At 38.7% G+C, this 72,089-nt stretch overlaps 2 protein-coding genes across 2 annotated transcripts; one reads left to right on the top strand and one right to left on the bottom strand.

Annotated features, from left to right (window-relative positions):
• Positions 1-43,583: 43,583 nt before the first annotated feature.
• LOC145616929 (uncharacterized) lies at positions 43,584-45,359 on the bottom strand. Its single transcript, XM_081671645.1, has one exon. The coding sequence runs from the start codon at positions 45,357-45,359 to the stop codon at positions 43,584-43,586; it is 1,776 nt and encodes a 591-aa protein (XP_081527771.1).
• Positions 45,360-70,052: 24,693 nt separating this feature from the next.
• On the top strand, positions 70,053-70,520 carry LOC145616928 (uncharacterized). Its single transcript, XM_081671643.1, has one exon. The coding sequence runs from the start codon at positions 70,053-70,055 to the stop codon at positions 70,518-70,520; it is 468 nt and encodes a 155-aa protein (XP_081527769.1).
• The last annotated feature ends 1,569 nt before the right edge of the window (positions 70,521-72,089 follow it).

Here is a 72,089-nt window from a genome sequence, read left to right as displayed (position 1 = left end):
CCGATATGGAGTCCCACATGAGATGATAAGTGATAATGGAACTCACTTTCAAGCAGAATGTGAAGAATTACTACAAAAATATGGCATTCAACATCACCATTCGTCTCCATACAGACCTCAAGCAAATGGGGCAGTTGAGGCTGCTAATAAGAATTTGAAAACGATCATCGAGAAAATGACTGAAAATTATAAAGATTGGCCACCGCACTGTGGGGATACCGCACGTCAATCCGCACATCAATAGGAAATACACCATTCAATTTAGTATACGGGATGGATGCTGTACAACCTGTAGAATTAGAAATACCTTCTTTACGCATCGCGTTAGAAAGTAAACTCGATGAGGTTGAGTGGACCAGAGCACGATATGAAGAGCTAATCCTACTCGATGAAAAACGACTAGAAGCTCTACATCATACGCAATGTTATCAAACCCGTATGGCTAGACATTTCAACAAAAGAGTCAAGACGAGAAATATCAAGGTTGGAGACTTGGTATTAAAAGCATTAAGGAAAAATATTCTAGACCCAAGGGGCAAATTCCGCCCTAATTGGTCCGGACCATACATTGTCAAAACAATCTTGTCAGGAGGCGCGGCTAAATTAACTGACATGGATGGCAATGAATTTTCAAATATGACAAATCTTGACCAACTTAAGAAATACTACCCATAAATATTTGAGTAAACACTCAAAAGAGCTACGTTTGGCCTGATTCCTTAAATTTATTCAAATCCGGTATCCCCGAAGCAAAAGAATAACGTCTGCAAAGTTTAGAGACTAGCGCCGCCAGGCGACAGAGTCCAATCGCCGGCGACAGTACCCCAGACAACGGCGCCACTCTCCCGCAAATATCTGGACGAGTTCCATGTATTCTGGAAATTTTCTCGACTCTCGTATTCGAATTAATTTTCCGGAAAAAATATATGTTATAATTGTTTTCATTGCTTTACTTAAAAATTAATTAAAATAAAAGCTGGAATTTTATTAATTAATAAAGAAAATTACATTATTGATAAAATAAAAGCTGAAAACAAATTAATTAAAGCATAATTTAAATTTGTCTAATAAATCAAAAGACAAGCAATGTTCTAATCTTCCTTCTCTTTCTTCATTCTTTTCCAGTTTGTGTCTTCTTTCTCTTCCTCTTGATCCATTACTTTCGCTAGGAGACAACCATTAGAAGATCTACATTCTATTTTGGTATCAATAGTCTCTCCCTTCGCTAGGACCCCGTGTTTCTTTTCTACCCAAACTTCCTTTTCGGTAGAATCCACCTTTCTTTTTCCTTTATTTTTCTTAGAACTCTTTTTCCTAGGCATAATAGGAGTTTTGAATTCAATTCTTGCCCCTAGACGCTCTTTAGCAGGAATTTTCTTGTCACCCAGTCGGTCCTTCACATTGGTCTCTTAAGGACTCTGAAATCTTCCATCAAGCCACTTCTTTACTTTGTTTGACAGACAAGGCGGTTCCTTATAGGCGATCACCTCCCACAAAGGCCTACCACTCCAGTATCTATTAAAGCGCTCAATCTCTTGTGACACAGGAAATTCATAAGGGCGGCGAAGATCTCCTGTAGGGATGGTTTGTGCAAGACCATATTGCCTCAAGACTCTACAAGGGAAATAAAAAGTTAGTCTTGATAAGCTAGGAAGACGACAATATGCTTGGTTACTACAACCGATCATCGCGTCAATCCTCCACCAAGGAACAACCCACTTTATGGTAAAATCACCAGCGGCAAACACCTTGCTCCATTCACGGCGACCGATCTTCAAGAATCGTTTCTTCCGGCGGATGATGCAATTTGGAACATAAGTTTGAATATCGTCAGGAGGATTAATAAGCTTCAATCTCTCCATGAGCCATATCTGCAAAATATTTGTTTACATTAATATTACAAGTGTAAAAAAATAATATGCTTTAATGATTAAATAATAGTAGTATTATTTTATACCTGTAATAAGATTGGAGAACCTCTAAAAGGTGCTTTTGGGTTCTTTCTCAATGCATCTAACCATAGCATAGTTTCTCCAACAATTAATGGCATGGGATTTCTCCCAGTTTCAATTTGTTCTATAACAGATATGATTATTGATTGCCCCTCGTTATCTTTACCACTAACTAAGCACAATTGATTAAATAAACAATAAAGAAAGGCTCTTCTTTTATATGTGCGAAAATCGGGATTAGGATTATCATAATAATAATGCGCAAAATCTGTCAAATTAACTACATTCCCGTGCAATATGTTCTTTAAAGCCGTTCCCCTTAAATCAAAGAAGCGCTCAAAATCCTTATAGTAATATTCATTAACTCTAGGCATTACCGCAAGGTCAGTGGAATAATAACCTATAATGGCTCCAAATTCTTCCGGTAAAGGACATATTTCATCATGGAAAACCCTAAAACAATGAGTATCAATATCCCAATAATCTATAGCAGAATATAAAAAATCAGTATCAAGAATCATCCCTCTGACCCCAAATATACCCCCCATATGAGAAAGTTCTAATGCTTTCCTGTCTTTAGCAGTCAAGCGACGACACCAATCATCCATGTAACCACAAAAAGTTTTCTTAGCTAAAGACATGATCACTAATTAATTTAATTATTTGATAAGCTGATTAAATTATGCAGTAAACGGACTATTTGGGGGCTATTTATAACTTTTCCTGTACGACGGACCTCCATTCCTTGAGGGAATAGGAAAACAAGTCTGTCGCCAGGCGACAAAATTGTCGCGTGGCGACAGAGGCTGTCGCCTGGCGACAGAGTCTGTCGCGTGGCGACAGATCGGATGACGCGGCGCCAGTATTTTTTCCTTAAACAACGTTACCTATTGCGCGTAGGAAACCGTGTTTTTACGTATCTGACTTCGAATTTGCCTTGACTTACTGTTTTATCCCTTTTTATTATTATTATCATTATTATTACTATTATTATCCCTTATTATCCTTATTTTTATTATTATTATTATTATTATTACTATGGTTATTATTATTATTATGACCATCATTACCAATATTATAATAATAAAGCTTATTCTTTCAAGCTTGCCCTCATTTTTTCCTTTTTTCTTTTGGGGGAGAGAGTCGGTATACCCTCCACTAATATTAAAAAAATGACGGAAAAATTTCGCGCAAAAATTACACTTTTCCACACACGATGCATGCATTATAAAATGACAAACTAAGTAAAATGATTAATAAATAATAAAATAAATGCATATATATACAAGTGTCTAGTACATGAGTCGCATAATACACTAGACAAAGTCCTATAAAAGTCAAATAAAATAAATACAGATACAACTACGGTGCCGGAGGTCGCAGATCGCGAGGGATACCAAATGTATCAAAAAATGCCCTGCTCCGCGGAGTATGCCCATCATCGTCCCCTGGACCACCGGATGACGCAAACTGCAACCCAAGGCCAGGCCACCTAACCTCACCCTGAAACCCGACAGAAAGAGGCTGGGGCTGCTGCGATGACGAGCCAAACTCGTACGTCCCACCACCCATCCCACCTCGGACAGTCGGCTCGGTCGGAGCATCCTCCGGCGATGACGCCGAATCCTCTACAGCTGCGGCCTCGGAACGACCACCTCGTCCACTAGAGGTAGTCCGGCGACGCCTCGAGTCGGGCCTAGTAGTCTCCCTCCTAGGCTCGGGCCTCGATCGAGTGCGTGGAGAAGGAATAGGCTGCCCCTGCAAAAATAAATTCAAAGTTAGCCAACATAACAAAAGTAAAACCAAAAAAAAACACTGAAAGCAAAATAATACCTCCTCAACGTCGTTGCTACGACAGGTAGCACGGTTCCGCAACCTCACAAGCTGGCTGCGAAAGGCGTCAATGCACCTAGCCATAGCCGTCACCACCTCACGAGAAAACTGTCAAAACGACCAAGTCAGAATAGCAAACATAAAGCCAGAGCAATGACCACATAAAAGGGGTCTAAATACTTACTCGAGTCTGGTGACGAGGGATAGACCGCTCCACAAACTACTCCCCCTCTGGAGCAGGCGAAATGAGCTCCTCGATCGGCCCATACGTACCCTGGTAACGTATAGACATCCTCGGAGGAATGAACTCCCTGGGACCAGCCTGCTAAAAACAGATACTTGGGGGGCTACCTAAGACAAATAAAACTAAACAAATAATGACATACCGCTGCCTCCTCTAAAGGGACAGGAGCCGGCGCTAGCAGCGGCAGCAGATCCTCCTCATAGCTCTGCTCGAGGAGAATGTAGGTCCTCCAATGAGTACCTCGCGAGGGACCACCAGCACGGTCCCGCTGCAAGGCATCATGGAACATGTGCCTGGGTGGAGGAGCTGGGACTACGAAAGAGTCTGAGGAGTGCTGGATGGCTACCCGCTCCCCTAGGTAGACCACCGCATCGTACGTCCCCAGAAAGTAGCGACGCTCAGCTGTGTATTGCGCCGCTAGCGCAGAGACGGGGAAACCAGCCCAAGGTCGATACACCGGGCTAGGCTCCTAAAATATCACTAAGTAAGACACTAACGCTAAAAGTAATGAAACCAAAGTAAAAGTTAAGATAAAATCTCACCGAAAGGATCATCTCTCGAAGGCGTAACACCTCCGGCGGACCCCTGCGACCTCCCCAACTGACAGCAATGGGGAGTACGCGAGGAGAAGGCCTCACTGGCGCGAGAGAGGGAAAGTACTCGTAGAACCAAATCTACACAAAAGCAAAAATTAGTGAAAACATGTTCCTAAACATCTAAAGCAAAACCTAAGTGGTAAAAAGGGAGGCATACCTCTACGACCCTCCAGAAACTGGACAGGGCGACCTCTCCAGATAGGGCCTTGTGGCGACAAGAACGCCGTAAGCCCAACAAGAAATCAGCATAGGCCATGCTGGCCCAATCATATGTCCCCACCAATCCTAGGTCGCGGACGGCAGGCAGGTAGTACAGTAGAACTCTACTACCTCGATCAGGGGAAAATGTCCCTGACAGCAGAATCAGCACAAAGATGCGCACCCGCTGCTCTCGGGTAGTCGCATCGTCCTCAAAAGCTGCAGCCAGTGTACAGCGACGAATGCATCGGGAACTCAGCTGTCCCGACTGAACCTCATCCCGGGCCCGAATGACGATCGGCCCCAACAACTCCAAAACCTCTGGCGAGTAGACAGTAACGCCAGCGTCGAAGGGAAGTGGAGTGGACTGGAAATCTAGCCCCGTGATGAGGCTAAAGTCAGCTGGAGTGACTGTCATCTCACCCCAGGGAAAGTGGAAGGTGTTGGTGGTGTCCCAAAAGAACTCCACCAAAGCTCGAACGACGAGGTTGCCCCCATCGTATGAAAACATGGCCCGGGTGGCCTGCAGCAGAGGAGTCAACCCACATGACTCCCAAAGACGTCGAAGTTCCTCGTCACGACAAATGAAGCTGTCGTACAAGGAACCGATGGTGGAGTTACCTGAACCATGGCTACGGGTCCTCCCACTCGCTAAACCGCGTCGGATCCTCTCCGACAAGTGATGTACTGGCGCGTGAAACAGAGTGCGCTCGTCCCAGTCAGGCATGACGCCCAACCCAGAAGTAGAAGGTACGTCCTCACCCTCGCTGGTGGGCTCGTCCTCTAGACGCGTGTCCCTCGACCGGGAACTCGAACCACGTCGTCTAGCCATGCTAAAGTTTGTAAAAGTAATTAAACTTAAGTTTCTACAGTATCTAAGTTCGCCTAAGCCGCATGATACTATGTTCAACAAAAGAGTACGTAGTACTAAAACAGAGTAAGATCTCAAACAAGCATGGAATCATTTTTTGAGAAAACAAACAATTTCTTGCAAACATATAATGATTATTTGTGACAAATTGCACAAGAAAAAGCAGTTAAAACACCAAGAACGACTCACATTGTTCTTCACGACCTTAAGAGGTCCAACAATGGTGAATCGTTCGTTTCTTCACCAAATTGAGTCAAACAAGTCTCAAAACACTCCCAAGGTAATATACAAGCATAATTAAACAAATTTAAGGCATAAAATTCAACGAACAAAGCAAATTAAGCAACATGAGTTTCGAATTTTCGAGAAAACCGCAAACAAGAACAGCTAATTCATCAAAAACCGAGTAGAGTTTGAGCAAAACTTACATAGATCGGGAAAATAGATGAGAAAAGCTTCGATTTGCAACAAATTTGAGCGAATTTGGTTGAGAAATGAGCAAGAACGAGTGAATTGAGTTTTTGCGAAAAATGGAGAAGCAGAGCAGCGAAATGAGGAAGAAGAAGAATCGGGTTTTAAAACCCCGATTCTGTCGCCAAACGACAGAATTGTCGCGAGGCGACAGACTCTGTCGCGTGGCGACAGAGCCAAATGCTGGCGACAGTTGCTTCGGGCCGGCGCTGGTGCGGCGACAGAGGTCTGGGCTCTTCCTTATGGTTTTGTGGGTCCTGTTCAGTGATTTGGGTTCCTTGGTACGCCAGTTAGCCCTTTGAGTAATTGACATGATTTAATCAGCTTGATCAAATGCACTAAGTGATCGACTTGATGAAAGATCGTAAACCTAGAATTAAGCTTAAAGCGCCTAAATATTGGCTCATAATAAGGCACCGACATAATGGTTCAACGAATAAGGCACCGACATAATGGTTTGGGGCACCGAAATATTGGTTCAACAAGCACGCCAAAGTAACGGTTTATAAAGGCAAAAGCACCGAAGTACTGGCACTGATATAAAAGTAATAATGATATTAAGGGTCAATAGGTAGAGTGATTCTTTGGCAATGTCTCAACATAAAGGGAAATTGTTTAGCGGCGAAGCACAGCCGAGACGAGGTAATGTCATAAAAGTGGAGATGACGAAGTAAGGTCACCTTCGGCGATCCCTCAAGGTAAAGAAGAGATTGTCTATAGCGGCGACATACTGCTGTGGCGACGTATGGCCACACCCAGGAGATGACGACATACAGTTATTTTCGATGATGTTCCCGAAATACTGTGGAGGATCAAGAATATTGAAGGCGACGACATATGGTTATCTTCAAGAACGGCGTTCACAAGGCATAGTGGAGGTTGTCAAAACAGCAAAAGCAACAACAAAACGGTTACTTTTGAATCATTCTCCGTCCCTATCGATACTCTGACTCTTTTATCTGTTTTAACTAATGATTAGTTTTGCAGGTATCGGCGTTATAAGAATGATTTGGAATTGCAGAACATTTTGAATCATTCTCCGTCCCTATCGATACTTTGACTATCGTTTTTCGAAACATAAGTTTCTTCAAACTTAGTCAAAGTGGGGGCTTCTATAGACACCCATTTGTGTCTCCCCAAAACCAAACCCAGTGATGAATGCCTTGTGCGTCGAAACATAATCGAATGAAGTGAAAGTGATTCGAAAGTCAAATGTCGCGGTTTAGTTTTAATTAATTTCTTTTCTCTCTGTTTTTGAAAATGGCTCTATTTATTTGAAAACGTCCATTTCAGTTTATCTTGGTCCATGATTAGGGTCCAATAATAGTGTAGTTGGATGGGGCTTGAAAAGACCTTTCCGACGATATATTATAAGCCCAATTCCGATGAATATTGAGGAAGTTATGGCCAAAATACTAAACTGGGCTCGGAGTTCTATTTTAATGCGGCCCAATGATCTAGAGGAGGGCCCAATGTTAATTATTATTCCTAAAGCTATTAGGATTAATTATGGTTTTCTAGAAGTTTCTAGAAAGTTCTTCTTAGTTCTAATATTGATAGGATTAATAGTTAATTATCTTTAAAGGTTTTTTATTTGGAATAAAATATTATTTTGTTATCCTAAAAATGTATTTCATCTTTTGTACGGATTCCGTAGATCAAGTTGATTAAAGATCGGATTCTGTAAAAAGATAAAAACGCGCTTATACAGGCTGTCGCCAGACGACAAGTCTGTCGCCACGCGACAGACTCTGTCGCCGCGCGACAAACCCTGTCGCGTCGCGACAGAGTCCAGTCCTGGCGACAGCGTGGAGTTTTATTCCTTATCAAATTCCGTGTTTTTCCGGATTATTTTCATTATAAATAGCGTCCGGATTCCTGTTTTCAGAATCATCAATTCCCATTAATTACAATTCTCTTTTCTCTCTTGAGCACTTTATGCTTTCTTTCTCTCTTTTCTAGTTTAACAATATTCCGCATACATTAGACTTAGAGTCATCTAGCCAAGTTCGAAGTTGCCTTCGCCCTAGACGTGCAAGAAAGAGGTACGAGGCTTCAAAGTAAGTAAATTAGTTTACTCCCTATTTCTTTCACAATGTAGATTGCATGCTTATTATTGTTTATGATTCCTAGTATCATGTTAGGATGCTTTTAATACTTTCTAGTATCATGTTAGGATGTTATTTTATGCTTTCTAGTGTCATGTTTAGGGTGCCTTTACTCTTTCTAATATCATGTTAGTACCATGTTAGGTTTAAAGCTTTGATCTTTATTGCTTAGTGACATGCTAGGATTTGTTATTAATCTTGTTAGTATCATGCCTAGGATCTTGCTATTATATTTAAGCTTTATTATGCCTTATCATGCTATTATCGTTATTATTGTTATTATGTTGCTTGATATTATATATATTATTGTTATTGCTTGATCACGCCTTTTATGCAGGTTTAAAGGGAATTTGTACTTGAAATCACGCTTAATAAGATAATAATTAATTTGGTTTAGGCTAATGTGATTTTAATTCAAGTGATCGCCAATAATAGTCTTATTTGTGCATTAATTTCAACCAACATAGATAAACAGGGTAGGTTTAACATAATGTTTGTATGTTATTCGAAAAGTGCGCATGAATACGAGCAGAACAAAGTAGAGGCCTATTTTATAGGGCGGGTCCTTTCTTTTGTAGATTGGATTCGTACCCTCATCCCCGGACCCTATTTGGTTCAGGACCTTATGGAGTATTTGACGGTCCTTTGGATTGTCTTTCGGGTACAAGTTCCTTAAAACTTGTTGGCGACTCTTTTTGCTCTTTGTCTTTCCCTTTGGAACGCCACCGTACTTTAGTGTATGATTACAGTGGGGTTCAAGTTTGGGGTTATCATAATGCTTGAAATATTCCCTAGAATACCTCACAAAGGTTCCCTAGAATACCATCAAGGTCTAGGGTGCCGACTCCTCTGACGGATGCTTTATCATCCGGATCAATCGCCCTCAGCATGGACTTGGCCATTTGAACTACAGTCGGCCTCTGTATGGGAACTGCAAGAAGAAAAAGTTAAAAAAGTATTCAAGTATGGATGACTTGAAGAAAGAAAAAGGGGGACGAATGGTCCTTACCATCGTCCTCATCCACCTCCTCTTCCCCCAAAATCCTCTTCGGACCGGATGAAGAGGCGGGCTTCTTCCCCAGAGACCTCTTCGGGTCGGACGAAGAGGGGGGCTTTTCCCCCAGAAACTTCTTCTGACCGGTGGACGAGGGGGGCTTTTCCCCCAAAATCCTCGTCTCACCGGCAGGGGCGTCTGAGGGCCTCTTTGGCTTATGAGCAATGTGCTTCCGGCCGCCCTTGCCGGATGCGCTCACATCACCATCCCTAGTCTTTTGGAGCTTGGGGTCGGATGGTTTGGACGGGGATTTGGAGGAGGTACCCTGTATCATTGAAGAGAAAGCAAGGTTAGTAAACATTCGGCAAAGGATCGGCATTAATCAGAAAAATTCTAAGTATAAAATCTCACCCCTAGGGTACCGGCTGGTTGCTGCTCTTCCACCCTGGTGGTGGCTTCCGCCCTGTTAAGGACGTTTGATCTGTATCTGGCAGCAGATACAACCGGCTTCCTGGAGGCCGAGAGTTTCTCCATCGCTTTGTCTGCAAAAAAGAATCAAGTGTTAGTCACATTTAACCAGTGAAGACAAGCAAAATAAAAAGAACATATTAAACAGACGGCCGACTACCTCTCGGCATCTCAGTACTTAGCCCACAAGCGGCCAAGAATGTCCCTTCCTCAAACCATTTGTACAAAGGGAGATAGCTTTGAGGGGTGACTTCCTTGTCCCCCTCATCACTCGTCCTCACGGACACGGTAAACAAACCCGCATCCATGATCTCCTCCTTTGATCGTCTAGGAAGAGCTGGCAATGCACTCCTGCCTGCTAGGAGAGGTGGATCCTTGTTCCACCTGTTATACTTTTGGTTCAGGCGGGCTGTCGGCGGTTTTGACTATGTAGAACTTAGTTCTCTATTCTTTCCACTTATTTTCTTTGCCAACAGCCATCATGTACCCCTTGCAAGTAGTCAAGGTGTACCAGCCCTCGCCACCCCTAGCAGGCGCCCTAATAAGATAATGTATGTGGGCGAATGCTTCAAAACTCGCCTCCACCTGCAGCATCTCGCAGGCGGCAACGTACCCCAGAATGTTGATCCAGGAATTGGGTACAAGTTGCCAGATACCAAGTGTTGGGGTTTGGTGAGTCCGACTCACCGCGGAAACAAACCCAAAACCAAGACCGCACTCGCAATAAATAAAACCATAAACATAATTAAATTAATCACAAGATTAAGATAAGCTAATTACCCTTGACGCGTGCTTCGCTCCAAATGAGCTCTTACTTGAAAGCTTCAAGTCCGGCTCGCACGGAGACCTCCAACGAAGTCCACCCGCACCAACAAAACCGACTAGGTCCAATGTCTTGGAGTTAGCAAGACCCGACCAACAAAACCCGAGTAATAATATTGAGTTCAAAGGTTTTCACTAATTGTGATGCCTTTTCCAACTCTTACTCAAGCATCTTTCCCAATGCCCATACTTGGGTATTTATAGGAAATGATGGGAGTATCATTTACTCTCCCATCAATGTGGGATAGTATGATTTTTCCATTTTATTTTAAAGCTAAAATAAAATCAATAATCAAGCTAGTAATAAATCAACAAGTGGCAAGCTCATGTGAGTGGTTAGGTGAGGACCATTTGGAGAAGGGGGGACCAAACTTGCTCCCCACTCCCTCTCCCATAACCGGCCACCTCACTCCCCACACACTCAAGGACCACAAGCCACATGGCACCCACCCTTGGGCACCAAGGCAGCCAAGGTGGGCTGCCATGTGCTGCTGTCCGTGGCAGCCACGCCCAGCAAGCCCAGCACTTGCATGCGGGCTGCTGCTGCTGCTGGCCAGCACGCCCAGCATGCTTGTGCGGGCTGCTGCTGGCCAGCACGCCCAGCATGCTTGTGCGGGCTGCTGCTGCTGCTGGCCTTGTGCCTTGGCCAGCGCTGCTAGGCAGCAAGCAATGGCCTAGCCATGCTGCTGCTAGCTGTTGCGGGCTGGCGCGCCTAGCGTGCTAGCTCCAGCAGCTTGTTGCGGCATGGCTTGCTAGCCATTGCGCGCACAAGGCTGCGCCTAGCATGCTAGCACGCACTAGGCAGCGCCTAGCCTTGCGATGCTAGCATGAGTGCGCTAGCACGCACCAGCCAGCCTAGGCTCGGCTTGGTGCGCATGCTAGCCACCATGCTAGGCCATACGCCCTTAGCACTCGGTTTGCTAGGGCATTCCGATGCTAGGGGTATTTTGGTCTTTTGTTGATTTATTACTATTTCTCGTCTCGTCTTTCACTATTTTTCGACTCGACTTCCGACGCTCGGTTTCGACGCTCTAAGCTCGAATTTCCGACGTCTAAATAAATATTACTCGGTCGACTCATTAATTCCTTCCGAATTAATTCGACGTTTCGGTTTGTTGAATGCTTGGGTGTGACCCGAAGGGTTCAGTCAAGATTAAGCTGTAACATTAATTATCCATTAATATTACTGATCGGAAGCGGCCTCCACCCAGGCATTCCGATCACTTGACCTTACTGAATATATTAGCTTTCTAATAATTCTGAACCCGCTAACGGAATAGTACACTTGTTCGAAGGACACCATTCCTTTCAATCTCCCACTTGTCCTTCCGGACAAGTGCTCATTTTGTGTACAGCCCTTTCCTATGTCGCTTAATGTCTCTTCATGAACTATAAGGTAAGATTTATTTTGTCATCCTTATTACGTCCAGAAGTGTTTCCCGATTCCGAGTCCGACTGTCAATAAACAGATGATTTCTAAAATCCATCCGAGCACGGCCATGCATTTTACAGTCTCGCTCTACGAGAGGCCTTGAATACAACAAAGACATCTTCCCTATTTTACTAGGGGGACATTCCCAGTCTTGTAATGTAGCTCCTCTTATTGAGAGGACCTAGCCGCCCGAGTGTTGCCGTTATAATCCCCTATTACGGCAGACGTTTGACAACATCAAAGCGAACTAGTACTAAAACAAGGGAACTCACAGTACTCATGGTCGAGGAAATAGGTTCCGATAGCCATAATGAGAAGTATACTTATGACAAATTTTTAATTTCTTAAAGTATTCTCATAGGTCGATCCAGTATGGTTCTAAACCAATACCTGTGCAAATGATTTATGACAATCATGTCCTCGTAGCACATGAAACGGTGCTATAAATCAGACTACACACTAATCTCAATTGGTCATTAATCGTCCATCGTTTAAATGACCTTGATTAGGGATAATTTTCGATTATAATATTCAATGTTCACTTAATAGGTGTTTCCTTACCAAGACTGGTCTTGATACCCTATTTTGAATATTCTCAGAATCGAATGGACTCATTATTTAATCCTAAACCACAATTAAATAGCATAACGGAGTAATAAAATGTTGCATGAAATTTTATATTACTCCAAAACATGAATGGTTTTCCTTAGTGTCTTACATTAACTTTTCTCAAAATTAACTAAAACACTAAACAAGGAAATCAAAGCCAGTCTCCTACATGCTTGATTCCCATTGCCTCAACGTGCTTGTTGTGCTTCACTTGAGGCAAAGGTTTAGTAAGTGGATCGGCTACATTGTCATCCGTTCCAACTTTGCAAATTCTGATTTCACCCTCTGATTTCCATTCTCGAATCATGTGAAATCGCCGCTTGACATGTTTGACCTTCTGATGTTCTCTAGGCTCTCCGGCCTGAGCAATAGCTCCATTGTTGTCACAATAGAGGGCTATTGGACCCTTTATAGAGGGTACAACATCAAGTTCGCCAACGAACTTACGAATCCAAACAGCCTCCTTAGCTGCTTCAGCAGCTGCCAAGTATTCGGCTTCAGTTGTAGAATCTGCAGTTGTACTCTGCTTTGCGCTCTTCCAACTAAACGCCCCTCCATTTAGACAGAACACATATCCAGATTGCGATTTGAAATCGTCTCTGTCTGTCTGGAAGCTTGCGTCGGTATAACCTTCCACAACCAAATCCTTTGTACCACCATACACCAGGAATTTATCCTTGTTCCTTTTCAGGTACTTTAGGATATTTTTGGCCGCAGTCCAATGCGCCTCTCCTGGGTCTGATTGGTAACGGCTCGTAGCACTCAAGGCATACGACACATCTGGCCTAGTACATATCATGGCATACATGATAGATCCAATAAGCGAAGCATATGGAATCTGATTCATTCTTACCCGCTCATCAGGTGTCTGTGGACACTGCTTCTTGCTTAGGGTTATGCCATGTGACATTGGCAGGTGACCTCTTTTGGCCTCCTCCATGCCAAATCGAGCAAGTACCTTATCAATATAAGTACTTTGACTCAATCCAATCATCCTTTTCGATCTATCCCTATAGATCTTGATGCCTAGTATGTACTGAGCCTCTCCCAAGTCTTTCATTGAGAAGCACTTTCCAAGCCAGGCCTTTACAGACTCTAACAACGGAATGCTGTTTCCAATGAGCAATATGTCATCGACATATAAGACTAGGAAGGTGATGTCACTCCCACTGACCTTCTTGTAAACACAAGATTCATCTGGATTCTTGATAAAACCAAACTTACTGATGGCTTCATCGAAACGCAGATTCCAACTTCTGCTTGCTTGCTTTAATCCATAAATGGACTTCTTAAGCTTACAAACCTTCCCAGCATTGTTTTGGTCGACAAAACCTTCAGGCTGTGTCATATACACAGTTTCTTCCAAATAACCATTAAGGAAGGCGGTTTTGACGTCCATCTGCCATATTTCATAGTCGTAATATGCAGCAATCGCTAGGAGGATCCGAACGGATTTAAGCATTGCAACTGGTGAAAAGGTTTCATCGTAATCAATACCAAGAACTTGTCTGTAACCTTTTGCCACCAATCTAGCTTTGTAAATGAATACATTTCCATCTTTGTCGGTTTTCAACTTGAAAATCCACTTACATCCGATCGGTGTATAACCTTCGGGTAAGTCAACCAAGTCCCAGACTTGATTATCAAACATGGAATCCATTTCAGATCTCATGGCCTCTTGCCATTTAGCAGAGTCGGTGCTTGCCATCGCTTGCTTGTAGGTTGCCGGTTCATCTCCATCCATAATCAGGATGTCCTGATTCTCGGTTAATACTAAACCAAGATATCTATCAGGTTGAGATCTCGGCCTCAGAGACCTACGTAGGGTAATGGATTGAGCATTTGCATTGTCGGTTCGACTTTGCACATTTTGATCAACAGATGCTGTTTGAGCACTCTGACTGTCATTATGATTTTGTTGCTCATCCTCACGAACTTCGTCGAGTTCGATTTTCCTCCCACTTGTCATTTTGGAAAGGTGCTCCTTCTCCAAAAAGACACCATCGCGAGCAACAAACACTTTGTTCTCCGATTTGTTGTAGAAGTAATACCCTTTGGTTTCTTTTGGGTAGCCCATAAAGTAAACCTTGTCAGATTTGGGATGAAGTTTGTCAGAGATCAATTTCTTGACATATGCTTCGCATCCCCATATCTTTAGAAAAGATAACCTAGGAGGTTTCTTCGTCCATAATTCATATGGAGTCTTTTCTACAGCTTTTGATGGAGCACGGTTCAGTGTTAGTGCCGCAGTTAGAAGTGCGTGTCCCCAGAAAGAGATAGGAAGATCACTAAGACCCATTGTTGATCGTACCATGTCTAACAAGGTCCGATTTCTCCTTTCGGATACTCCGTTCCATTGTGGAGTTCCTGGAGGTGTCAATTCTGAAAGTATACCCTTTTCTTTCAGATGGTCATCGAATTCTTGGCTCAAGTATTCACCACCTCGATCTGATCGAAGGGCTTTGATTTTCTTGCCAAGCTGATTTTCAACTTCACTCTGAAATTCTTTGAACTTTTCAAATGATTCAGATTTATGCGACATGAGGTAGACATAGCCATATCTACTATAGTCGTCTGTGAAAGTGATGAAATATCGATGTCCATTTCTTGTGGTTGAGCTCATTGGTCCACATACATCGGTATGTATAAGACCCAATAAGTCACTTGCCCTTTCTCCCAACTTGGAGAATGGCTGTTTAATCATCTTGCCTAATAGACATCCTTCGCAATTTTCAAACGATTCTAAATCGAAAGAGTCAAGAACACCTTCTTGTAGAAGTTTCTTGATGCGTTTGATGTTAATGTGGCCAAGACGACAATGCCACAAGTAAGTCTGATTTGACTCCATGGTCTTAGCTCTTTTGGTATCATTATAAACAATTTGTCCAAATACACAAACGTGTCATTCCATAAATATAAACAAGATGATATGTCTTGTGATCAAGTTTACAATGACGTCCAACGCCACAAGATCAAAATATGGTAGATAAAACTAAACAAGTTTTAAATCTAGACAAAATATGAGGTTACAAGTTTTCTTTGAAAGATTATCTTCTTCTTCCACTTGTACTCATATCCACTTGAAAAGCATCACTCACTTTGTTCCTGAAATAGGAGCATATAGTGAGCCAATTTTTCCGGTATCTAATACCTCATAAATTGCTTATGTTCAAGTGTAAAGATGATACCTGAGATCGAGGTTACTTTTCCTTTTGCCTCATCTGCTAGATACATGCTACATTCTCTTTTGTAGTGTCCGGGTCTACTACAATAGAAGCAGCGCATCTTAGCTTTGTTCTTGAACTCCTTCTTCTTTGTTCTCAGGGCAACCTTAGCCTTCTTGCAAGAATAGGTTTTCTGGAGCTCTTGAACAACTTCCATCAAGGAAAGTTTGTTCCGTTTGGCCGTAAGTCGCATCTTTAATGCAACATACCCCGAGTGGAGTGAGCTTAGTAGCATGAGAGCTGCTTGCTCATCTTCCACTGGTTTGCCAATTAGCTCCAGATGGGTGAATAGCCTTGTCATGTTGAGCACATGAGCTTGAAGTGGCATCCCGGGTCTAAGTCTTGCATTATAGACCTTAGCCCATACTTCTTGTCTCTCTTTGATGAGACATCCATCTTGCGGTGGCTTGATCCTCATGTTCGAGAGTGACCTAGTCACATCTTCCACAAGTCCATCATAGTTGCCTCTGGTACTCTTGGTGACTCTCAAATTGACTACATCTTCTAGAGCTTTGAGCATCATGTCCGGAAAATAGTTGGAGAACTTCCCCTTCCATTGTACCGGGATGGAGTTTGCCATGAGTCTGGAAACTCTTTTGCAATCCTCACTCCATTCCTCATGTGCCTCATCACTCATAATCCCCTTTGAGTAGAAACTCGGGATTTGAGTGTCCAGAATGTGCTCTAGGTAGCAATTTCGGAGGGTCTTTCGGAGTTCCTCTTCCCATTCCTTAAAGTTTACCAAGTTTAGAGAAATTGGCAACTCTTTGGGCAATTCCGGGAGCATAAGGTCGTTGTCATTAGTTGAAGACATGATTCTACAATTTGAAAGAATTTAAAATGAAAAACCATTCATTATACTTAAATAAGATTGAAATCATGCATTTTAATCAAACTTATTTAAAACGTCTTATTCACACATTAAAGATTGTCCCCAATTTTGGTGAGAATAAGTCGATTCCAAGATCCAAAGAAACAAAGAGTGGTTAAGCATGCTTTGGCTTGTCTTAACACTCAATCTCCTAAGGTAAGCAACGCTTTGCTAATGGCTCCAAGCCACTCTTGGTTGAATAAATCGTCGCATCCAATGCTGTCTAAACAATTTATTCACTTTGCCACGACATGTTAGGACTCCATCACTCATATCGTTGAGTATAACCAAAACCACTTGCATACCTAGTATGCCTTACGTTCCTTGGAGAAGTAGTGATGCCTCGCTTTGGCGTAGCCCATCACTACCCTCGTTCGGTTGGTAAGTGTGTTTTGGAATGGCAAGTTTTACTCAATTTTAAGGGACCTAGGGTTTCTATGTTGGTTGATTTAAGTGAACTTAATTAATCATCTCAACATTCGAAATCCTAACCATGCATCTAACATATAATTCAAATATATAAACATGAATATATATATATCGAAAACATAAATAGAGATGCATTTGGCAACTAGCATGACCCCTTGAGATCTTCAAGTCTTCAAAAGGTCTTCTTTTGCAACTTCATGGCTTCGTCTTCTAAGAACTCCGTCTTCAAGACTTGACCAAATAATATAATTGCTAGTTACTACGATTAGGACTAATCTAAATATTAAGGTACAAAAATACTCAACGGTTCGCAGACCGTATTTAGATTTACAAAAATACATCACGGATCACAGTCCGTATTTTCTATCCTAATCGGGCCCCACTAGTTGCCATTTCATAAAACCTGTGAGAGAGTTTTACATTCCATTCATCCATTCACTATCTGTGAATGGCCCATGCATTTTACAACGATCAAACAAGTAACAATGCATAAAACCGCGCGGGAACTAGTAATTAATCTAGGTGGTTAATTCAATTAACTCGCCTAATTAAACTAGTCAAAGTTGTTTTAACCGGTTATGGTAATAACTAAGAGACGCTCCCACTAAATTCCGCATCCAATCTTAACTAATCCAATTAATTAAGTCGGTGAACCCAAATATTTGTCAAAATTAATTTTGCAAATGTCGCTCAAAAACCCGAGGCCTAGCCTCCAAAATTTTAATTAAATAAACAAAATAATTAAAATAATTAAAACGACAATCTAAGCAAAATTACGTATTCCATAATGTCTAAGTGCCTAGCACTAAGACTTGGAACCCAAAATTACCCTTATTTACATATTAAGCAATGCTAAAATTAACTTAAAATAGCATCGCCTTAATAACCCGGGGTTATTGTGCCAATTATGGGATCGTACGTACCGTACAACAAGCTCGTAACATACCCATTCGCACCCCCGCAACACCAAGCATGCCCATGGGCTGCTTGTGCTCGCACACGCCACGCCCAGCCAAGCCAAGCGTAGCAGCACGCACAGCGCGCACAGCACTATGCTGCTGCTGCGCCATGCTGCTGCTTGTTGCTGGCTGGTGCGGTAAGTAGCTGGCAGCGAGCAGCAGCCCACGCCCTTCCTCGCACACACAGTCGCACAGCACCACGCACCTAAGCACGAAGCACCCAGCAGCCTCGGCAGCCACATATGGGTTGCGTGAGCAGCCCAGCTGGCCGAGAGCTAGCTCGGGGCTCTTAGGCCTCGTGTTGCGTGCTAATGCTTCGAAAATTATCGAATTTTATGTGTGACATTATAAATCAATTCTAAATTAATTTTAGAATCAATTTTGAGGAAAAATGAAAAATAACAAGTCCAACTTAAATAATTCATCCAAAGCAACTAACCAAATTTATTACCAAGAATCATTCTTTAATAAAATTGGTTTAACTTGGTGTAACAAAATAAATTAGGGCATTTCTCACTATTAATTTAATCACTTTAAATTAATCTTGAGATTTTGACAAAATAAAAGGGAGTTGGAAAAATGAACATAAGTTCAATAAAGACTCCAACTTTAATACTTGTGACTTCATGAAAAATTATATCTTCCAATATGAAGATAAACCAATTTCTATCACAAGTTTTAAATTTTATGATTCCAATCAACTAAAAAATGATTAAATCAACAAAGTTTAACCAAAATTCATGGAATTTAGTAACTCAAAGTTTCAATCACTTATCATAAGTAAAGATTGAATCTTTAATACTTGGAAGCATCAAAGAACAACTATTTCACACTCAATGCAATTAATTTGCAATTATGTGAAAAATAAAACCAAACTTTCAAGCACCAATTACTACCAAGTAATCATGCTTAAAGTGGTCTAAAAATTGCATATAAAATAAGGAAAGAACCAATTACATAACCACCATAAATATGCAATCAATTTTCAAGGTTAGAAAGACTTAAAATTTTTCGTCAAAACGAAAAATCCCTCGAAAAATGCATTTCTGATCGTTTTCTGGCTAAAAACCGAGCCCTAAAAGGGTAAAACCATTTCCAGAACACCTTTTCCACCCAAAATTCACTATTTTTGGGTCGAAATCTGGGTTCGGGCTGAAGATAGCTCTAAAACGAGGTAAAATTTGAAAAACGAGTTACTAATATAATTAGCAACTTAAAACCAGAAAAAAAATAAGCCATAATAACACCTTGAAAATATTATGATTTTAAAATAAACGAGCGAGGCTCCGATACCGCTGTTGGGGTTTGGTGAGTCCGACTCACCGCGGAAACAAACCCAAAACCAAGACCGCACTCGCAATAAATAAAACCATAAACATAATTAAATTAATCACAAGATTAAGATAAGCTAATTACCCTTGACGCGTGCTTCGCTCCAAATGAGCTCTTACTTGAAAGCTTCAAGTCCCGCTCGCACGGAGACCTCCAACGAAGTCCACCCGCACCAACAAAACCGACTAGGTCCAATGTCTTGGAGTTAGCAAGACCCGACCAACAAAACCCGAGTAATAATATTGAGTTCAAAGGTTTTCACTAATTGTGATGCCTTTTCCAACTCTTACTCAAGCATCTTTCCCAATGCCCATACTTGGGTATTTATAGGAAATGATGGGAGTATCATTTACTCTCCCATCAATGTGGGATAGTATGATTTTTCCATTTTATTTTAAAGCTAAAATAAAATCAATAATCAAGCTAGTAATAAATCAACAAGTGGCAAGCTCATGTGAGTGGTTAGGTGAGGACCATTTGGAGAAGGGGGGGACCAAACTTGCTCCCCACTCCCTCTCCCATAACCGGCCACCTCACTCCCCACACACTCAAGGACCACAAGCCACATGGCACCCACCCTTGGGCACCAAGGCAGCCAAGGTGGGCTGCCATGCGCTGCTGTCCGTGGCAGCCACGCCCAGCAAGCCCAGCAAGCCCAGCACTTGCATGCGGGCTGCTGCTGCTGCTGGCCAGCACGCCCAGCATGCTTGTGCGGGCTGCTGCTGCTGCTGGCCTTGTGCCTTGGCCAGCGCTGCTAGGCAGCAAGCAATGGCCTAGCCATGCTGCTGCTAGCTGTTGCGGGCTGGCGCGCCTAGCGTGCTAGCTCCAGCAGCTTGTTGCGGCATGGCTTGCTAGCCATTGCGCGCACAAGGCTGCGCCTAGCATGCTAGCACGCACTAGGCAGCGCCTAGCCTTGCGATGCTAGCATGAGTGCGCTAGCACGCACCAGCCAGCCTAGGCTCGGCTTGGTGCGCATGCTAGCCACCATGCTAGGCCATACGCCCTTAGCACTCGGTTTGCTAGGGCATTCCGATGCTAGGGGTATTTTGGTCTTTTGTTGATTTATTACTATTTCTCGTCTCGTCTTTCACTATTTTTCGACTCGACTTCCGACGCTCGGTTTCGACGCTCTAAGCTCGAATTTCCGACGTCTAAATAAATATTACTCGGTCGACTCATTAATTCCTTCCGAATTAATTCGTCGTTTCGGTTTGTTGAATGCTTGGGTGTGACCCGAAGGGTTCAGTCAAGATTAAGCTGTAACATTAATTATCCATTAATATTACTGATCGGAAGCGGCCTCCACCCAGGCATTCCGATCACTTGACCTTACTGAATATATTAGCTTTCTAATAATTCTGAACCCGCTAACGGAATAGTACACTTGTTCGAAGGACACCATTCCTTTCACCAAGTTGGTATCCATCCAAAATTCTCTCCACAACCGGATGGAGAGGGAAGCGCAAGCCAGCCTGAAAGGCCGCCTCATAACAACCGAATGCTCGGTCTTGGTAGCTGGCCATGCTCGGCCAAGTAATGGTGTCGTTCTTATTAGGGACGCACAAAGTAAAGCCATGGCCCAGCACAACCCTGCGCCTAAAACTTGCAAGGTCGTTTGCCATGGTGTTCCGCCTGCTCTGCGGAACATGATGATAGTAAGGGGCTTTCTCCAAGCGCCTGGAAGCGCTCGGCTCGGCCCAAGATTCCCCTTTCTCAACTGCCAGGGACTCCCTGGCAGTGTCTATTCTTGTCCTTGCCTCCCCTGAAGAGGCGGAGGCATTATCTGAAGAAGATGACGAGGCCGACTCGTCATCAGAACTGTCATCAGAGCTAAGGGACTGCCGACTGGTGCCAGCAGGGTCCTCCCTTAGACTTTCTTCCGGCGCCTGTTCAGAAGGCCAGGCTGCATAGGTTTCATCTGTCTCCTCCAATATCCTATCACTAGGAGTACCGCTTGAAGAGGGCGAATGATAATAGGTGGGGGTAGGAGGAAGATAAGAAGGGCTATCAGGGTGTTCCGACACCTCACTTCGAGGCACCCTCATTGAGCCGTTAGAATAAAGAGTTGAACCATCCGACGTGAAAAAAGATCCATCGGAGTTGGGTTTTCTTGCTGTTCTTTTTGTTCTGGCCATCGTGTCCTGCACAGACGCGAAACCAGTCGGATTCGGAGAAGTTCGCAAAGCACAGTCGCTGACCAAGCAGTCGGCACTGCAAGTTCTAGATTCAGCCGTCCCCGGTGACCGGCTGATCACTATCCTATACTGTGTCGCATGCGATTGGAAAACCATTTTTTCGAAAACAAAGAAAAAAATGAAAAGTAAAAGAAGAAACAGGCGTTACCTTTAGAAGAAGGGATAGAGACGCTTGGTTGGCTGAGAACGGTCGGACAGCGGGCCGAGTGTCGGATGCTTGAGAACTAAGAAACACTTAGGGAATTTTGAGATTCATAAAGTCAAAAGTCCAAGATTCTCCAAAGATTCTCAAAGGTATAAAAAATCCGGGGGTGAAAACTTTCTATTTATAGAGGGGTTAAAAACCCTAAAACTTTCCCTCCACAGTAACTTTTCAAAATCCGACCAATCGGATGCTGACACCTATCACAGGCAACACGTGGCAAGCGCGTGTCACCTGTGAGGGGCAAATAATTTGGGTAAAAATACCCTAGGCCACTTGGCCCAATCAGAGTCCGCCCCGTGTCACTGAAAGGGGCGCCACCTTGGACCTCTCAGGGAACGACACGTGGCAGACAGATAAAAGGACCTGGGATTGGCGGCTTTCAGGCCCAAATCCCGAGGTCTGCAAAAGCTGCGTGATTATTCCCTGGGGCACGAAACCCTAGGGAGTGCACGTTTTTCGAGAAGCCTATAAATAGGAGATGACCTCCTCATTTATGGGGACGTTCTTTTGACACTCTTTACGAGGTATATTCAGTGATTGCCAATCATTGCCAGAACTGTCACTCTCAAGAGAACAGTACACCCGAGCTCGGAATCCGAGCAGATAACCCTTTACATTCCGCACCTTATTCTTCGGACTTAGACTAACTTAAGCTTCGCAGGCGGACCACCGTACCGACCATTCGTTGCTCCGTTGTTTTGCAGGTACAGGCATCCAAGCGAGCATCCAGTCTTAGTGATGTAACTCTCCCAAGGGACTCAAAAAACCCCGAAACACAAGGTTTGATATTTTCTGAAGGTTTGGTCCAAAACTAGTCAAAACTTTATTTAATTTGATTTCAATTTAATTCTTTAATTGTTCTTTATTATTTTCATTGAAGTTTAATAACTTGTGTATTTTGTTATTAGAAAGAGGTACGAGGCTTCAAAGTAAGTAGATTAGCTTACTCCCTATTTTATTAACAATGTAGAAAGCATGCTTATTATTGTTTTATGATTCCTGGTATCATGTTAGGATGTTATTTTATGCTTTCTAGTGTCATGTTTAGGGTGCCTTTGCTCTTTTCTAATATCATGTTATCATGTTAGTACCATGTTAGGTTTGAAGCTTTGATCTTTATTGTTTAGTGACATGCTAGGATTTGTTATTAATCTTGTTGGTATCATGCCTAGGATCTTGCTATTATTAAGCTTTATTATGCCTTATCATGTTAATATCATCGTCATCATTAATATTGTTTATTATTATGTTGCTTGATATTATTATTTTATTGTTATTGCTTGATCACACCTTTTATGCATGTTTAAAGGGAATTTGTACTTGAAATCACGCTTAATAAGATAATTAATAATTTTGGTTTAGGCCAATGTGATTTTAACTCAAGTGATCGCCAATAATAGTCTTATTTGTGCATTAATATTCAACCAACATAGATAAACGGGTTAGGTTTAATATGATGTTTGTATGTTATTCGAAAAGCGCACATGAATACGAGCAGAACAAAGTAGAGGCCTATTTTATAGGGCGGGTCCTTTCTTTTGTAGATTGGATTCGTACCCTCATCCCCGGACCCTGTTTGGTTCAAGACCTTATGGAGTAGTTGATGGTCCTTTTGGATTGTCTTTTGGGTTTACAATTTCCTAAAACTTGTTGGCGACTCTTTTGCTCTCTTTTCTTTCCCTTTGGAACGCCACCGTACTTTAGTGTATGATCACAGTGGGGTTCAAGTTTGGGATCATAATGCTTGAAATATTCCCTAGAGCTCCCAAACCCCATTTCCCTAACCCATCCTTGTCGTTGCTCATCAAATGTTTGACATATCCGTCCAAAATCCTCAACCCGACAATTGATATTGGGTGCCTGTTAATAAAACATCAACCTTAGGTTGCATCACAATAAACATTACAACATAAAAAAGGATCAAAAAACTTTCTTACCCGCCTCCTAGGCTTACTCAATTGCTTAAGAACTTTGCCTTTGCGTTTTACGACTCCACCAATTGTCGAATTATCATCCTGTAAATAACAATGCATGCTTTAATGACAAACGATTCCAAATGTATCACAAACAATCACCGTCATTACATAGAATATTTAAGATACCTGAAACATTTCAGGGACCAATGGGTGTCGATCCTTCATCACCACAGCTTTCAACAACCTACCAAAAGGTATACAACAACTTATTACAAAAAAATCAATGAACACATAACAATCACCACTGACATGTATATTGCATCTTCATCGACAAACAATCCAACGGAGTCAATAACAACACAACCCTATACCAGAGATGCATATTCCATCTTCAATGGCAATGAGTTTCTTAGATAACATACACATCAAAAATTCTGAAATGGAAATTGTGAAATTCAGGTAATGAATGAACTTACTAACTTTATGTAGTAAGCTTACACATTTCGATTTTCACTACAATTTACAAATATACCAAACAACAATAGGGCATTCATAACATTCATAAATGTTAACAATAAAACTAATTCTAGCAATGACTAGGAATTGAGGTTACTCATCAAATCAATGTCATCAAATTAACTCATCCAATTAACTACACACTTTAGAAATTGAAGTTACTCATCAAATTTACTCATCAAATCAATTTCGATTTTCACTACAATTTACAAATATACCAAACAACAATAGGACATTTCATAACATTCATAAATGTTAACAACAAAACCAATTCTAACAATGGCTACGAATTGAGGTTACTCATCAAATCAATGTCATCAAATTAACTCATCCAATTAACTTCACACTTTAAGAATTGAAGTTACTCATCAAATTTACTCATCAAATCAATTAACACCAACACAGGTACATCAACAACTGACCTTCAATAACCACGATTTGGAGCTCGCAAACCCGGAAATTGGCCAACACCAACGACTTGGAACTCACGCAACTACCACCAAGCTCCCCATATAATTCAGATTCTCGGCAACAACACTGTTACACCCGAATTCAAAATCTCACCCACTATCTTACTTGCATTCACACTATCTTTGTTGAATTCGAAAACCAAAAACATTCCCTAACTTTTCTTACCTCAAAAATAACGTTAACGGTTGAAAACTCATCCATTAATGTCAAATAAGCTTTTGACATTTTTACCCCTAGCTTAAATGACCGAAATTACATCAGTTCCCCTTGAGTTACATTTTTTGTTACTCGGGATGAGTAACTTGTATTTCTCGGATTCCTATTTTAATTCCTAAAATTTATTTTGGCAATTACTTAGAATGAGCGGAAGAGACTCAAAAAGTTCTAAGTTTTCATGTGCGTAATTTTGATTAGCATTATGACATTATTGTCATATGCATAAAAAAGGTCCTCATTGGATAGACCATCCGAAATGAGTCAAAAACATAGGATTTTACACGTAGGAAATTTGAGAAATATCTTTCACAACTAGAATCGAAATAATACTGCAAAATCTGGAAAATTCTAAGAGCACAGATACCTGCCAAGGCATGTAGAAATTAGCGTCCAGAAAACAGGGCTTGTCGACTGTAAAGAGCTTATGTCGCCTGGCGACAAGGGTTCTTTTGCGGCGACAGTCCCTGTAGTCTGGCGCCAAGTTCATCTAATACCGAGCCAGAACTCTGCCTTCTTGTTTTGACAATTTCTAGTACTTTTGGCTCGATTCTACTTCCTGATTGAGTTTTTCTCTCTTTTCTGAAACCCATATGTGTTCTACATATGGACATAACCCTCTGGGGGTTCACGCTCCATCTACCTAATCGAACGCTCTTGGCAACGACGGGTACATCCGACTTTGTGAATCCACCAAACCGTGGAAGCAAGTTTTTTGAACTTGCGGGGCCCCATCCATACGCGCCAACCCTTCCAAAGGTAAGGCTTCCGCACGATGGATTTGGACTCATAACCATGGACTCTCTTTGACTTACCCTTATCCTTGAACTTTAGAGAACTAGAGCCATGGTTAGTGTAGACACCCATTTGTGTCTCCCCAAAACCAAACCCAGTGATGAATACCTTTCACGTCAAAACATAATCGAATGAGGTAAAAGTGTGAAAAGTCAAGTGTTGCGGTTAGTTTTTATTAAAATCCTTCTTTCTGTTTTCGAAAACCCACTCTATTTTATAAAAACGTCCAATTCAGTTTATTTTGGTCCATGATAAGGGTCCAATAATGGTGTAGTTGGATGGGGCTTAAAAGACCTTTCCAACGATATATTATAAGCCCAATTCCGATGAATAATGAGGAAGTTATGGCCAAAATACTAAATTGGGCTCAAACCGGATTTTACCTACGACCCAATGATCATGTGGAGGGTCCAAAGGTTTAATCCTATTCCTAAACTAATTAGGATTGATTAGAATCTTCTATAAGTTTCTAAAATATCTTAATTATCCTTTTTTAAAAAGATAAGATCATAGAATTTGATTTGAATATAAACTTTCTTTTTTTAAAACTTTCCTAATTCTATTCGAATTTAAACATGTTCAAAGATAGTCAGATATTATTTTCGTGCCTCATATTTTTTATCCAAATTTTATATGGTTGGATAGATCTTGAAATTATCTTTCTAATGATATATTATAATGATAAATCCGAGCTATAACGAAAAAGATATTAAAGATATACGAAACTCTAACCAAAACTGACACCGTCCTACTATTTCGTCCATATCTTTTTATCTACAAATGATTTTAATCTGATTCTAATTTCATTAGAAAGTAGACTTCAAGAGCTTTCCAACGACATATTATATGACTTATTTGGACTTCTGGATCAAAAGATATGATAAAAACAAAATTCGCAAAAACTGCTGTCTACGAGTTTTATTTCGATTTGAATTCGGATTTCTTTTCTTATTCTTCGACCTTCTCTTTTTTCTTATAAATAGAGGTCTTATCTCCCCTTTTTCAATCATCAACCTTCATCATCTCTCATCAACTCTTAATCAACTTTCATCATCAATTCTCTCAATCAACTTTCATCAATTCTTCCTTAATTCTCTCTATTCTCCCTTTAAGCAATATATGCTTTCTTTCTCCCTCTCTTTCTAAACTACCTTTTTTACAAATACAATATTCCGCATTCACACGATCTTGAATCTCTTAACCAAGTTCGAAGTTGCCTTCGCCCTAGACGTGCAAGGTTTGATAATTTCTGAGGGTTTGGTCCAAATCTAGTCTAAACTTTGTTTAATTTGATTTCAATTTAATTCTTTGATTATTCTTTATTATTTTCATTGAAGTTTACTAACTTGTGTATTTTGTTATTAGAAAGAGGTACGAGGCTTCAAAGTATGTAATCTTATTACTCTCTTTCAATGTAGAAAGCATGCTTATTATTGTTTTATAATTCCTAGTATCATGTTAGGATGTTATTTTATGCTTTCTAGTATCATGTTTAGGGTGCCTCTTATCTTTTCTAATATCATGTTAGTACCATGTTAGGTTTAAAGCTTTGATCTTTATTGCTTAGTGACATGCTAGGAGTTGCTATTAATCTTGTTAGTATCATGCCTAGGGTCTTGCTATTATTATTAAGCTTTATTATGCCTTATCATGCTATTATCGTTATTTAATATTCTTTATTATGTTGCTTGATATATATTATTGTTATTGCTTGATCACCACCTTTTATGCAGGTTTAAAGGGAATTTGTACTTGAAATCACGCTTAATAAGATAATTAATAATTTGGTTTAGGCTAATGTGATTTTAATTCAAGTGATCGCCAATAATAGTATTATTTGTGCATTAATATTCAACCAACATAGATAAACAGGGTAGGTTTAATATAATGTTTGTATGTTATTCGAAAAGCGCGCATGAATACGAGCAGAACAAAGTAGAGGCCTATTTTATAGGGCGGGTCCTTTCTTTTGTAGATTGGATTCGTACCCTCATCCCCGGACCCTGTTTGGTTCAAGACCTTATGGAGTAGTTGACGGTCCTTTGGATTGTCTTTTGGGTACAAGTTCCTAAAACTTGTTGGCGACTCTTTTTGCTCTTTGTCTTTCCCTTTGGAACACCACCGTACTTTAGTGTATGTTCACAGTGGGGTTCAAGTTTGGGGTTATCGTAATGCTTGAAATATTCCCTACAGTTAGGTTGCAAACTCATTGCATCAAACTGTGACTATGTGAACTACTTGTGCATTTTTTCTTGTGCATACTATATATGTGCTAACCGTTTGTTTGACTTGTGTTTAAGTCTTATTATACCAATTAATGACTAAAAAGGACTTTGTCTAAATTAATTAATTAATTAATTTGACTAATTAAAGGCTAATAAATTAATCAACTTGACTTAGTACGACTTTAGGCATGTCCCCTTAGAGTAAAATTACTGGAAACAGTCCAAATTAATATGTTCTAGCAATGGCACAAAAATCTGGGATGTGGGGCCTTTGTTTACTGACTGTCGCCTGGCGACAACTCTGTCATTTGGTGACAGGCTTTAAACAGTGGCGACAGTCTTGTTGTTATAGCGACAGTCCAGTTTCCTACTCATCACGACGAGTCTAATTAAACTGTCTACTAATCAGTTTCACCGGTTTATTAATGGTTTAAACCATGTTTAAGTCTTTAATTGAGTCTAGGAACTTAGTCCCATGGTCATACACAAGAGTCAAAGCATGTCACTTACACACACTTATAAAGCACACACTTATAAAGCATACACTTAACATGTTTGTCACACCATGCGTGTTTTCCGTCATTTTTTTAGGGGGGTAAGTCGGATATTAATCCTCCAATCAACAACTTGTTTGAACCCATTCCCAAAAATATGCACCCTTTTTTTGCTTTTTCTTTTTGCTTTTTTTTTTAAAACCATATAACCAAAGTCAATTTGAGTAGAGTCATTAAAACGAATATGGTTTAATTAACAGCGCGTGGACAAGAAAGGAAGGGCGTCTAATTAAGCACAACACTTTCGTTCAAGTATCACTTTTTGATAAGCCAATTTGTAGGAAAAGGAAAGCTAAGAAGATAATGGCAGGTCAAGAAGAACTCAATGAGGTTAAGGGAAAGGTGGCTAACCTGGCTGAGATGTTGAAGGGTCTAACTCTTCAAATCAATGACCCTGCAAGACAACAAACAAACGGAGCTCATTCAGGAAAGTTTGAGCAAGCTGTCTAACGACTATAGACTCCAGGGGATTAGCTCACAAGGGGTCTCGGTAGACAAGGACCTTCTTCCGGAGAAGTTCAATGCCAACGACATCCCGAAATTCAAGCCAATGGACAACCCTTATTTTCATTTAAGAGCTTTTGAAACTTTAATGAATATTAAGGGAATAGATAAGAAAGCCTTTTATTATGTGTTTTCTTTATCTTTAGAAACTGTGTGTCAACAATGGTACTTTTCTCTTGACAAAGAGAAAAACTCTAGTTGGGAGTCTATTGTAAGTGCTTTCATTAATAGATATAAATGCAATGTTCAAGTCGAAACCGATCATAGGAAACTTGATATATAAAACCAAAAAGAAAATGAAGGCTTTACTTCCTTCTTTAACAAATGGAGGGAAACTTCCGCAAAAATGGTTGAGGTGCCTAGTGAAAAAGAGTATGTAAGGATGTTCATTAAGAACCTCCAAGAAAAATACTCAAAGCATCATAAGTACCAAAACAATTTACACACTTTTAAGGCCGTGTATGACATCGGTATCAATATTAAAAACAACCTAGCTAAACAAAAAGCTCCTAACAACAATAACTCCAACAATGGCTGGAAAGGCAAGAAGAACGACAATCCTTCTTCTTCCAAAACCACCGACTTAAACAACGTTGGCACCTTTCATCTGAATGAAGTCCTAGCTATGAATAATCAAGGATAAAAGAAACCGTTTAGGAAGAACTATACTCCTATCGTGTGAGTTATGACACTGCGTTCTATCGCTTACACGCAAAAGGTCTTATAACTCCTATTGAGCCATTTGGGGACCTACCTGTCGAAAGGAGTGTTAGAACAAAATTTGGAGGAATGAACAAGAGGGACCGGATATTTCTTCTAGGCACGTATCATAGCCGCTTTCCTAATAGTTTATTATCGACCCTCTACGAAACAATAGGGTTAACACGATATAACTATTGGGATACAAAGAAGAGACAATTGATTTTGTATTTTTATCAAAATCAATCTACAAGAAGTTTGTGAACAAGTGTTTGTAAAACCAATTAAGAGAAAATACTATAGATAAATTCTCTCAAAAGAAGCAAGTTAAATGATAATCTCTTTTCTCATACTATCTCTCTCCTCATATATGTCATACAAACCCCTATTTATAGAGTTTATATGAAGAGTAGTTAACATCCAACGGATATGTCCGTTCACAAAGCAATACGCTCAAAACTAGCAAAAAACCGTCAGTTTTGAACTCCGCCCGGTCCGACCGGGCAATTGAGCCCTACCGGGCGCGAGCAACACTTTTGTAAAACATGTAAAAACTGACAAACCTTCTTCGCCCTGACAGACCGGGTAAAGGAGCCCTACCGGGCGCGAGCAACATCTCAATGAAATTGAGATAATTGACAATTTTTACTCGTGCTCGCCCTACAGGGCAAGATTGCCCTGGCAGCCAGGGCGAAACACAAATTTGTCAATTTTGCCTTGTTTGTCACATTTATACATCTTGCTTTGTTATACCTCTAAGTATAATCATTATACTAATCCTCCTCAACACCTAGCATAATATAAACTTCATATATGAACTCATAAGCACATTTATCTATAAATGTTCCAACAATCCTCCTCCATTTATAAATAAATGTATAATGCTTATGCCTTGCTTAATAAACAAACACTTTAACTCATGCATTGTGAAAATGTCGAAACGATTGAATTTTCACTTAGTATAGTACACTTAACAATGATTCCGATTATAATGATAGACTAAGCTTTGAATCATACAACCACTTTGAACCATTGAAGGTACTATACACACAAGTTTCATACAAACTTTCATGTAACCTTGACACCATTAAGGGCCTTGTGTCCATATCCAATTCATGAGTATCTCCAAGTTAAGCCCCTAACTTGGTGAAGCGGCCAAACTTCTTACTCATATAGGTAGACTTTCAATATGATCATGCTCTTGCAATATGAGCAACCTCCCAAAAGTCTATTAAGAAAGAAATTTCAACCTCTTTACATTGCAATACTAAGCACTAACCTTGGGATATATTAATAAATATAGTGCTTCAAATCACCAAGTAAAGTTGGATCCTCATTGAATTCAAGATCTAGCGTTGTACTAGACGTTGAATTGAGTTTTCTTTACCGGTAATTAATTTTGGGCTTAATTTTCATCCCATCAGAATTTTATACAACATTAACATAACTTGACAATACTTTGGCCAAAATTCCGCCAAGTTAAATAAAATATTTAAACCGTATAAAATTCACAATCACCACAATCATACATGATCATACATTAGTGATATAGTACATGGATTTAAACCATAAAACATTTTATATAACAAGAACACCTAAACTATTTAATTTCAACATCATGTCCATACTTTAAATAAAGTATCGTGCAAGCCTTATACAATCCTCAAAGGAATTAAACTTCTTCCAAGAAATTAAAACAAACCATCTTTATGAAGAATAAACCTCCTCCATGAAAACAATCCATCTTTATGAAGAATAAACCTCCTCCACAAAGAACATCATCTTCATGAAGAATAAATTACCTCCATGAAGAAGAATCATACTCTTGAAAAACAAATTCCCTAATCCATTACAGCCTTGCATTAAACCTTCCTTCAACCAAAGGATTTTCCACATATGTCTATTAAAAAGTTTAAGCCAAAGATAAAAAACACATATCTTTCATTATACTAGTACTAAGTATGATAATTGTTTTTCATGAAAATGAAAATCACAACATTCATAACTCAATTAACATTCATAAATCATTTCAAGTATAAGAATTCCCCAACCATATATACAAATTTTGACACACAAATTTATATATAAAAACTTATACTAATGAGTTACGAAAAGATCATAACCCAAGACAACATTGTGAAATTAAAATCACAAAATATTTGCCTTGTAAATACATACCCTCTTTATCACCAAGAAAGGTATATAAAGTTAATAATACACATTTTTCTATTAAACCATAGAAAACATCAATAAATTGATAACATCCATAAATGAACAGATAAATTACATGTCAAAACTAATGTTCATAACTATCATATGACATATCAACAAAAGAAAACAATAATTTGCCATAATCATTTATCTTTCTCATCATGATAATCAAGAAAAAATTCTTCTTCCAAAAAACATGGACATCGTGAAAGATAAAATCATTTAATAATTTAACATACACCAAAATCAGTTCCATGTATAAGAAATAATTAAACATATATACAAAATTTGACAAACAATTCATTGCCATCAATTTGTTTCATATATGCACTTATACAATCGATTTTTCCTTGAAATCATTACACAAGACAACATTATGAATCAACTCATAATAAAAACCATCTTGTGAATTATACCCCCTTCATACAAAGATGAGTATCTTATGATTTCATATCAAACAAAATTATTAAAAACACATGGTTAACACTCCTCTATTACCAAAACATTATCATCAAAATAAAATTTGATAAAATCATGTCAAAATATATCATAGAGAAGAGACATTACACCAACATGCCAATTGCATATATAATATAAATCATGATAGAAATAACCATATCATACTCAAATTCGACCATTTGAAAAAGAAATGCATGAATAGGCCCGCAATCAAATAATCAAATTGCAATTACAAACAATAACCATCAAACTCATGGCATAATATGACAAACATCCATGCAAAGTTAATCACAAATTAAAGTTAATCACAAATTAAAATTAATTACGAATTACTTACAAAAGTTGCATCATATTCTTCCACTTGAACGAAAGTTATTAATTACGAAGTATGAAAAATAACTAACCAAATCACCATGGAAATAACCAACTGCAAATTGCACGGCTTCAATTAATCTTCAATTGAACATGCAATATCTTACACCATGCACACGGATTTGGGAGAAACTTTATCGACCAAACCAAATTCCACTAACCTTGTATCCTGTTCCATACTTCACCCCTTCTTTCCTTGCTTAAGGTTGTCAACAATACTAGATATTCATCTTACATTGTTCATGACAAAACCAACACCCTTAAACTCTCAACATAATTATATATTGTTGATGGCCCCGTTACATATAGAAGAATACATATCCAACTCGATTAATAAACTATTAGATTGTTAGAACAAAATTTGGAGGAATGAACAAGAGGGACTGGATATTTCTTCTAGGCACGTATCATAACCGCTTTCCTAATAGTTTATTATCGACCCTCTACGAAACAACAGGGTTAACACGATATAACTATTGGGATACAAAGAAGAGACAATTGATTTTGGTTGTTTATCAAAATCAATCTACAAGAAGTTTGTGAACAAGTGTTTGTAAAACCAATTAAGAGAAAATACTATAGATAAATTCTCTCAAAAGAAGCAAGTTAAATGATAATCTCTTTTCTCATACTATCTCTCTCCTCATATATGTCATACAAACCCCTATTTATAGAGTTTATATGAAGAGTAGTTAACATCCAACGGATATGTCCGTTCACAAAACAATACGCTCAAAACTGGCAAAAAACCGTCAGTTTTGAACTCCGCCCGGTCCGACCGGGCAATTGAGCCCTACCGGGCGCGAGCAACACTTTTGTAAAACATGTAAAAACTGACAAACCTTCTTCGCCCTGACAGACCGGGCAAAGGAGCCCTACCGGGCGCGAGCAACATCTCAATGAAATTGAGATAATTGACAATTTTTACTCGTGCTCGCCCTACAGGGCAAGATTGCCCTGGCAGCCAGGGCGAAGCACAAATTTGTCAATTTTGCCTTGTTTGTCACATTTATACATCTTGCTTTGTTATACCTCTAAGTATAATCATTATACTAATCCTCCTCAACACCTAGCATAATATAAACTTCATATATGAACTCATAAGCACATTTATCTATAAATGTTCCAACAAGGAGAACGACTAGCTGGAACCCAAACGCACACTGTAAGTATCATCAAGGTAGGGGCCATCCCACGGAAAATTGTTGAAGTTTAAAGGAAGCCATCCAAGATCTAATTGATAGTAACAAACTTCCATTGCCCCTTTGATAAGTGACTTTTATGTCACTTTTAGGGTATTTATCGAGTCGTTTCTCGACTTATTTTCCAATAATTTAACCCTATTTGTCCTTTATTTCTTTTATCTACTTATTCTCGTCTTTTATCTTTATTTCGAGAATTTTAGTAGTTTTTGATAGTTTTTAGTTTATTTTCTTAATTTATTTAAATTATCTTATTTTCTTTGTTTTTATTTTATATTTTTAGTTCTTGTTTTTTTTAATAAGTTCCTAGTTCTTTTATTTTCTTATTTTATTTTATTTTCATTTTTGTTTTACTTTATTTAATTTAATTTCTTTTGATTTTATTTTTAAGTTTATTTTATTTTATTTTATTTTTATTTTATTTTTATTTTATTTTATTTTGTCTTTTGATAATGCCCTCGTGTTTTTGTTGTAGGTCGAGTTTGGTGTTTCGGGTTTTAAAGTCGTGTTTGAGTTCAAAGTCCGGGATTCGAGGCACAAATTTGTTCTAAAGCTGCTGCCCTGTTGCTGCCAGCTTAAACTTCACCACACACACCTTATCCTCCACCACACACCCCTGCTCCAACCTCAACAACACCTCACGCACCCATCTCCCCTGTTCCCTTGTTTCACCCCGCAACACCACACACACACCAACAACAACTACAACAACACCAACAGCAGCGACAACACGCCATCAACAACACCAACAGCAGCGACAACACAACATCAACAACACCAACCCGCAACCGCAACCAACACTACCGCAACCTTCTCCAACCACCTGCGAGCGCAACCCCCTTACCACCACGCATCCACCGCAACCAACACCAACAGCTGCAGAAATTCTCAGCAACAAATCGAGCAACAGCCCAAATCAGAGTAAATCGCAAATTGATTGAGTTCGAGCAAACCATTCGAAGAGTTCGGTCGAAGTTTAAGTGCAAAATCAGGCAGAATCGTTCGAGATTTTGTCATTTTTAGAGGAGTGGTCGAACACACCCATGGTTCGATCGAACCAACCCATAGTTCGGCCGCACCTACTTTCGGTTCGATCGAACCATTTCACGAGCTTCGCACATGGCATTTAGTGAGATTGAACGGTTGCGATTAAGTGATAATTGCTGATGATGATTGATGATGGAGTATGAATGGCGTTGATGATGGTTGTTGGATGATGATGATAACAGAGCAGCCACAAAAAAGAAGAAAAACATTTGGGGGTCTGATGTATTTCGTGGGTTTGGTGGGAATTTTGGGGGTTATGTTTTCTATTTTCATTTTCTTTTATTTTCATTTTTTATTTTAGTTTTGTTTTTGGATTTAGTTTCATTAGTTTTATTTATTTTATTTTTATTTTATTTTTTTTAGGCCTTGTATATAAATACCCCTTTTGGGGTTATTTCTCTTTTAAAACTTTCAATCAACATTTTAATTCTACCCTATATTAGATTAGAGTAGTTTAGCTCTTTTATTTTTCTCTCTCTTAGGGTTAGATTAGGAGTATCTCTCTCTAGTTTAGGAGTAGTTTAGAGGGAGAAAGCTTGGATTTTTCATGAAGTTTTTGGGATTTTAAAGAAGCAATTTGTGAATTTTCCTCTCATAAATTCAATGAGTCTTCCTAACTTTCTCTCACCTTTATTGCTTTCATTTATTATTGTTTTTGCTTATTTATTTTATTTTGAGTAGATTAATTAGTTTATTTGTTTAATCTTGCTTTTATTATTATTTTACCTTGTTTTCCTTGTTTTTGTTCATCATGTTAGTTTAGGTTTTGTTCTAGGGAAATGGATGAAGGTTATGTTAATTAATTTAATGATTGATTTTGGTTAGTATGAAATTGTTTCTTGATTAATGTGTATGGATGATGCTTTTATGGATTAGAATCTTTCTAGCTAATTGATTCTATGTTCTTAATTGTATTTTCAATCAATTGCGCGAGAGTGAGTTGGTTGAGAGCTCTAAATTCTTCCATACCTTTGCTAGGCTAGTTGCACGAGAGTAAATTAGTTTAGTAGGATAATTAACATGCTTAATTGTGCGAGAGTGAGTTTAATGTGTTGATTGTTCCTAATCGAGGGCATTTTTATCTAATTGTATGATTTTGTTGAATGCATTGATGTAATTGGATCCACTTTCCCTAGTTTTAGTTGTTTGTTCTTAGTTGTGTCTATTTTAACCTCTCTCTATCTCACAAGCTTTCCTAGTAGTCTAATTAGCATAGATTGATACACTTAGTTCTTTTGGGTTCGACCCTTTACTTACCCCTATACTCGTATTAGGGTAGTTTAGGTTATAAATAATTAATTTGATTAGGGTTAGTAGACCAACGACACTATCTAATCCCCGATCACCCTTGCAAGCAAGAAGCCAAGCATCAACACCGCACCACTATCGGATTCTTTGGCCATTTCCGATGAAGAAAGTCAAGTGGACCCATCAAGTCTTATTAAACCTGTTGAGGTCATTGAAGAAGAGGAAATCTTCGAAGATGCTAATAACTGTTTCCCCTATGGGCAAGAACCTGCAACTAAACAGGAAGTATAAATGCTTATACAAGTTATGTCAGAAGCAAACAGGTTAATATACCAAGCCACGGAGGTTCTAAGAGAACACAATGAACTACTTAAAAATAGGCCTCCACCAAGAGAGAAGAAACATGTTTAAAATGAACCCTTCTCTCTCCAAGTGATTGACACTCCCAAAAGGAACAATAGGTCATACACTCCAATTGGGACATCTTATGCAAACATGTTTAAAATGTTCTCCGAGAATGGTAAAATTCAACCTCTCGAACCGAGACCATTTGAGTCACTTAAAAGGACAGATAGGTATTACTGTTCATATCATCAATCAGGGGGACATACAATAGAAAATTGTTTCAAGTTCAAAGAATTGGTCCAATGACTGATTGATGACAAGAAGCTAGTCCAACTCCCACAAGACGCTACAACTAATGGAGTATGGGACAGTGATGATGAGGATATCTACCTCAAGGATTTCGATGAAACCCCTCTGTCAACGATATATCCAGTAGGCGACATTTGGGACGAGGAAGATTCACCCATAGTTTTCCTCACAAGGTCTGGGAGAATGCAACCTCCTATCACAACACGATATACGCCTATTATTCAACAAGTTCCCATACCTATCATAGAAGAAAACGATGTTGTCAAACAATTGAAAAAGACCAAGGTCGAAATGAACGTATGGAAACTCTTAGCCACATCTCGAGAACATAGAGTTGCGGTTATGGATGCTTTGGCTAAAGTAGGCATATATTCGAACACCACTCCTGAGGGGTTGGCTAACTTTCTCACGAGTGATCTCCCAAGTCCTATCAACTTGATCACCTTTTCTGACAAGGATTTACCGCCTGAAGGTGATAAGCATAACAAAGCTCTTAACCTCACAGTAATCTGCAAGAGGATGAACGTCCCTATGACTCTTGTAGATAATGGATCGGCAATTAATGTCTGCCCACTTAGAACTATGAGGATGTTAGGAATAAGAGATGAGGATTTATCCCCATCAGCGCAACGAATAAGAGCCTACGATAACTCGCGTTGCCAAGCATTAGGAACAATTATCATGAATATAACAGCGGGAGCAATCGAACATGCTACTACATTCCAAGTAGTAGACATCAAAGCATATTTTAATCTATTATTGGGACGCCCTTGGCTTCATGACCTAAAGGTCGTCCCTTCATCTCTTCATCAAAAAGTAAAAGCCATAGTTGGAGGAATACCGATTACGATCAATGCTTCACCTATGAGAATCAAAACAGTAGAAAGTCCACAAATTAATGTGGAACATGATGAGAATGATGAAGACTTGTGGGGCTTTAATGAAGAGTTCTCCTTGATAGAAGAAGATGAAAGGACCCCTCTTCTGTATGACCTCCACTCAAACATGGTGACTAATTCTATCTTAAGAAAACGTAGACACTTCCCTAGAATGACTCTAGGAGAGAAAAAAGAGATAGCCAAGCTTATGGGACTACCTGGCCTCCCTAAGTTAGACACTTTCGGATTTGGTTTCGAACCAACTCTCGAAGATCTTAAGCGAGCCCAGGAAAAATCAAAGGCACGTAGGAACGCTCGCACGCAAAAGAAAGTGATGCCAATGGATCAATACCCTCTTACTTTAAATGGACAGTTCATAAGAGAGGGAGAAGATTATCCATGTTATGAATTTCCCGAACTGTAGACACCCATTTGTGTCTCCCCAAAAACCAAACCCAGTGATGAATGCCTTTCATGTCGAACCATAATAAAATGAGGTGAAAGTGTGGAAAAGTCTAGTGTTGCGGTGTAGTTTTATTAAAAATTCTCTTCTCTCTGTTTTTGAAAACAACTCTATTTATTAAAAATAGCCAACCCAGTTTAGTTTTGTCCATAATAAGGGTCCAATAATAGTGTAATTGGATGGGGCACAAAAAGACCTTTCCAACGATAAATTATAAGCCCAATTCCGATGAATATTTAGGAAGTTATGGCAAAAATACTAAACTAGGCCCGGTTCATTATTTACATACGGCCCAATGTTAATTATTATTCCTAAAATTATTAGGATTAATTATAACTTTCTAGAAGTTTCTAGAAGGTTCTTTTAAATTCAAATATTATTAGATTTAATAATTATTTTAAGATGTATTTTTATTTGGAATAAAAATATTATTATTTTTATTATTATTTTATTATTCATAAAGATATGTTTTATCTTCTGTACTAATGCACATAATTAGTATTACTATACAAAAATAAATTTTTAATTTCTGTAATTAAAAATATTATTTTTCTACCTGTAATAAAGTTGGAGAACCTCGAAGGGGTGCTTTTGGATTTCTTTTCAATTCATCAAGACCCAGCATGGTCTCTCCAACAATTAATGGCATTGGATTTCTCCATGATTCAATTTGTTCTAATATAGATATGATAATTGCTTGGCCAACATTAATTTTACCACTAGTAAAAAGATATTGGCTAATCATACAAAAGAGGAAGGCTCTTCTTCTATAAACATGAAAAGATTCGGAGCGTGGTCTATCAAAATAAAAACGTGCAAATTCTTTTAAGTCAACATTATTACCATGCACTATGTTTTTTAGATCTTTACCCCTAAGATCAAGAAAACGCTCATAATCTTTGTAATAATACTCACTTACCCTAGGCATTACCGCAAGATTTAAGGAAGGGAAACCTAGAAAGGCACCAAATTCTTCCGGTAGAGGGCATATTTCATCATAGAATAATTTAAAACAATGAGTATTAGAATCCCAATATTCTAAGGCGGTATGAATAAAGTCTATGTCAAGATCTACCCCCTTCATACCATAAATATACCCCATGTGGAAAAAATCAAGTTCTTTTCTCTCTTTAGCGGTTAAAGAACGACACCACTCACGTGTGAAATCACAAAAGCTTTTCTTAATTAAAGACATGATTAATTGTTAATTTAATTAATTATTAATCTGTTCAAATTACACAGAAAACGTCAGATCTGGGGGCTATTTATAAGCAAATTTTCGCCATAATTCAATTCCTAAAAGAATTCGGAAAATTAAGTCTGTCGCCAGACGACAAGCTTGTCGCGTGGCGACAAAGTCTGTCGCGTGGCGACAAAGTCTGTCGCGTGGCGACAGCGTGTTTTAGCCAGCGACAGCCACGCGCAACATAGAATCGCGTTTTTCTAACTCCAATTCGACTTTGATTTTGCCTATCAAACCCCACTATATTTCATTTTTGCTTTTCCCTCTTGATTAAATTAAGCTTAATTAATTTTAGGCTTATTTTTAGTCAACGTATTTTTATTTTATTTTTCATTTTTTCTTTTGGGGGAGAAAGTTAGTACCCTCCATCAATAATAAAAATGACGAAAATTTTTGCGCAAAAAAAATACGTCACAATTTTTCGCACACACTCACATGCACATAAAATGAAAAATAAAATGCAAGAAATAAAATGAGTTTAATGATAAAAGTTTGCATATATACAAAGTGTCTAATACATGAGTCATATAGTACAATGAGACAAAGACCTACAAAAGTTAAATAAAAATAAGTACAGGTACAACTACGGTGCAGGAGGCCGCAAATGATGAGGTACACCCATCGCATCGGAAAATGCAGTACTGCGTGGAGTATGCCCCTCACCATCTCCTGATCCACCAGCTGCCGGAAACCTCAGCTTAGGGCCAGTCCAACCCGACTCATCCTGATACCCAATAGACAACGGTTGAGGCTGCAAGGGCTGTTGCGACGACGAGCCGACCTCGTACGTCCCACCACCCATCGAGGGAGTCGCTGTCTTCCCTCCTCGGCCAGTCGGCCCGAAAAAACCTCCTCAAGAAGAAGCTGAGTCCTCCGTATGAGTAGCCTCAAATCGGCCACCCTGACCGCCAGAAGAAGTGCGGCGACGCCTCGAGTAGGACCTAGTCGGCTCTCTCCTAGGCTCGGGCCTCGACCGAGTACGCGGAGAAGGAATAGGCCGTCCCTGCAAAAATTAATCAAGTTAAAAATCAAGTAAAAGTCATAATGAAAAGCAATACAAAAATACAAGGGAAGTACCTCCTCGACATCGTTGCTACGACAGGTAGCACGGTTCCGCAACCTTACGAGCTGGCTGCGAAAGGCGTCTATGCACCTCGCTATAGCTGTCACCACTTCACAAGAAAACTGTCGAAGGAACAAAGTTAGTAATGGTATAAAGACATATACAAAGCAAAAAATGTGAATATGCTCACTCGAGTCTGGTGACGAGGAATAGAGCGCTCCACGAACCGCTCCTCCTCAGGAGTTGGAGGAATCAGCTCCTCGATCAGCCCGTACATGCCCTGATAACGAAAGGACATCCTCGGGGGAATAAACTCCCTAGGCCCGGCCTGATAAGAGTAAAACCAAATGATCAGAATTCACTTGGGGGCTACCAAAGTGGATAAAAAGAAATAAAGCAAAAGCATACCGCTGCCTCCTCAGATAGGACAGGAGCCGACGCTAGCAAAGGCAGCAAGTCCTCCTCGTAACTCTGCTTCAGGTGGACATAAGACCGCCAGGCAGTACCCCGAGACGATCCACTTGCCTAAACACGCAGCAATGCCTCATAAAACATATGTCGAGGCGGACGGGCAGGGACGATGAATACATCTAAGGAGTGCTGGATGGCCACCCTCTCTCCTAGATAGAACACGGCGTCGTACGTCCCCAGAAAGTAACGACGCTCAGCAGTGTCCTGTGCAGCTAGCACAGGTACCGCAAGGTTAGCCCAGGGTCGTTAGACCACACTAGGCTCCTACAAAACAGCTATGTAAGATAAATGCTAACAAAGAAATGATGATTAAAAAGTAAATGTTCACGAGGACCTACCAAGAGGATCAGCTCTCAAAGGTGTGCCGCCTCGACTGGACCGCGACGACCTCCCCAACCAGCAGCAATAGGGAGCTCGCGAGGAGAAGGTCTCGCCGGCGCGAGAGAAGGAAAGTACTTGTAGAACCAAATCTACATAGATGACGAAAATTAGTAAAAGCTTGCACTAGTCTAAAGCTAAATTTCAAAAAAAAAAAAAAAAAAAAACGGGAGAGAAATATACCTTTACGACCCTTCAATAGCTGGAAAGTGCGATCTCTTCAGACAAGGCCCTATGAAGGCAGGAACGTCGTAAGCCCAGTAAGAAGTCAGCGTAGGCCAAGCTGGCCCAGTCATATGTCCCGACCAAGTCAAGGTCACGAACAGCCTTCATGTAGTAGAGGAGCACTCGACTACCCTTGTCAGGGGAAAAGGTCCCTGACAGCAAAATAAGCACAAAGATGCGCACCCGCTGCTCGCGAGTGGTCGCATCATCCTCGAAAGCCGCTATCAGTGTACCGCGGCGAATACATCAGGAACTGAGCTGTCCCGACTGAGCCTCCGCTCGGGCCAGAACAGTGAACAGTGATGTCACTGTCGAACGGTAGAGGAGTAGATTGAAACTAATGTCATTATATTGTTTCCTAACTAAATGTCTAATCAGGTTGCTCGAGAAACGAATGAAGAACTTCGCTCATTCAAGGCGGTTCCAGGTGAAGGTTTTGATGTAGGAAAAATTCTTGCTGTTGCAAAGAGGTATTTTAATTTTTCTATTTTTTTGTAGTGGTGAGTAATCTACAACTTATAAGAAAGAACTAGATGAATGCCCGTTGGACGCACGGTTTTTCATGCATAAATTTCATGAAAGGATAACTTATAATTAATAAATCGGGTTTTTTCAAGCTATGTCCCTATGGTTGTTGAGTTTTTAAGATGTATCCATGTTTTTTCAAAATTACAAGATGTGTCATCCAACTTAATGTGTTTATTCAATTGTACCCTTTGATGTTAACCCAACGTTAGTAATTCCCTTTGGAGAGAAGTTTCATGTCCAAAGTAAGTTAGAGTTATATAAGGGGATTAACATTATTAAGCATTTTTCACATTTTCTCATCTAATTTTTCTTCTTTCTTAAAAAAGCAATTATTGATTTGTCAAACTTTCGGTGTATGTCTTCTTTATTTTATCATCCGTTTCTTATTAATTCCTATTTTTTTTTTTACAATTACTAACGTCAAGTCAACGCAAAGGGTACACTTGATTAAGCAATTTAAGTTGGAGAGCACAATTTGTTATTTTGAAAAAACATAGACACACCTTAGAAATTCAACAATCTCGAAGGAGTAGTTTTTTGCGTGGCACTTGAAATTACACTATCAATGTTCATTGGTTTATATTGGTTATATGATGATTGATTTTTTTAATACGAAAATAAAATGTAAATTTTTATTTTTTCATTGGACAATATGTTATCTCATTTGATCAACGTTGCACGGAACGTGGAACGTTTTGGAACGTGGTACAGGGACGGGAACGCGGAACGTGAGGTCTAAAGTTCCTGGAACGTTGGGCTATTTTTGGGGAACTATTTTAGGTAGATTATTTCAGCATGAATGTTCTGTTTTTTTTTTTTTTCTGAAATAACACTCTGATTCTATTAACAATAGCAACCAAGAATGAAAATTAAAGGTTCAAACATCAAACTTCAAACTTAAATTAAAAACAACACTACAGCAGTACAACAATCTAATATTTCTAGACTCTAAAGAGTCTAAACTCCAAATTGCATAAAAAACTACATTTAACAAAAAAAAAAAAAAAAAAAAAAAAAAAAAAAAAAAAAAAAAAAAAAAACCAAAGAACAGAACTACAGAAGATAAACTGATTAAGTATGACTAGCAACTATGTCAACTTCTTTTTCTCTTATTAGTTGCATTATCCTCAATGAGCACCCACCTTATGTCATCCATTCTTAAGGTTGAATCTTCAATATAAGAGCTCTCGGGGTCGATATCCCACATCCTATAAGGGCCATTTGTTTAGCTTTTTGTGAAGCGTGAGATAAGTCTCAAGTTAGAGTGGATAAACACCAACTTATCGGCACGGAGAGCATTGAGTCTATTTCTCTTAATATTGTGGATGTAAGAATAGGTACTCCAAACTCTTTCGGCAGAAGAACTTGTAATTGGCTGTGATAAAACTTTAACAGCTATCTCTGCCAACTCCGGAGTTTCGGAACCATATGTAGATCACCATGAGATTGGTGACATAGTCACAGCATCTATCTTAGATGCATTTGTCCCAAAAATTCCTTCTTTTTGCTGAAATTTGGCCATCTGTTCACGCAATAATTTTTTTTCATGCACATCCTCTCCGATTTTATCAAATGCTTCAAGAACACCCGAAACCACTTCTCTATCAAGATTAGGAGCCCTTCTCTCAACTCCACCAGGGGCAGCAGAAGTCAAATAATTTGAATCATAATAGAAAGGATTGAGGGCAAAACCTAAGCAATGCATAGGAATGTTCATTTTTTCCCAACGAGCAATCAAAATTTCTTGCATTTTATCTCTATATTCTACATGTTTATTATTTTTCATGATATCACCAATTTCCCCTATCATACAATCCATTTTTTCATAAACTTCACCCATTTTTTGTCCCTCACCATCAGCAAATTTTATCATTAAATAAATAGGCTTAGTAATAGCAAGAATATTATCAACCTCATCCCAAAATTCCTCATCAGCTATTGTCAAAGCAACTTCTGCCCCTAAATTCCTTATACGTTCATCTCCTTTCCCTACCCAATCTTTCCAACTCCTAAGGACAGTAGTGGTTGCTAGGGCTTCCCTACATTCTCGTAATCGACTCAACAAAATATAGTGTGAGGCAAATCGTGTTTTAGCAACTTTTAATAACTCAAGTCCGGATTGGGCTCTAAAAATAGCATGTGCTTGATCATGATTTAGAAAGAATTTTACTATGTTTTTCCCCTTTTTATAAGTGTTCAACATCCATGGGAAAACATTAGCAAAATCTTTAAATATAAGATTCAAAGTATGCACAATACATGGACTCCAAAATATATGCTTGTGTACATTCTCAATTTCCTTCCCTGCTGCTTTACAATTTGCTGCATTATCGGTGACTACTTGAAGGACATTTGAAGGCCCAACTTCATCAATTGATTTGAGAAGATAGTCTGCAATTTCCTTCCCCGTCTTTTCTACGCCTGAAAAATTATCAGCATACATAAACATGGAGCCCCTGCTATTGGATGCCACAACATTAATGAGAGGTTGATGCTTAACATTTGTCCACCCATAGGATATTATAGAAGTCCCTTGACTGGTCCAAGTATCCTTCACCGGAGCCAATTCCTTTTCAACTTCCCGGTAACAATCATCCAATAAAGTAGTCCTTGCTCTGTCATGCGGAGGTGGAGAATAGTCACTTGGAGCATGATTAATTGCCTTCACCATGGCAATGAAATCTGGGTTTCTCAACACATTGAATGGAATTCCATTTGAACACAAAGCTTTAGTAATTGCAAGATCAACTTGATGTCTCTCCATAGTACCAAAAGCTTCCACTATGGGCTTAACGGTTGCTGCTGCACCTTTATTACTAATAGTGGATTTAGTAATTGATGGTGATAAACCTGCTTTCTCATCATCTTCTATTCTCTTTCTCAATTTTTGAAGTTTTTCCCAGCTTGATGAAATCACTGGGCATCGAGTGATTCCTGCTGGTTTTCCAGGTGGAGGGCCAAAAAAATGGTTGAAAATTCTAGTATATGAACCAGAAAATGATTTTTTGCAATGGTTGCATTGGAATTGCTTTGTTCCTCCTGGATTTCTTCCTTTCCCTGAACCTAAGAAAGTAACTTCCTTTAGTAGGGGCTTTGTGTTTTTTCTTGAATGATCTTCCCCTGATAACTCTTCATTATCACCACCACCACTAAGCTCTTCACCACTAATCGGATCTTGTGGTTCAGGGCTAGGACTTCTCTCGGAAATCATTGCTTTTTTTTTCCAAAAGCCATTTTTTATTCTTTTGATTTTTTTGTTTTTTTTTTAATTGGTAGTGATGGAGATGGGTATTATAATTATTCTTCTGTAAACATGATTTTATAGGAAGCAAGAGGAAGGAATTGATTGAATTTGGATGGATTTTGTGAGGTGTTGTGACTCTTCGTTTCTTTACATTGAAAGAGATGAACTGATGAATGTTTACTTGTAAATGATGAATATTGAATACATGAGTGATATGTACGATGTATATTTTAATAAACAAATAAAAATAATAATGGGATAATGGAGAGTAAGTAACGGCTTCTAACTTTCAATGATGATGTACATGCACTTTCAATCTATTTTTTTTTTTTTTTTTTTTTTTTTTTTTTTTACAAGTATCTCTAATAAGAATAATAAAAAATAAAATAATGGGTAATAATATAATGATGTACAATTATCATAATAGTTTATTGTATCACTTTATAGTTTATACTTGGATAGCTAAATGTTATAATTTTAATTAATCACTAGATCATATTTTAGTACACGGGTCTATTTATCTATCAATCGTACTACATCATAATAATCTCGTAAATAGGTCGTCTATTGATTAATCAATTATAGAATACTTAATATGATCTTATTTTTTATATGGATAATACTTTCGTACATAGATCGTCTATTGACCAATGTCACCAATCAATCATAGAATAGTTAATTTGATTTTATTCTTTAGGGATAATATTGTCGTACATAGGTCGTATAATGAACAATCATTCATAGAATTGTTAATTTGAAGCTATTACTTAGAGATTATACTTTATTATCGTATGGAGGTCATCTATTAATCAATCAATCATATAATTATTATTCTATTGAAACTAATGTCATTATATTGTTTCAATAGAATAATAATTACCCAACAACTCCAGCACGATCTGCGAATGAACAGTGATGTCACTGTCGAACGGTAGAGGAGTAGATTGAAACTCCAGTCCCGTAATGAGACTGAAGTCAGCTAAAGTGACCGTCATATCACCCCAGGGAAAATGGAAAGTGTTGGTGGTGTCCCAAAAGAACTCCACCAAGGCTCGGACGACGAGGTTACCCCCTTCGTAAGAAATCATGGCCCCGGGTGGCCCGAAGAAGAGGAGTCAACCCACATGACTCCCAAAGCTGCCGCAACGCGTCGTCTCTATTGATGAATGTGTCGTAGAGCGTGCTGATGGTGGAGTTGCCCGAACCGTGACTGCGGGTCCTCCCACTCTCGAGACCGCTTCAGACTCGCTCCAACAAATGGTGCACAGGGGCGAAGAACAAGGTGTGCTCATCCCACACGGGTAAAGGTCCAAGTCTGGACGTGGACGGAGAATCCTCACTCTCACTGGCAGGCTCCTCCTCCTAGCGCGAGTCCCTCGGCCGAGAACCAGAACTACGTCGTCTAGCCATGCTAAATTATGCGCAAATAATTAAATTTAAGGTTCTATAGTATCTAAGGTTCGCCTAGCCGCATGATACTATGTTCGCAAAAAACAGAGTACGTAGTACTAAAACAGAGCAAAATTTCAATCTGAATATAATTAGCATTTTCAAGCAACCAAACAATTTCTTGAAATAATATAGCAAATATTGTGACAAATTGTACAAGAAAAGCTAGCAAAAACGCAAAGAACAGGTCACATTGTTCTTCGCGATCTCGAGGGGTCCAACAATGGTGAATCGCTCGTTTCTTCACCAAATTGAGTCAAACAAGTCTCAAAATACTCCCAAGGCAATATACAAGCATAATCAACAAATTCAAGGCATAATATTCAACAAATAAAGAAAATTAAGCATAAACATGTTCGAATTTTATGAAAATTCGTGAACAAGAATGAGCAGTTAGGCAAAAACCAAGTTAAGTTTGAGTAAAACTTACATAGATCGAGAAAATAGATGAAATAAGCTTCAATTTGCAACATGTTTGAGCGAATTTTGGTGAGAAATAAGGAAGAACAAGCGATTCAAAGTTTTGAGCAAAAACGCGAAGCAGAGCAGCAGCACAGAAATGAGTAAGAAAGAAGACGGGTATTTTAAAAACCCGATTCTGTCTCCAAACGACAGACTTTTTGCGCGGCGACAGAGTCTGTCGCCTGGCAACAGGCACAAAGTGCGGCGACAGGTATTTCTGGCTAGCTCTGGAGCGGCGACAAAATACAGGGCTCCATATTTTGGTTATATGGACCTTGTGCAACAGTTTGGGTTCCTTGGTACGCCAGTTAGCCCTTCTGTGTAATTTAAGATGATTTAGTAATCGGCTCGGTTACAATCACATTAAGTGATCGACCTGATAAAAGATCGTCTCACTGAGCTTAAAGGGCCGAAGTATTGGCTCATTGCAAAAGGCACCAAGGTAATGGTTCATAAGTAGCAAAGGCACCAAGGTAATGGTCATAAGTAGCAAAGGCACCAAGGTAATGGTTCATAAATGGCAAAGGCACCGAAATAATGGTTTATAAGCAATAGAAGCACCAAAGTAATGGTTCACAAACAGCAGAAGCGCCGACATATTAGCACAATAGCAATATTAAAGATCAAGAAGTTAAGTGAACTTCGACGATGTCCTAAGGTATGGAGGAGATTGTCTCTAGCGGCGAAGTATTGCCGTGGCGAAATACTGTCACAACCCTAAAGATGACGAGGTATGGTCATTTTCGACGATGTTCCCGAGGTATTGTGGAGGATTGTCACCAAAAATATTGAAGATGGCGAAGTAATGTTACCTTCAACGATGTCGTTTACGAGGTATTGTGGAAGTTGTCAAAACAAAATACAGCAACAAAAACGGTTACTCCAGAGACGTGTGGTTGATGGTGCGTGCAAGATACGCGTTTAAATCTCTTTATTTGTTTGACTAACGCTAGTTTGCAGGTATCGGCGTTATGAGAATTATTTGGGATCGCAGAACGTTCTAAATCATTCTCCGTCCCTACCGCTACTTTGACTTTTGTTTTCGAAACCTAAGTTTCTCCAAACTCAGTCAAAGTGGGGGCTTCTGTAGACACCCATTTGTGTCTCCCCAAAACCAAACCCAGTGATGAATAACCTTTCACGTCGAACTATAATCAAATAAGGTGAAAGTGTAAAAAGTTAAGTGTTGCGGTTTAGTTTTTATTAAATTATCTTCTCTCTGTTTTCGAAAACAACCTTATTTTATTAAAAATAGCTGATCTAGTTTAGTTTGGTCTGTAATAAGGGTCCAATAATAGTGTAGTTGGATGGGGCTCGCAAAGACCTTTCCAACGACATATCATAAGCCCAATTCCGATGAATATTGAGGAAGTTATGGTCAAAATACTAAACTGGGTCCGGTTTGTTATTTATATACAGCCAATGATCTAGAGGAGGGCCCAATGTTAATTATTATTCCTAAAATTATTAGGATTAATTATAATTTTCTAGAAGTTTCTAGAAGGTTCTTTTAAATTCTAATAGAATTAGGATTAATAATTATATCAAGATGGATTTTTATTTGGAATAAAGTATTATTATTTTATTATTTTAATTATACGTTTTTAGCATCCGTACGGATTCTGTGGATCAAATTTGGTTAAATATTAGATTCCGCGTGGAAAGCGCGTGAAAGTCAGGCTGTCGCCTCGCGACAGAGTGTATTTCTGGCGACAACGTGTAGTTTTATTCCGTATCAAATTCTATGATTTTCCGGACTATTTTTCTTATAAATAGGGTCCTCGACCTTCGTTTTTAATCATTAACTCTCATCAAGGCTTACTTGATTTCTTCTCTCTCTTTCTAAACCAACCCCTTTAAACACAATATTGCATACACAAGACTTAAAAACATCTAGCCAAGTTCGAAGTTGCCTTCGCCTTAGACGTGCAAGGTTGATAATTTCTGAGGGTTTGGTCCCAAATCTAGTTTAAACATTATTTAATTTAATTATTTTATTATTTAATTCTTTGATTTATTATTTTCATTGAAGTTTACTAACGCGTGTATTTTGTTATTAGATGAGGTACGAGGCATCAAAGTATGTAAACTTATTGCTCTATTCTTGTAGAAAGCATGCTTAGATTTATTTAATTCCTAGTATCATGTTAGGATGCTATTTATTGCTTTCTAGAATCATGTTTAGGGTGCTTTTTATTCTTTCTAATAGCATGTTAGTACCATGTTAGGTTTAAAGCTTTGATCATTATTTCTTAGTGACATGCTAGGATTTGTTATTAATCTTGTTAGTATCATGCCTAGGATCTTGCTATTATTATTAAGCTTTATTATGCCTTATCATGTTATATTTAAGTTTTATTATTAACATGATCATGATTATTATGATAATTATGGTATTTATCATGTTGCTTGATATTTTATATATATATTTATTGTTATTGCTTGATCACGCCTTTTATGCATGTTTAAAGGGAATTTGTACTTGAAATCACGCTTGATAAGATAATTAATAATTTGGTTTAGGTTAATATGATTTTAATTCAAGTGATCGCCAATAATAGTTTTGTTTGTGCATTAATATTCAACCAACATAGATAAACATGTTTAGGGTTAATATAATGTTTGCATGTTAGTCAAAAAGAACGCATAAATACGAGTAGAATAAAGTAGAGGCCTATTTTATAGGGCGGGTTCTTTCTTTTGTAGATTGGATTCGTACCCTCATCCTCGAACCCTTTTTGGTTCAAGACCTTATGGAGTTGACGATCTCATGGATCGTTAAGGGGCGAAACCTTGACCTCGTGATTGGTTTCCAAGTTCCTAAAACTTGTTGGCGAGTCTTATGCTCTCTTTTCTTTCCCTTTGGACGCCACCATACTTAAGTGTATGATCACAGTGGGGTTAGCTTGGAGTTATGATGCTTGAAATATTCCCTACAATTACCCTTTTAAAAGAGTTTAATAAATTAAGAAATAGAATCCATTGATCATGATACATGTATGTTTGCAACCAGAACTAACTTATTAGCTTTCTAGTTATATTGTGTGCAGAATCTTGTCATGGCACCACAACGAAAGTTTCTTGATGAGCTCGATACATCGAGTAAATCATACAAGGTAAAAGTTTACATTGCAAAAAAAGGTCAAAAGCAGGATCGTGAGGAGAAAATATTTTACCAGTGCATTATATTTCAAATAACAAAGTATAATCCATACATGCCATTTAAAAATATTGTGTTCTTCTTTTACAGAAAATTCAAATGAAGATGACATTATTTGGTGATCACATTGATGCATATAAGCATGTGACCTTGTTTAGAGGGAACTATGAAATTGCTAATGCCTTAATAAGGCCATTAGATCCACAGTACAGGGCTAAAGAAGAGCAAGTATGACAATAGGCAGCAAAACTCTCATCCAGTGTTTGAATACTGAAGAAGAGCAAGTATTTCCTAGATACCAGTCTGTTGCTTCTATTCCAAAAGTTTCCCTTGATGATTCTCAACATGGTAATTTAAGTATCCTAATATCCTGCTTTAAGTATCCAAAATTTTCAGCTTATCCCACTAAGTATTCTATAACTATTTTCTCTTCTATTTTACATATCCTTGTGATTGTACTGTATGTTGCAAAGGAACCAAGAAAAATTGTGACAACTCTGAATAAAGAATCTTTTGTGCGCGACTTGATACTGAAATACCATAGGTGATTTTATTTCTACTTTCAATCAATAAAATTTCATTATAGCAGCACAATACTTATGATAGTTCCACTCTAATATTTATGTATTTGCTTTACTTTCAGCACTGATCAATCGACGAAAGTATGTACCTAGAATGATTTATCAAGAAGACAATGTGAAGCTCTTGTTTCTAAAACTAATAATTTTAAGGTTGGTATCACAGCTCTACGTCCTATCACTCGCAAAGGTAACCCATAAACCAGCCTAATAATTATATGCCTTACTTAATTTGTTCCATTGTGTATCAATCAGATGATAAATATCTCATGATGTTCCAAACTCATAAGTTTCTAACTTGAATCAACCATGTTTAATGTGATAATCCAAAACCCTGAAGGTGAAAAAGTAGCTACATTAGCTGAATGGTATGCTGATTAACATTCACCTTTAAAGCAACCGAACTATACATATTTTGCACACTTTTGGACTAATGCAAACTACAACTTTTATTACAGGGCAAGAAAGCTCGTTGTGTTCTAAGTGATCATCAAAATAGGGTTACAGCTGCTTAGAATCCACATTCAGAAAGAATTTTAACAACAATAGGCCGCGTCAAGACCAAAAAAGTAGAATTATATGCAATTCGATTCATACTTAAATGTTTTTAGGTACTCTGTGTTCATTGTCAATACTAATATAATAGTTCTAACATCACTTTATGTTGTCCATGTAGGCAATAACAACACTTCCATAAGAATTGTATTGGATTAAAGTCGTGGAATCTGATATTCAATATGACAGGCTTAGAGCATGTATAGGTTGTTCTTAATTAATGTGGAAAGAGAACACAATTTTCTCTTGGAACAATCTATACTTGCATAGCCTGTGACCAAAAAAAGAAATATTTGCTACTCACCGGTGAATGGAACTCACTCTTTACATTAGCAAATACAAATAATAAAGCATATTAGCCACTGAAAACCAACATTATTTCCTCAAATTATGCAGAGCAACTATTACATTAACTTTCTCTAATGGAACTTGAGGATTACAGCTTACAACATTTTCTGAAAACTGCACCCCACTCTTTCGACTATCAACTGAAGAGATCTATCACATTAAGGCAACAATAAGTGATATGACATAACCTAGAAAACCTAAGAAAAGGGAGGAGAAATCAAGTAACAACAAGGTCAAACCAACAAAACAAGATAAACCTATCTTAACAATCACCAAGAAATATGAAATAGGGGGTTCATAATCAAAGCTAACACAAAGTAAAGCTAGAATTAAGGTGTAACCACAAAGATTACAAAGTTAGCAATAACAAAGAAAGCAAATAATCACAAAAATTATGGTTAGAGAGATCGAGAAAGTCTAATTAATTACAAATTAAGCAAAGTTCAACATAAATTAAATGCAAAACAGAACTTAAATAGTTCGTATAAAGCTGACTAAAAATCGAAAAAGGTCCGAGCGAACCCTGGGTAGGTTCGGTCGGACTACTGGGTAGGTTCGGCCAAACCAAGGATAGGTTCAGTTGAACTTTCCTGCTCCTGGTTCAGTCGAACTTTTGGAGTTCCACCTCTGATCTCCTGAAGAAACACTGAAGTCTTGTTTGAAACTGCCTGGGAGGTTCGATCCGGACACTTCTTGGTTCGGTCACACCACCTTAGTTCGACCGGTCCTCTAAGAGGTTCGGCCACACTTCCTCTTGAACTTGCATCCGATCCTTAAGCTTGATGATAGTCAACCCCGAGAGGTGACCACCAAGGAGCTTATAGCGACTACGGGTCACAACACGTGGCATATCTTTAACTTCTTCCACCAAGTTCTATGCACCCGCTTTTAACCCCTCCACTTCTAAAGGAATTGCCCTTAATTCTGGATCATTATCACCAACATCTTCTTCAAAAGGAAAAGGAGCAAGATAACCAACGCTGAAGATAGCATGAACTCTAAAGTCTTTTGGTAGTTTGAGCTTGTAAGCATTAGGTCCAATCCTCTCCACAATTTTAAAGAGTCCTTCAGATCTTGGCATGAGATTGTTCTTTCTCTTAGCCGGAAATCTCTCATTTCGAAGATGGAGCCACACAAGATCTCCTACATTGAATTCCCTTGGCTTCTTAAATTTGTTTGCCCTTGCCTTATAAATCTCATTTGCTTTCTCATTTCTCTTCTTGACACCTTCATGAAGCTTTTTCATTGTTTCAACTCTATCTTTTGCCTCAAAGCTCAACTCCTCTTAAGGAATACTAGGCAACAAGTCAAGTGGTAAGCGGGATTGAAACCATACACTACTTTAAATGGTATTTTCCCGGTATCAATGCAATGAGAGCGGTTGTAAGCAAATTCAACTTGAGGAAGTTTAAGATCCTAATCTTTCATGTGTTTGCTAATGATAGCTTATAGAACGGTGGACATGGTACGATTAGTCACCTCGGTTTGGCCGTCGGTTTGAGGGAGACTAGAAGTACTAAACAAGAGCTTGGTTCCCTTTAACATTGAAAAGGTCTTCCAAAAGTATCTCAAGAACTTAGGATCTCAATCCGACACAATACTTTTTGGAATGCCATGAAACTTCACCACTTCTCTAAAGAACAAGGTAGCCACATGAGAAGCGTCATCGGTCTTGTGACAAGGAATGAAATGAGCCATCTTGCTAAAACGATCAACCACCAAAAACCCGGAATCATTTTGCCTTAAAGTGCAGGGAAGAGCAACCACAAAATCCATACTACGATCATCCCATGAGTGACTAGGAATCGGAAGAGGAGAGTAGAGTACTTCACGGAATTGACTCTTAGCCTTGTGACAAGCCCTACAACGAGTTATTACATCTTTCACGTCACCAAACATTTTAAGCCAATAAAAATGTTCCCGAAGGATGTCATACGTTTTTGCAAACCCAAAGTGTCCGGCTAGGCCTCCTTGATGAGCTTCTTTAACAAGTAACCTTCGATGAGAACATTTCGGAACACAAAGCTTGTTTCCTTTGAAAAGGAAACCTTCTTGCATCATGAAAGAGCCATTGACCCCTTCCTCACACTTCTTCATCAACTCACCAAAATCCTCATCATCACCATACAACTCTTTGAGCGACTCAAATCCTAAAAACTTTGCATCGAGAGTAGTGATCATACAATGCCTCCTAGAAAGAGCATCGACCACAACATTGCTCTTCCTTTGTTTGTACTTAGAATAAAAATTGAATGATTGGAGGAATTAAACCCATTTGGCATGTCTTGCATTCAGTTTATGAGAACCATTAATGTACTTAAGAGATTCATGATCGGAATGTAGTACAAATGGTCTAGGCCTCAAGTAATGTGACCAATGATCAAGAACCCTCACAATGGCATAGAACTCCTAGTCATAAGTAATATAACTCTTTCTCACCCCACCAAGCTTCTCACTAACATAAGCAACTGGTCTCACTAGCATCATATTCAACCTTAAAGGGCTAATCAAAATTTGGGAGAGCTAGGATTGGAGCCTCACGCAACTTCTTCTTAAGAGTCGTAAAAGCCCTTTGAGCCGATGATGTCCACTCAAAAGTACCTTTCTTCATGCATTTTGTTACCGGAACTAAAATAGTACTAAAGTTCTTCACAAATATTTGATACAAAGAAGCTAGGCCATGAAAACTCCTAACTTGAGTGAGAGTGGTAAGAGTAGGCCAAGATTGAATGGATTCCACTTTACTAGGTGTAGGCGTCGTTCGAAGTGCGCCTACGTTAAAGCATGGAGTGAATATGTTTGGCACTCATAGGAAATGAGAATTGACATAATACGATTAGGGACATGGAAAGTAGGAAGCCACCAACAAGTTTTGAAGGAAATTGTAAATCGTTCACGGATCATAAAAGGCAACCACGAATAAAGGGACAATGACGGGCAACAACGATTGACCCGTGAAGGTTACACTCCATTCATAATCCATGAGATTACTAACTACATATGATTCAAAACCATGAAAGGAGGATCGGGGATGATGGTACGAAGTGAGTCATAGAGTCACATTCGCCCGTATTGGCCTCTACTCGATTCTTATAGTGAAAAGTATTCCTACGATCTTAAAGGCATACAAACAAAGTATTCAATTCGCTCCAAACTATTATTATGCTAAATTGGTTGAATATTAATGCAACACATAATTCTAAAATATTAGTGACCACTTGATTATATAACAAGATTAAAGGAACCTAAACTTGTTGTCCAAACTATTTTATGAGGCGTGATATTCAATTATATATTCCCTTTAACATGCAATATGGTGATAAAAAAATAATAATAGAATCAACAATAATATTGGAAGCAATTCAACAATAGATCATTAGTCAAATCAAATAATAATAATAAACCTAATCATAATACTACCAATAAAAACAATAATAAGTAATAAAATTAATTAATTACTCACATTCCGCGCGTTCCTTTAAATTGCTACATCATGAATAAATTGTTAGTAACTACAATAAAAAATAGAAATCAAATAGAAATTAAATTAAATAAATGTAGAGTTTATTTGGTTCAAACACTCATTTATTGGTACCTTTCACGCCTTGGTTTAAGGATGGAACCACGGGTGTTGTATGGACTCCTAGGAGTTCTTAAGGGAAGAATGGTGTAATTAGAAATATAGGTTTAAGGCTTAGAATATGAGAGAGAGAGAGAGAGAGAGAGAGAGAGAGAGAGAGAGAGAGAGAGAGAAGAGAATGATTTAGAGGAAGAGAGAATGATTTTGTGATCAAGCTTGTTGATGATTGAAAAAGGGGTAATATGACCTCTATATATAGGGAAAAGAGAAGGGTCGAAGAATAAAGATAAGATCCGATTTCAATCGGAATAAAGCTCGATAGACAACAATTTTTGTTTTTATCATATCTTTTGATCCACAAATCAGAATAAGATAAAAGACATGTCGATGGAAAGCTCTTGAATTCTACTTTCTAACTCAATCAGAATCGAATTATAATATCTTGTAGACTAAAAGACATGGATGAAATAGTGGGACGGTGTCAGTTTTGGATAGAGTTTGATATTTCATTCATATCTTTTTCGTTATAGCTCGGAATTAATGTTATAATATATCATTGGAAAGATAATTTCAAGGGATATCCAGCCATCTAAGATTTTGAAAATAACTATAAGGCACAAAAATCATATTTGACTATCTTTGACCATCTTTCAATTAGGACTTTCAAAAAGAGGAGTTTCATTCAATATCAAACTCTTTAATCTTATCTTTTCAATAAGGATAATTAAAATCTTTTAGAAACTTATAGAAGCTTCCAATTAATCCTAATTGGTTTAGGAATGGGATTAAAACCTTTGGATCCTACACATGATCATTGGGTCGTAGGTAAGGTGGACTTAGGTTCGGCTTGGACTCAGTTTATTATTTTGGCCATAACTTATTCGTTATAAATCGGATTTGGGCTTATAATATATCGTTGGAAATCTATTTTCAAGCCCCATATAGCTATTAAATCATTGGACCCAAATTATGGACCAAAAAAACTGGTCTAAACGTTTTGTTAAAAAGGACACGAAATGAATGATTTTAAGGGGGCACAAAATGAATTATTTTGGGTTTAAAGGCACAAAAACAGGAAAATAAGTTATGGTTTGGGGAAATGGGTTAATAATTAGGTTGATTTATGAAATTTATTGGGATTGAATATGGATTTAAGCACTCCAAAGATTAAATTCACAACCCGACCAATAATGCATTTTTAGGTGTCTACAGAAGCCCCCACTTTCACTGAGTTTGTAGAAACGTAAGTTTCAAAAACAAAAGTCAAAGTATTCAATAGGACGGAGAATTATTTAAGACGTTCTGCGATCCTAAATCACTCTGTATATGCCGACCCTTGCAGAAAAACGTTAATTCCACAGATAAAAGAGTAAAGGGATAGAATGCGTATCTGACACCAGTGTATCGGCGACAAATGAGTCTGGTAACTTTCTATGCTTAAAGAAATCCACCGGATGAAATTTTTGAGATGCTTTCCATGTCTGAGGAAAGCCGACAGATGATTTTGGCAATTTTTTATGCTCGAAGAAATCCACCAAATAATACTTTCCATGCTTGAGGAAAATCGATTGATGACTTTGGCAGTTTTCTATGCTTGAAGAAACCCACCGGTTGAGATACTTTCCATTCTCGAGGAATCTATAGATGATATAATCGATGACTTCTTTGCCTGGAGAGGTGGCAACGACCGACAATTTTCCATGCTTAAGGAAAAACTTGTCTGATGATGAGATTGCAAGTTCTTTTTTGTGTAACGAGAACCTTGTGTTGTGAATCGTCTTCACCTGGGATATGATCACTAAAATGATGATAGTTTGCTTGTCCCCGATCATGGGTTGTAGATGGTTCTCTTGTCCCCGAACGTGGGATGTAGATGGCTCGCTTGTCCCCGAACGTGGGCTATAAATGGTTCGCTTGTCCCCGAACGTGGGATGTAGATGGTTCGCTTTTCCCCGAACGTGGGTTGTAGATGGTTCGTTTGTCCCCTCCCCGAACGTGGGATGTAGATGTGACCTGCAAAATAAAATTTGCCAAGGGACTCGTATAGACTATGATGGACTTGACCAACTGACTTACCAAGCTTGACTTTACATGACATGACATGTGTAGACTTGTGATTGTGTGTATATGTGTATTGAGTGAGTGTGTGCACAGACACAAGCAACCAAAAAGGAAAAGCAAAAATCTTCTGTCATTTTTGTCATGAGATGAGTGGACGGTAACGACTTTCTCTCGAAAAAGAAAGACGTCAAAACTGAAGTTTCTTTTTCGAACTTCCCTTGAAAATGAAATTTGAAAAAGTATTTTAGCTTCCCCAAAAGAAAAGACATGCAAAAGGGAAGAAGTGTTGAACTTCCTCGCCGAGCAAGACGAAATGAATCGTATGGATTGAATTGGTTGTCTTAAAAATAATGTGTGCATGATGTATGTTCTTAGGCTATGAGGCTAAGGACAATTACATCATGTGACATAACAGATGAATGAACTTTGGTCATCGAGCTAAGCATCATATATGGTGTAAAGAAATGATCTTGAACGTCGCTTAGGTCTGGAAGCTAAGCACATATATAGATGAAGTGATCGATGAGTATTGCATAATGAATGTTGCTTAGGTCAAGGATCTAAGCATCATATATGGTGTAAATAAATGATCTTGAACGTCGCTTAAGTCTGGAAGCTAAGCACATATATAGATGAAGTGATCGATGAGTATTGCATAATGAATGTTGCTTAGGTAAGGAGGTAAGCACGATATGCCTTGTATGATTACAGATCTTTGCTTAGGTTAGGATTCTAAGCATAACATGCAATGCGTGAAACAATGAATATTTCTCAGGTCAAGAAGCTAAGCAAGTATACAATGTTTTAATTAACGTTTTCTTGAAACAAGATTTCACGATAAGGGGTTCCTAAGGGAAGGATGATATGGCTAGGTATGTGTGAGTGAAGTGTGTGAAAGTGATACTAAGGTTGGCTGCAAAGGCTGTGGTAATGGAAAGAGATGTGAGAAGAGTCAAAGATGATGACTCTTGTTAGGCTGAGTAAGCTAAATGATGTGGGTCCAAGCCCCCAAGTCTAGCTCTATATGGGTAAGGATAAGCGTTGGATATGACTTGATCATGCATGGATATGAATATGAATATGAATATGGTCGCACCTCGATGTGAGGTTGCCTACGTATCCGTTAGGAATCAGCCCGAACGTAGCTCTAACCGAACTTTGCACAAGTGTATGTACGCATCAAAGACGTCTTTTGACGGTTGTAACTGTTGGGGTTTGGTGAGTCCGACACACCGCGGAAACAACCCCGACCCAAAGAACCACTCGCAATTAATAAAACCATAAAGCATAACTAATAAACACGAGAAAGGGAAACCGGAATATACCTTTGAAGCGTGCGTCGCCCTCACAAACGGGCTCGTACTTGAAAGCTCTAGCTCCGAAATTACCGAGCCTCCAACGGTATCCACCCACAAAGGATAACACCGAGTTTTTAGGTCCGCTACCTTAGAGTTAGCAAGGTCCGACCAAAACCCAAGTGTTAATGGATTTTTTCCTCAAAAAAAAAAAAAAAAAAAAAAAAAAAAAAAAAAAAAAAAAAGTGTTAATGGAGTTTAAGAGTTTTTGCCAGAGTTTAAGAGTTTTTGCCAAAATGCAATGCTCTTTCTAACTCCCACTCAAGCACTTTTTTCCAAATCCCAAGATGGGTATTTATAGAGAAAAGTGGGAGTGAGAATTTCAATCCCATCAATGTGGGATCATGAAATTCCATAATTTAATTTAAAGCTAAAATAAATTAAATAGCAAAAGCTAAAATAAATTAAATAGGCAAGCAAGTAATAAATCAACAAGTGTCCTTGTTGTAAGTAAACAGAAGTGAGGACCACATGGAGAGGAGGGGACCATACTTGCTCCCTAATCCTTCCTCTCCATGTGCCAGTTGTCCTCACCAAAACACACTCCCTTCACATGCTTCCCCAATGACTCGGCCCTAGCACCCGGCCTAGCCTAGCCTAGCCCCGCACATGCGGGATGCTAGCTACTGCCTTCTCGGCCCAGCACGCCCACGCACATATGTGCGGGCTGCTGCTGCCGATGGGCGCTGCTAGCAAGCCACGCACATGTGCGGGCTGCTAGCAGCAACGCGCCAGCAAGCCACGCAATGCTTGCGGGCTGCTGGTTGAGCATGCTAGCAAGCCTCGCACATGGTGCGGGCTGCTAGCTTGCATAATCCCCTAGCACTCGAATTCCGATGCTAGGGGTATTTTAGTCATTGTTGATTTGTTACTAATTTAGTCGTCTCGTCTTTTACTATTTTTTACTCGACTTCCGACGCTCGGTTTTGACACTTTGAGCTCGAATTTCCTATGTCTAAATATTTAACACTCGGGCGACGAATTAATTTCTTCCGAATTAATTCATCGAGTCGGTTCGTATATTTTCTTGGGTGTGAACCGAAGGGTTCAGTCAAGATTAAGTTGTAATATTAATTATACATTAATATTACTGTTCGGAAGCAGCCTCCACCCAGGCATTTCGATCGCTTGACCTTACGGAATATGTTAGCTTTCTAATAATTCTAAACCTGCTATCAGAATAATACACTTGTTCGAAGGACACCATTCCTTTAAATCTCCCACGTGTCCTTCCCGACAAGTGAGCATTTGGTGTATAGCCCCTTTCCTATGTCTCTTCATGTCTCTTCATGAACTAAAGGGTAAGATTATTCGTCATCCCTGTTACGTCCAGAAGTGTTTCTCAAAATCCGAGATTGACTGTCAATAAGCAAATAATTTCTAAAATCCATCTGAGCACGGCCATGCATTTTCACAGTCTCGCTCTTTGAGAGGCGTTGTACACAACAAGACATGTTCCCTATTGTCAGTAGGGGGACATTTTCAGTCTCGCAATGTAGCTTCTCTTACTACGAGGACCTAACCGCCTGATATATGTCGTTATAGTCTCCAATTACGGCAGACGTTTGACGGATACAAAATGGACTAGTACTCAAACAAGTGACAAAGGGAAATAAGTGCGTCGTTAGACGACTACACCTAAATCAAATACAATTTATAACACTCAACTTAACCTAATACGAGTATATATATGGCAAGAAGAGGGGTAGAACCACAGAGAACAGATAAACACTACCAAATGCTATTAACAACTAAGCTAGTCCGGAATAAAGGAAGGTAAACTAAAGGTCTAAACAAACTAAAACTAGAGATAAAACATTAAGGGAAATGGTCTAGGAGTAGCAATCACTCAAGCATAACAAAGGCATAGAAGTTGAATTAATTATGAACTAAACATGCTCGAATATCGAAGTAAGGTCCAATCGGCTTCTCCTAACATAGCCTCTATGTTTCCACACTAGAACCATATATTGGGAGGTACTATTAAATAACAATCGATAATAATGAACCCTAGCTAAGTCAACTTCCATTCCTTGTTTGCAAAGATTTACCTTTAATCAACCAACAATGTGCACTTGCAAGAGGATTAAAGAATATCAAGCATATAAAGACTTTAATCACAAATAGATCAACTCTAAACCTAGAACATGCTCAAGATACAACTACACCACAACCATCCCCTTAATGGGGAAATTACTCACTAATCATGATAATAACAAGATTAATCAACAAATAATCAAGAATCGACATGATCAACAAGCAATACCAACAACAAAAATAATAATAAAAAGAAAGCAATAAAAATAGAGGAGAGAGTTAGAGATTCTCATTGATTGAAGATGAAAGTCTATAGAAAAGATGATCAATTTCTTCTTCAAAATCCAAGTTCAACAATGGTGAAACCCTCACTTTCTCTCTCTAAACTACCCTAACCCTAAGCTAAACCTAAAGAGAGAAACTCTCTTCAAAACTAATTAGAGAGTAGAATAAATTATGGTTCAAAGTTAAGAGAGTATTAACCCCCCAAAAAGGGGTTTTTATAATACAAGGCTTAAATAAAATAAAATTAAATAAATAAAAAGAAAATAAAACTAATTAAAATAACTAAAATGACAAAACTAACAAAACTAAAAAATAAAAAGAAAAAAAGAACCAAAAATCCCTAAATTCCTCAAACCCACCGATTTCATCAGACCGAAAATCCCCTTCCCTTAAATAGCTTGGCTGCTCTGGTTTATCATCTTCACCATTCACGCATGAGCCTTCAAGCCATCACGGCCAATCACCATCGATCACCTTCAATTGTGGCCGTCCAAATTCAATAAAAACCCCCATTCACGAGCAAGGCACGTGAGAATTAAGGAATTCAAGGAGCGGCCGCGTAACCCAAATCGGAGCGTCCGCTCCGAGCTGCCGCCTCAAATTAGAGAAATTAAACAAAATGGAGCGACCGCTTCGATATAGTTGAGCGTCCTCTCTAGAGGGTATAGAATTTGGGGCTGAATTGCAGATGCGGGCTGCTCTGATTGGAGGTTGTTGGTGAGTGCGGCGGACTGGTTGCAGGTTGGTGGTGATGCGAGGGAACGGTGGTGTAGCAGGGAGCAGCTCAATTGCGGCTGTGAGTTACGGGTTGGTTGGTGGTTGTTAGGGGTCAATCGTGGTGCGGCTGCTGCTGGTGACGGTTGAGGCTGGTTGATTCCTGTGGTAAATGAAGGTGGGTTGCTGCTGTTGGTTGTGATTTGTGGGCTACAGAGGTCGGGGTTGCTGTAAATTGGTGGGGCTGGTGGTTGCGTGAGGTTGCGCGAGGTGGATGAAGGTGTTTTGGTGGTTTGTTATGGCGCAATTGCTGCACCAATTAAGGGGTGAGTGCGCTGATTGCTTGGTTGGACGCGGTTGTTGTGAATTGGTGGGTTGCTGTTGTTGTGGGTAGTGCGGTGATGGTGGCAGCAGGTGTTGATTGGAGATGCGGGGTTGGTGTTTGTAGATGTGAGGACGGAGCAGGGGAGCAGGGGAAGTAAGGTGAAGAGTGTGTGGTGAAGGTTAGTGAAGGGGTGTGGTGATGGTTAAGCTGGCAGTAGGGGTTGGCTAAGCAAAGGAGGGTTAGGGGCAGCAGCTTTGGGGCTTAGAAGCTTGTGAATTGTGCTTGGACCTCGAACACGAATATGACTTTGAAACCCGGAACACACTTGAGCTTTGAACCTCGAACAAGAATAACTTGACACTCGAACCTCAATCCGAACGCAAACCTACACACACAAAGAAAACCGAGGAGAGGATCGGGACATAAAATAAAATAAATAAAATGAAATAGAAAATGAGAGACATAAAACTAAACTAAAATTAATTAAAACTAAGCAAGCAAATAAAATAAAATACGAAAATAAACTAAAACTAACAAAATTAAATAAAACTATACAAGCAAATAAAGTTAAATAAAATAACAAAATAAACATAAAGCTAATTAAAACAGGAAGTAACACATAAAAGGAACGAAATAAAATAAATCGAAAGCAAATAAAATACGAAAATAAACTAGAACCAATTAAATAAAGAAATTAAATTAAAACATACTAAAACTAAGAAATAAACTAGAAACTTTAGTAAAAAGAAAACAAGAGAATAAAAGGGAAAATTAGGGAAAATAAGCACGAAAATAACTCTAAAACTACTCCCTAAGAGTAACATAAATGTCACTCATCAACAAGAGACCTCCCATTACTCATGGTCGAGGAAAAGAGTTCCGATAGTAATAAAGAGAAAAATACTTATGACGATTTTAATATTTTAAAGTATTCTCATAGGTCGATCCAGTATGGTTCTAAACCAATACCTGTGCAAATTATTTATATCCTCATAACACAAGAAACAGTGCTATAAATCATACTACACACTAATCTCTAATGGTTATAAATCGTCCACAAATAAATGACCTTGATTAGATATAATTTTTGATTAAAATATTCAATGTTCGCTTAATAGGTGTTTCTTTATCCAAGACATTATCTTGATACCCTATTTTGAATATTTATTAAAATCGAATGGACTCATTATTTAATTCTAAACCACAATTAAATAGAGACGGAGTGTTTTAAATTGCATGAAAAATTTAATTACTCCATAACTGAATGGTTCATCATAGTGCTTTACATTAACATTGTCCAAAATTTAATTAAAACACTATAATAAGGAAATCAAAGACAGTTCACGACATGCTTAATTCTCATTGCCACAATGTGTTTGTTGTGCTTCACTTGAGGCAAAGGTTTAGTGAGTGGATCGGCTACATTATTATCCGTTCCTACTCTGCAAATTTTGATTTTACCCTCTGACTTCCATTCTCGAATCATGTGAAATCGCCTCTGGACATATTTGACCTTCTGATGTTCTCATGGCTCTCTACCCTGAGCAATAGCTCCATTGTTGTCACAATAGAGGTCTATTGGAACCTTGATAGAGGGTACAGCATCAAGTTCCCCAATGAACTTGCGAATCCAAACTGCCTTCTTAGCTGCCTCAGATGCTGCTAAGTATTCGACTCAGTTGTGGAATCAGCAGTTGTGCTTTGCTTAGCACTCTTCCAACTAAACGCTCCTCCATTCGGACAGAATATCTATCTGGATTGTGACTTGAAGTCGTCTCTGTCTGTCTAGAAGCTTGCGTCAGTATATCCCTCAACAACCAATTCATTTATACCACCATAGACCAGAAATTTATCCTTGTTCCTTTTCAGGTACTTTAGGATATTTTTGGCCGTAGTCCAATGCGCCTCTCCTGGGTCTGATTGGTATCGGCTCGTAGCGCTTAAGGCATACGATACATCTGGCCTAGTACATATCATGGCATACATGATCGATCCAATCAGCAAAGCATAAGGAATCTGATTCATCCTTTCCCGCTCATCAAGTGTCTTTGGACACTGCTTCTTGCTTAGGGTTATGCCATGTGACATGGGTAGGTGGCCTCTCTTGGCTCCTTCCATTTGGAATCGAGCTAGTACCTTATCAATATAAGTACTTGATAGGGATAAGATAGGCCGTTCAACTACTACCCTAATCAAATTAACTATTTATAAAGCCTAAACTTACACTAAACTAGTTATTGTCAAGTGAAGGGTCGATCCACTAAGGAAACACACTATGGTAAAGCTTTTGGGTGTCAAATAAAGGGTACCATGGTTATGAATTTGGATGCGTTAGCAAGGCAGCCTCCCTTGAGGGTGTATGCCAACGAGCGGCTCCGCGAGTTAATGATGAAATCAAACTCGACTCCATGGTTTGGGTGGATTTAAAAACTCGGATGAACCCTTATTGCCATGAGCGTTTTTGGGTTGATAGAGCTTAAATCCCCCGGGCTAGCCACGTAAGAACACGTACTATTGTGGAAAATAGGTAACCTAAAAGGCATATGCATATGTGACAATGCCAATTAAATAGCAGGAATACAATTCAAGAATCTTTCAAGTCTCATCCACTCATCTTAATTAAATACCGATCACTCAAATCGATAAATAACCAAGAATCCTCCCTAGTGGAGTCGCCAAATTGTAGGCGTCGTTCGAAATGCGCCTACGTTAAAGCATGTTGTGAATATGCTTGGCACTCATAGGAAATGGGTATTATCATAATACGATTAGGGACAAGGAAAGTAGGAAGCCGCCAACAAGTGTTTGAGAAACTTGTAAACCGTTCACGGATCATAAAAGACAACTACGAATAAAGGGACAACGATAGGCAACAACGATTGACCCGTGAAGGTTACACCCCATTCATAATCCATGAGATTACTAACTCCATATGGTTCGGAACCACGAAAGGAGGATCCAAGATGATGGTACGAAGTGAGTCATGGAGTCACATTCGCTCGTATTGGCCTCTACTCGATTCTTATAGTGAAAAGTATTCCTGCGATCTTAAAGGCATACAAACAAAATATTTAATTCTCTCCAAACTATTATTATGGTTGAATATTAATGCAACACATAATTCTAAAATAGTAGTGACCACTTGATTAAATAACAAGATTAAAGGAACCTAAATCGGTTGTCCAAATTATCTTATTAGGCGTGATATTCAATTACATATTCCCTTTTACATGAAATATGATGATCATAAATTTTTTATAGAATCCACAATAATATTGGAAGCAATTTAACAATAAATCGTTAGTCAAATCAAATAATAATAAACCGAATTATGATACTAACAATTAAAACAATAATAAGTAATTAAATTAATTAATTACTCACATTCCGCGCGTTCCTTCAAATTGCTACATCATGAATAAATTGTTAGTAACTTTAATAAAAAAAATATAAATCAAATGGAAATTAAATTAAATAAATTTAGAGTTGATTTGGTCCAAACCCTCAGTTATTGGTACCTTTCACGCCTTGGTTTAAGGATGGAATTGAACCACGGGTGTTGTGTGGGCTCAGCTCCTTGGAGTGCTTAAGGGAATAATGGTGTAATTAGAAATATAGGTTTAAGGCTTAGAATATGTGGGAGAGAGAGAGAGAGAGAGAGAGAGAGAGAGAGAGAGAGAGAAGAGAAGAGAAGAGAATGATTTTTGGCGTAGAAGAGAGGAAGAGAGAATGATTTTGTGATCAAGTTTGTTGATTGAAAAAGGGGTAATATGACCTCTATATATAGGGAAAAAGGAAGGATCAAAGAATTAAGATAAGATCCGAATTTAATCAAAATAAAGCTCGATAGACAGCAATTTTTGCGGTTTTTGTGATGTGGGGAGTAACATTGGATTGTTGAGAACTATTCTGAGAACTCATGACGACTTGTCCGAGCCTGAAACACCTCTGTCAAACTATGTAGGTTCATAGTTGTTCCAGGCTATTGAAATACTTGACCACCTGGGCTTTGATTTAATCCTCCATATGGGTTGTGTTGGTAAATGCCTCAAGGGTCAATTGATCCATAGTGGACAGGATCACCGTAAACAAGCTGAAATTACTAGTATGGTGTTGCGAATTCACTCCATAAAACAAGTTTGAATCACCAAACATACCATTGTCAAAAGGTTCCTAAACATAGAACAGGAAAAAAAAATAACAAAAAACTTAATGACGTTAAGAATTAAACAGTATAAAGCAAAATGAATGTAGTTCTATCAATCTAACAAATTATATTTCGCTTTCCATTTCACTGCCATAATGTCAAACACACTACTTATTTTATTTCAAATGCTAAAAAAATAAAAAATTAAAAAAAAATACTATGAAATACTATTTTAATTTAATATTGACAAAATAATCCTACGTATAACAAACAGATCCTATAAAATAATTTATTATTGACAGCATATAAACCTCGATTCCATTTAACAATTGATTCTATTACAATAGAACCCAGAAACACTCCTTCAATTAAATAACATTTCACTAGAAAAAATTATAAAATACACAATACCAAAGCTAACATACAAATTAATCTATCAATCTAAACGATTTACCCTTTCAAATCAATCTATATAAAATTTCTAAATTTTACCCAAAATCAATTTCTTCAAAATCAAACAATGAAAACCCTAAATTACCAGAAAAACATCAAATTAAGAAATTTAAACAAAATAATTTAACAACAAACAAGATACCTGCGAATACTTGTAACTGATTGACGAAATTGATATCCACACTTGAATAATTTCTTCACAATTCGTTCCCTTAATTGTGTATGTTTACAAATTGGTATGTTCTTCGCCAAGGAATTTTGGGGGAAAAGATAGAATTTTGGGGGAGAAGATGGGAAATTTCAATGCTTTATTGAGAACTTAATTGTGTATTATCCATTAATTGATGCATTAATTGTTGGTGCCCAGTGAAAATTTTGCCACTCGGCTTCCTCACAATGGCGCTTAGCCGAAAAATTTTGCCGCTCTTCTTTCCCTCTTCTTTATTTTCCTTTCTCTCTTCTATGTTTTAGTTTCCCTAACTTCAATGCTGAGTTGGCGATTACGGATTGATGGTGTACAATATGCTTTTGTACACTATGTTTACCCCTAGCCTTTACCTCCATTTTCACTTTTTGTTGCTAAATAAATAACTACCCCGTTTTCAAACCCATGAATTTTCATTTTCCACATTTTTTGAAGATTAATCTAGCAACACCAAAAAGGTGTTCCAAACAAAGTCTTCATATGTTTTCTATCTATATTACCTATTAAAAACACGTTATTTCTAATAAGGCCCCGTTCTTTAGAGCAGCTTTGCTCTGCTCTGCTCTGCTGAGCCCTGCTCTGCTCAAATCTGCTCTGCTCTGCTCTGCTCAAAAGAAATCTACTCGGCTCTGCTCTGCTCTGCTCTGCTTGGCTCGGCTCTGTTCGGCTCTGCTCTACTCGGCTCGGCTCGGTTCGGCTCTGCTCTGCTCAGTTCTATTTTCAAATAATAATAATTAATATTCAATAATAATAATTAATATTGTATTGATGATAATAATTTATTGTTTTGAATAATTATAATAATTATTAACATTAAAAATAATTTTTATAATTATTAATATTAATAATATTAATATTTATTAATCATAATAATAATTAATTAATAATAATAATTATCAACAATAGTATTTAATAATTCAAACTATTCAGAATTAATATTTAACATTATTATTAATTAATAATTTCTAATAATTATAACAATACTTTCAAAAAAAATAAATAGTAATAATAATAATAACAATTAATAACAATTTGTTTTATAAACATTTGATATTATAATCACAATATGTAGAAACATTTTATGTGGGTATTGATTATTAGTTCATAGAGTTAAATTTAATTTTCAAATCTTTCCATACAATTTAAGAATATATATATAAAAAAAAAAAAAAAAAGAGGTTGTTTTCAAGCAGTACTTTGTATATTATTATTATTTTAGGGTTAAAAATATATGATTAAGACAAATTTATAAGTAAAATCATTATTACTCATTAAATCATTATATTTAAATTTTTTGTGAAATAAATATAAGTAAACCGTTGTCTTTTATCTTTCTACTATTAAAATATGTTGAATATGGTACACATATATTTATGTTTTCACTCACCTAAATCTATATGCATTTAACAACAACAATAATAACGATAACGATAATAATAATAATAATAATAATAATAATAATAATAATAACGATCATAACGATGATGATGATAATAATAATAATAACGATGATAACGATGATGATGATAATAACATTAGTAAGAATAACATTAATAATAGTAACATTAATAACTGAGTGTGACGAAACGACAGACTTGCCTACTGCACATAATTCCAATTTTGAAATTGGTGAGCCCTCTTCTAGGGCTGAGCACAGAGTTACATCACCACCGCACTCGTCTTTCTTTAGACAGGCTGAAAATATTCGCCAAGATGCAGCATGTGGCGAGAACACCACCTTCGTTTACATCAATGGGATTCGGACTCCATTTCGAGAGGGCGTACCTCAGGTTAGCAGGGGTGGGGTTTTCTATCCAATTGATCATTCCTTGCAGCAGCAGAATCCGGAGCAGCAATTTGGGTGTTCCCGTTACAGTGGAAAGCTACGCTCTTTTCTCAACTCTCTAAAAAACAAAAGCAGAGTATTCCCTGTTCCCGACCCAATTCATGTCTCTCCACCAAATGTCACTTTCTCGCCACCACCCTTGCAAGGGACGACTGATTTTACCACTGATTTTACCACTGCCAGAGACTATCAGGTGCCTCACAACACACCGACAGCACATCATCAGGTCCCAGCATCATTATGTACTCCGATGCAGATTGATGCAGCGCACAATTGGCCACGGAAACGAGCTAGACCCTATGCTAGTAGCTTGGAACGCTCTCAATCCCTTGATAGGCTGGCTTCTCTTCGCTATTGCACCTCCAATTGGCTGCAGAAAAGACGTAGGATTCGATTGGAAAGGCTCGAGTTGAAAGGGGGTTTCAATCTTTGGTCAAATGGGGATGGCAGAAGGTTTTTATCTTCCAAATGCATCACAGATGTGACGATGGCAGATGATATGGGAGTGGAGCCGGGGTTTGCTCCATCTTCTATCGCTCCAAAAGGCAACAACAGGAGCACTGTTAAGGCTGGGAAAAGATATGCTCTGAAGGTTTCACTTGATAAGTGTAAGAAGTACAAGGTCACTACCTTTGAAGACTCGGACTCATCAGATTCCTTAGACATGGTTGTTGACAATGGTTCGGATCAGGCTACTAGTTGCGACAAATCGGGGATGAATTCCTCTAACTCTTTATGAAGATGATCGCTTGGAACTCAAGGGGGCTAAACTCTCAGGCTTCTCCTAAGCTCCCTTATCTTTTGTGGCTACTTAGTGTACATAAGCCTTTGTTTTTGTTTCTTTCCGAGACTAAATGCTCGGTTAGTATAGTAGCTAGTTTGTTTAGTTCTAAGAATCCTACTTTTGTTACGGGTGTAGACTCGGTTGGTTCAAGTGGGGGTTTGGTGGTTTTAGGTTGGTCTAGTCTTCCAATCACTTGTGTTTCAATAGCACAGTATTTTGTCCACTGTAATGTAACAGATCGGAATGGAATGATATGGAATGTCTTTTTTGTGTATGGACCACCGGTATTTGAGGATAGGTTTTTTTTTGGAGTACTATGTTACAAAACTTACAACAATTCCCAAATAGTTTGGTTTTAGGAGATTTCAATCAATTAGAACTACTTGAGGATAAGTTAGGGGGTACCGTACACATAAGAGGTAGTGAGGTTTTCTCAAACTGGAAGTTGAACAATCAGCTATTAGATGTTCCTTTCTCTGGAGCTAGATTTACTTGGACAAATAAACGGCTTACCCATGGACTGGTTTTGGAACGCCTTGACAGAGGTTACATGTCAAATGATTGGTTTTTTCATTTCCCGGATAGTAGGGTTATAAACCAACCATTAGTTGCTTCGGATCATGCAGCCATTATTTTTACAGATGAGTCCACTCAGTGCACAAGAAATAGGCCGTATCAGGTGGAAAATTGGTGTTTGGACTTTGCAGAGATAGGTTCGATTATCTCTCATACATGGACTGCGCCTACTATGGGGTCTCCTATGTTCTCTGTTTCCAGAAAGTAGGTCATGACTAGGAATCAACTGCTTCGGTGGTGCTTGCGGAACACTAAGCTTTGGGGTGTTAACTGGAAAATGTTAACTAAAGACTTGGACTCGCAGGGTAGGTCGGTTTCGACCATTCCATTGGCTCGCACATACGTCGCCACTGTGGAGGATACGATGAGTGCTGCTTCGGTGGGTGTCGCTTTTTGGAAACAACGAATGAAAGAAAACTATATAGCATCGGGGGACCTCCCCACCTCGCTCTTATACTCTAGGGTTAAAATGCGCCAGAAAAGGAATCAGATTCACGCTCTTCAAGATGATCTGGGGGTTTGGATAGAGGATAAAACACAAGTACGGGAGTTGGTTGTGGATTCGATGAAGAGGGTATTATGCTATACCCCGGCAACAGATACGGATGCTAAGACAAACATGCTTTTGAGGGAGCTAAATATCCCAACTTTGGATACTCGACAGGTTTCAATGTTATTGAAGGGAGTGACTGGGGAGGAAGTACGGAGGTCCATGTTTAGCCTGGTGGTGAGAAAAGCCCCGGGCCTGATGGTTTTACAGCGTCTTTCTTCAAAAAACATTGGGATAAGGTAGGAGGTGAGGTGGTCTTGGCAGTTCAGAGCTTCTTCGCCACCGGTTACCTTCTAAAGGAATGGAATCACTCCATCCTAGTTATGATCCCGAAGATTGATGTCCCTGAGACAACATCTCATCTACGACCTATTAGTCTCTGTAACACAGTTTACAAGTGCATCTCAAAATGCAGGGTAAACAGAATGAAGAGTGCATTGCCGGACCTGATTTCTAAGTCACAACATGCTTTCATTACAGGTAGACTAATGACCGATAATATCCTCCTGAGCCATGAGGTGTTGGATAAGATCAACAAAAGGACTGCGGGTCATGACTACTTGGCGGTGGTCAAGATAGATATGAGCAAGGCCTACGACAGGGTTAATTGGGTGTTTTTGAATAGGGTACTCCAATGTTACGGTTTCCCTCCGGCTTGGTTGCAAATGATAGGACAGTGCATCTCCACGGTTTCGTATAAGGTTTTACTAGATGGGGAAACAAGCGACCAGTTTAGACCTGATTGTGGCCTACGTCAGGGGGATCCACTATCACCCTACCTTTTTTCTGTTTTGTATGGACGTTCTTTCGAGAATGCTACAGCAAGGCTGCGACATGAGAACTTTCGACGGCATCAAGTTGGGACAACGGGGTCCCTCTATTTCTCACCTTTTCTTTGCAGACGATGCTCTCTTGTTCTACAGAGCAAATGTGTCCAGTACCCGCGCCATAACAAGTGTTATTAACAAGTTTTGCAACATCTCGGGACAACAGCTTAACCTTGCCAAGTCACACTTCAAAGTCAGCCCCAATACTCCGCTTTCCTTACGACAGTCCTTCAAAAGTATTTTGGGCATGTCACAGGTGGATCAGTTCGCGGTTCACCTAGGAACACCGATTGACTTACGGAGAGGTAAAGGGGCATCATTTCAGTTCATTGTCGATAACATCAGAAAACGAATTTCAAATTGGAATGCAGTACCTCTTTCCCAGTCTCAGAAAATAATT

Source organism: Chenopodium album, chromosome 26 (genome assembly GCF_948465745.1).
Source record: "Chenopodium album chromosome 26, dcCheAlbu1.1, whole genome shotgun sequence".
In the NCBI taxonomy this organism is placed as follows: Eukaryota; Viridiplantae; Streptophyta; class Magnoliopsida; order Caryophyllales; family Amaranthaceae; genus Chenopodium; species Chenopodium album.
The sequence above is the reverse complement of the archived record's forward strand: the minus strand, read 5'-3'. Positions and strand labels throughout refer to the sequence as shown.

What these genes read in the sequence shown, in the direction of transcription:
- LOC145616929 (XM_081671645.1), bottom strand. Translation starts at nt 45,359, where the DNA reads ATGATTTCCGAGAGAAGTCCTAGCCCTGAACCACAAGATCCGATTAGT.
- LOC145616928 (XM_081671643.1), top strand. Translation starts at nt 70,053, where the DNA reads ATGTTACAAAACTTACAACAATTCCCAAATAGTTTGGTTTTAGGAGAT.